General features: G+C 38.5%; 5 protein-coding genes, 1 long non-coding RNA gene and 2 pseudogenes across 17 annotated transcripts; 2 read left to right on the plus strand and 6 right to left on the minus strand.

Moving 5' to 3' along the window:
* Window positions 1–5953: 5953 nt before the first annotated feature.
* Window positions 5954–6871, minus strand: LOC113274157 (zinc finger A20 and AN1 domain-containing stress-associated protein 1-like). The gene has a single exon (XM_026523635.1). The coding sequence runs from the start codon at window positions 6759–6761 to the stop codon at window positions 6237–6239; it is 525 nt and encodes a 174-aa protein (XP_026379420.1). The 5' UTR covers window positions 6762–6871; the 3' UTR covers window positions 5954–6236.
* A 9107-nt stretch (window positions 6872–15978) lies between these two features.
* On the minus strand, window positions 15979–18149 carry LOC113272957 (annotated as a pseudogene).
* A 21980-nt stretch (window positions 18150–40129) lies between these two features.
* LOC113272958 lies at window positions 40130–45184 on the plus strand. Its single transcript, XM_026522739.1, has 6 exons — window positions 40130–40441; window positions 40565–40775; window positions 40887–41910; window positions 42126–42503; window positions 43368–43485; window positions 45089–45184. The coding sequence occupies exons 1-6, from the start codon at window positions 40130–40132 to the stop codon at window positions 45182–45184; spliced, it is 2139 nt and encodes a 712-aa protein (XP_026378524.1).
* Window positions 45185–45863: 679 nt separating this feature from the next.
* Window positions 45864–46419, minus strand: LOC113272960 (zinc finger A20 and AN1 domain-containing stress-associated protein 1-like). The gene has a single exon (XM_026522740.1). It carries the CDS (start codon window positions 46417–46419, stop codon window positions 45895–45897), a length of 525 nt encoding a protein of 174 aa, XP_026378525.1. The 3' UTR covers window positions 45864–45894.
* A 619-nt stretch (window positions 46420–47038) lies between these two features.
* On the minus strand, window positions 47039–48705 carry LOC113272961 (annotated as a pseudogene).
* A 3153-nt stretch (window positions 48706–51858) lies between these two features.
* Window positions 51859–53138, minus strand: LOC113274158. 2 transcript variants are annotated; one of them, XR_003322835.1, is made up of 4 exons: window positions 52957–53138; window positions 52433–52707; window positions 52137–52212; window positions 51859–52051 (listed from the first exon to the last, which is right to left on the minus strand). It is a non-coding gene; the product is annotated as an uncharacterized LOC113274158 (long non-coding RNA). The 2 variants fall into 2 exon arrangements; XR_003322834.1 differs by having other exon boundaries at window positions 51859–52212.
* Window positions 53139–60283: 7145 nt separating this feature from the next.
* LOC113276279 lies at window positions 60284–63144 on the plus strand. 11 transcript variants are annotated; one of them, XR_003324229.1, is made up of 6 exons: window positions 60284–61546; window positions 61649–61697; window positions 61855–61998; window positions 62146–62350; window positions 62445–62509; window positions 62765–63144. XR_003324229.1 is itself a non-coding variant. In XM_026525856.1 (6 exons), exons 1-4 carry the CDS (start codon window positions 61319–61321, stop codon window positions 62209–62211), a joined length of 402 nt encoding a protein of 133 aa, XP_026381641.1. In that variant the 5' UTR covers window positions 60284–61318; the 3' UTR covers window positions 62212–62350; window positions 62445–62509; window positions 62765–63144. The 11 variants fall into 11 exon arrangements, 6 of the variants coding, with proteins under 6 accessions (XP_026381641.1, XP_026381646.1, XP_026381643.1 ...); XR_003324228.1 differs by having other exon boundaries at window positions 60284–61463; window positions 61601–61697; XR_003324231.1 differs by having other exon boundaries at window positions 60284–61463; window positions 61605–61697.
* A 4330-nt stretch (window positions 63145–67474) lies between these two features.
* LOC113272962 lies at window positions 67475–68635 on the minus strand. Its single transcript, XM_026522741.1, has one exon. It carries the CDS (start codon window positions 68633–68635, stop codon window positions 67475–67477), a length of 1161 nt encoding a protein of 386 aa, XP_026378526.1.
* Window positions 68636–72089: the final 3454 nt, after the last annotated feature.

Below are 72089 nucleotides of genomic sequence, written 5' to 3' on the forward strand. Positions count from 1 at the left end.
CAAGGCCGGATGTTTTATCTTCTTCAAAGCAGGAAATTACTTTAAATGTTGCGGGAGATTTTGTTACGGCAGTGCATGCTTCTTTTGATCCGGCTGCAAGAAGAATACTTCGACGTCAATTGGGTTTATGTTTTATATCTATTCCTTGGTTGGTGTTGGGGGATTTTAATTGCATCTTACGTTTAGATGAGAAGAAGGGTGGTAGGCCAATAAAGGAAATTTATGTGAATGAGTTTAGAAGTTGGATTTCAGATAATGGGATGGTTGAGGCTGATGCTATTGGGAAAAAATATACTTGGTCTAATTGTCGTAGTGGTAGTGATAGAATTGTTTCGAAGCATGATAGAGCGATTGTGAATGATGCTTGGCTCTACAAATATGAAAACTAGAGGTGTAAGTCTTTCCCTAGAATTTGCTCGGATCATTCACCTCTTTTTGGGTTTGCTTTTGAGAATCCTAGGCCAGCCAGGGCGCCTTTTAGAATTCATAAGATGTGGTTGTCTCATCCAAGTTTCATGCAGATGGTTGAAGATAGTTGGAATATACAACTTAATGGTGCGCCTCCTTTTGTGTTCACGGCCAAATTAAAGAGGTTGAAAGAGGTGTTGAATATTTGGAATAAATTTGTTTTTGGTGAAGTTCAATTTCGTTTGAAACAAGCTGAATTAAAACTTGAAACCGAGAATGATCTTTTGGATTTTGATCATGGTAGTGAGTTGCAGTTTGTGAAGGTTGTGGATGCTCAGAAAGCTGTTTATGATGTGAGAAAGGAGTTGGCAGTTATGCTTAAGATGAAGTCGCGTGTAACTTGGTTGGAGGATGGAGATCAAAACACCCGATTTTTTCATAATAGCATTCGTATGAGAAAGAGTCAAAATACGATTTCAGAACTAAAAACTACGACTAACACTATTTTGTTTTTGCAGGATGAGATAAAGGATTACATTGTAAATCATTAGCAAGCAAAATTCAATGGTGGTGACGTTAATATTGAGCATGAGAGCATAAGTGCCGCCGAAAGTTCTTTCATGGATGTTATTCCGACCTTGGAGGAGGTTAAAGAGGTTGTTTTTGATTTAGGAGCGGACTCTGCGCCTGGTCTAGATGGCTTTACAGGTTCTTTCTATAGACAATGTTGGAACATTATTTCTAAAGATCCTTTTAATACCATTGCAAACTGTTGGGCTATGCGTAAAATTCCCAATGACATTAACTCAAGTTTTATAGTTTCATTCCTAAAAATAACAAGTCTGATGCTATCAAGGATTATAGGCCAATTGGTTTGAGTAATTTTTCTTCAAAATCATCACTAAGATTTTGGCTACCAGGCTTGGTACGGTGCTTAATAAGTTGATTTTTGAAGAGCAAGTGGCTTTTATGAAAGGAAGGAATATTCATGAAAATATAACTTTGGCGTCTGAGTTGATCAATGAGATTGGCACGTAAAGGAAACATGGTAATTTTGGCCTCAAACTGGATATTACGCAAGCTTTTGATATGGTGAGTTGGGAGTTCATCACTGAAGTTTTTAGGCAATATGGTTTTTCCGAAAATTGGTGTTCATGGATCCTTAATATTCTGAATTCGGCTCGGATTTCTGTGATGATAAATGGCAGTCCTGAAGGTTTCTTTAGCATCTCTAGAGGCTTGCGCCAAGGTGATCCTCTTTCACCTTTGATTTTTGTCCTTATTGAAGATGTTTTAAGCCGCAATCTCTCTAAACTTTTTGCAAGGCGAAGTATGCACTCTATGGTTAGCAAGAAAGGTGTGGCCCCTACGCATCTACTATTTGTAGACGATATTCTTATTTTCTACAGAGGTAATTTTCATAGTTTACAAAATTTGAAGGATATGTTGGGAATGTACCAATGTTCTTCTGGCCAATATGTAAGATACGCCAAAAGCAAGTTTTATTATGGAGGTAGCACTGGCTCTCATGATGTTGCTATAGCTAACTATTTGAGAATGGAAAGATCCTTTTCTTTTCCGGACAAATACTTGGGAATTCAGTTGAAGCCTGGTATTGTTCGTCACATTCATGTTCGTCTAGTGGTGGAGAAAATTATAGACAAGTTGGCCGGCTGGAAAAGTAAGCTTTTATCCTTTCAGGCCAGACTTGTTTTGATTAGATCAGTAATTTCTATCTATGTTCTTCATTCCATGGACATCTACAAGTGGCCATGCACGGGTATTAAGCAGGTTGAGAGGGCCATTAGAAATTTTATGTGGTCGGGTGATGCTGAGAAACGAAAGTATTTTACGGTTCTTTATGATGATTTGTGCTGATCGAGGCGTGAAGGTGGCCTTGGCTTTAAAAAGTTCTTGGATGTTAATAGGGCTATGCTTATGAAGGTGTGGGTTTCTATTCGAGATTCAGACAAGACTTGGGCCAGATTCTCGAGGGAGAAATACTTCAAGTTAAATGGCAACTTGATTGATTATAAATTGGGTTCCTCGGTTTTCCCAGGGATCAAATTGGTTTACAAATATGTGCAAACGCACACTCGATCAATTATAGGTAATGGTGCTAATAATTTCTATTGCGAAGCGGCTTGGAATTTTTTCCAAAGGGCCAAATGATTTCACAACAAAGGTGAGTGATATTATTGTTGATGGTGCTTGGGCCATACTTCCTCGCTTGAGAGATTTGATGATTCGCTGTAATATTGATATTGAAAATCTACCGCTTATTGCTGGTGGAGATGATTACAAAATCTGGGATTTGTATAACAAGGGCGTTTTTTTAGTCAAGTCTGCAAAGGCTGCCATTAAGGCGGCCGCTGAAGTTTTACCTATTGCATCTTTGTTCACTAGGCAAGTTGTACATCCTGCTTTGAGTGTGCAATATTGGAAAATTTGGACGAAACAATGTTAACTGAAGATAATATTATCAAGAAGACTGGTAGCAGTATGCTTAGGATTTGCCTCCTGTGTAGGAAGAATGATGAGACAATAAGCCATATCACTTGGCATTGCAGAGTTGCTAAGAGAATCTGGGCTTGGGTGGAAACTATCTTTAATCTGCAACCCAATGAAGATCGGGTGGCCTCTTACAAGGTTTCCAAAGGCCGGATCAAGATGATAAAGGATTTATGGCTAGTTGTTAATCTTGCAATTGTCACGGAATTATGGAAGATGCGCAACAAGGTGTTTTTTTGAAGATTTTAAGATGCATTAGCTTGGTTTGAAAGGTAGATTTTACCAGGTTATCCATGATATCTCGATTCGAATAAAGGGCCATATGTATAATACGCAAGAAGATCTTCGTATCTTTAAATATTACAGGGTGCAACATAGATCAAGCAAGTTTTCAACTCCGAAAGAGGTTAGTTGGTTTCCTCCTAATCCTGGTGAAATAATGATTTGTTGTGATGGTGCCTCACTTGGAAATCCAGCCAAGCTGGAGCTGGTGTCACTTTTAGAGATGCTAATGCAGCGGTTCTAGGAGTTCTATCGGTTCGCCTTGGCTGTCAAACCAATTTTTTTGCGGAAGTGTGTGCTATAATTTATGGAGCGATGCTAGCAAAGAGGTGGAATATTAAAAACCTTTGCATTCGTTCGGATTCGATGAGTTGCATTCAAGCTTTTCAGAAGGGGTGAATTTCCTTGGCATCTAGTTTCAAAGTGGAAGCTCGCGAAATTTTTTTATAATAACATTCGTTATGTTCATAACTATAGAGAAGTTAATTTTTCACCAGATGCTTTGGCCAAACAAGCATGTTTGGTGGCTGAAGATATTTTTTGAGTTTTATGAGGGTAGGCCAGGCTTTATTCTATCTGTAGAGTGGCCTGGAGAGGTATACTTTCGTTTCAAATAGGTTGGACTAGTGGTGGCCTCACGGCTAGCGCTAGTTTAATCTAGTCCCTGTACAGTTTTCGTTTATTTTTAATTTTATTGACCGAGTAAAAAAAAAAAAAGATCCCATCTTTCTAGTTTTTTTTTTCTGAATGGAAAATATAGCTGAGATGAGAAAGTATGTGTACGTATTTATAGGTTGACAAACCGAATCACGACGGAATATCGCAAACACAAGAATCCTATAGTAAAAACAAAGTATACTGGTTTCCTATTTATTTTCCTGGTAATAAGAGCATCTCCAATGGAGTCTCAATGTGGTTCCTACGTGGGTGTCAATTGACGACATCCTTCAGACGTTTTTCCTTATTTGTAGGAAAGTTAAGATAATCATCTCCAACGGAAGATCTTGAAAGAGAAACCGGTAGTTTATTTGTCATCATCTTATTGGCCGAAAATTAATCCTTCGATTTAGTTTGAAAATTAATGGATGACATGGATTCATCACATCCTTTAAGACAACCTCTAAAATCAGAGGATGGCTTATAGGATGTCTAAGTAACCGACATACACACCATCCTCACATTCAGTCTCCACATTCCCGTAGATGAAGAAATTTTTGCAAAAAAATGAATAAAACCTACGTGGCCAAATATATAGGAAGTAGAGGATCTCCAGTTGGAGATGCTCTAATGGTCGACATGACACGTTAATCAGGATCGATAAAGTGGTGGGTCCACTTAATGGGTAAAAGTGGGATCCACTATGATGACATGGTGTGGCTACTATTAACGTTTTACTTCCCGGAGGTTGTGACTCTGTTTGCCGGGTTTGGGATATTTGTGCTCTCTCTGGACATGGCTGCAGATCCACACGTTATATAACTGGATATATCTCACGACACGACAGTGAAGTGCTGGGATCTTCGGAATGGCTGGACGATGGGAACACCATCTCATCCTAAGAAATGTTAGAATTTTTATAAACTTAAACTCTCGATAATGCTAGGAGATATGCGAGCATGGTAGTTAGAGTTACTCGTATAGAGCTTCTAATAAGCTAGAAGTTGAAGCCAGACTTCTCTCTGTAAAACTCACTTTCTAATTAGTATTTTGCTTGAATACAAATGATACCACAAATATATTGCTACGTTACCTACGTAAACCGTCATTCATATACTCTAGTTTTATATTGAGTTTTCTTATCTAGAAAGCTCACATACAACCAACCGTCTCACAGTAGTTATGCTTTCAAATTAAGCCATAGACGTCCTTAGCAAACTCTAGCTAATTCTAGAATTCTCTTAGCTTCTTTTGTTGATACATACCAAATTAACAACAGACTATATAGATTATACGTTCCCAACAAGAAATCTGTTAGGTCAATGACACAGTTCATCCAGCAGAGCCTCATACTTTACCACAGTATAACATAATGAAATTTAGACTTCCTGAAGGACACTTTTACCACAGTATGCTTTCTGGACAAAAGGCATTAATTGTAAATCCAGTGACTGTCAATAAGGAGACAGTGATGTGTACCTGAGGTCTGGAGCCTGGAGGTGACATGAAAGCTTCTTGTTCTGGGACTGGAAGAGTCGACATAACTTTCAGCAAACTCGAACGATTGTGCAGCCTGGTTCACTGGATAGTGATGCTGCAATATACACCCTATCTTATGACATAACTAGCTCAACACTTGGTATGAGTGAGGCTGACAAGATTGATTAAGATGTGGAAAAAAGCAGAAATTGCAACACCAGAAACTCGCCCACTCAATTACAAACCACATGAAGATATTAGACGTTTCTATTCAGGTTCGGTATAGACTGATTGGTGGTTGGTATCCTCCTACGGTTCCTGCTCGTATTGCTTCTTTAGTTAATAGGTACTGACAGCACTTCTTCTTGGTAGTTCATTCTTTTGTTTTTCTGTCAATTCAATTGAAAATAATAAAGCTTATGAATTGTTTTGCATTCTATAACCAGTACAAGTCTACTTGTCCTAATTCAAAACTTATTGCTTCGGTATGAAATCATATATTTATGCAAGTAAGTTACCATAAGAAATTCAAGAACAACTCCCTTCTAAAGAGGAAGCAATCCGAGAAAAAGAAAAATAACATTGCAAACCTTCAATACATCTCTTTTGCAGTGAGTATATTCAAAAAGTATACGAATGTAGTGAAAAGAACGGTACATGGATATTCATGCACGTACATATTGTCACTACGAAGCTGCGTACATTTTGGAAGCTATAAGAGAGCATATATATCTTATTTACGTGTAACCTTTCTTGCTTCAACTCTTAGTTATGCTGCATAATAAGTATATACGAATTCCATAATTATCGGGAAAGATGCTAGTTTAATTACATGTAATCTTTCATGTTTCAAGAAAACAAAAAAAATTACATTCAAATTGGAAAATAAATCTATGCAATTAAAATCTTTCAATCTTGTCTGCCTTGACCTGTGGATTCAGTTTTGCGATTGTTTCTTTTCCAGCGGCCTTGTAGTCGAAGTCACAAGAATGCTTCTCAGGGTAGCGATGCATAGAGCAGAAAACTGATCCGCACTTGCACTTGATCCCGGTCAACCCCACTTTCTTGTTACAACTCAAACACCTATTCTTCACTACTGCACCACTTTCGCCTCCAGATGTTGCTGATGATGATGCAGAACTCGACAAAGCTGTAGTAGTCTCCTTCGCAGCAACATTAGAATCATCGGTAGGGTAGTTCGCCTCTGATTCCTTTGGAGAGGTTGTCAAAGCTTTCTTAGGGTTTGCAGACTTCTCAAAATCGGCTTTGGCTAAAAGAGATTGTTCTTCTTCTTTAAGATGATCTCTGTAACACTTGCTGCACATATCTAAATTCGCTGCTGTCCCAAAAAACCCACATCCTTTTGCACAACGCTTATGTGCCACGGGTTGCTCGCATCCACTAAAACTGTCTTGTGATCCCATCTTTCTAGTTTTTTTTCTTTTCTGAATGGATTTTTTTTTCTTTTGTGAGTATTTGAGTAAAAAATATAATTGAGACGAGAAACTCTGTGCACGTATATTTATAGGCTGAGAAGCCGAATCTCAAAGGAATAAGAATTCTCTAGTAAAAGGAAAGTATATATACTAGTTGCCTATTATACTACCGGAGCGTTTTACACTAGTTTGGCAAGTCATAGACGTCCTTGGAAAACTCTAGTCTCTAGATAATTCTAGAATTCTCATAGCTTCTTTCGCTAATACTTACCAAACAACAGACTGTATAGATTATACTAGATTCATCCAGTAAATACAAATTACTTTTCCAACAAGAAATCTGTTAGGTCAATGACAATTCATCCAGCAGAGCCTCTTTCTGCAGGTGCAAAATATAACATAAAGAAATTTAGACTTCCTGAAGGACACTTTTACCACAGTATGCTTGCTCAACAGAAGGCATTAATTGTAAATCCAGTGACTGTCAATAAGGAGAGCCCGATGTCAATAAGGAGAGCCCGATGCATCCATCCTAAAATATCGCATGTGTATATCTTTTCATATTCTATCTTGCCGACATTCCTCCGGAATTCCATTTTTTCTTAATTACGCGTGCATTTTTAACCACTTATTATTTGACACGTTCTTTTAATCGCCTGTTTTTATCCATTCATTCCTCGAATTAATGAAATCTCGAAAAATAGGACTACTCTTTCCTTATATATCTTCCTCCATCTTCTTCTTCCTTCTTTCTATTTTTTTGTTTCATCTTCTTTGCTACTGTTTTCTCTGATCAAAGCTAATTTCATCAAACAATTTTCTTTTTACCCATCCCCATTCCCATTCTAAAAATGGCTCCTGCTGGCAAGAAAATGGAGAAAGAATTCAACAGATTGAAGAATGAATTTCATTTGAGAGGTTATTCACTTTCTCTTCCCCCATTATCTGATTTTTCATCCAAGCTTAATCTTGATTTGATTAATTCCGATGAATGGAACAATCAAAGAGTTATTGTTTCATCGGGACAACTTTCCATTCTTCCAATTCCTCTTTTTAACCCAGAAATACCCCTATTCTATGAAATTCTTGCTGATGCTCGATTCGCACGGGGAATATTCCAACTAAGTGGTGATGCGATCAGAATAGCATATGAATATTCTCGTCGAGCAGCTGGTTTAGGGACTTCTTATACTTATGAAGTGCGAAAAGAATCGCATTGTGATAATGTTATTGATCCTACCGAATACACTCTTGATAACTTCTTCAACAATTATTATGTTGCAATTATAAAGAGTAATTTGACTAAATGGGCCGTTCGTTAAGAAGAAACGACAGTATTGCGGAAGATAATAAGATCATGCGAGATGTTAATTGGAATGAAAAATCTAACAGTTCTGCTCGCAGATCTAATGACTCAAGTTGGCTTAATTGCCCTTCCATTCTAGAAGGTCCTTATATTTCTGGTAAAGCTGAGGATGGCTCTGATATTCCTATTCACGAGAAGTTTTCTTCTTATGAACCTTGGAAGTTTGTTCTTTTGGAAGCTGAGTCAAAGAAAGTGGTATGGGGATTCGCATAAATGTTTTCAGTCTCGCATAAGTTCCTTCCAATTTCTTATAGTCACATAAATGTTATCAATCTCGCATAATAATCCCATTTTTTTGCAGGCTGCTAAGAGGACTAAGATTTCACACAATGCATCAGCTTTGCAGAATAAGGAAGTAAGAAACACTCTTTTTGATTTTAACAATATTGTTGCCTCTGTTTCTTATCTTGCTTGTTCGCATAGGTGAAGTATTTAGGTGATAAGACCTCAAGTAAAGGCAAGAATATTCCTAAAAGGCCTACGTCTAAAGCTTCATCAAAAAGGTTATCTTCAATGGATGAAGTTTCTAGGAAGCGTAAAATATATGATTCTTCCTCAAGTTCGAAGTCTAGTAAGGATGATACTCTTGTTTCTGATAATTCATCAATTCCTTTTACTTTGAAAGAGTTGTCCAATCTTTTCGCTGGAGATCTTCTGACTGCTGTTGATAATGAAGAGTTAAATCGAGCTTTTAGAATGGTTTCTAAAATATGCGATGCTCCTGCTTTAGATGATTCATCTCTTCGTGGAGCTTCCTCTGCATAAATCCGAATTTCCAATTCACAATCAGCTATTTGGTAATATTTGCAACCTCGCCTTTTTGCCTTTTCTTTAGCCTTGCTTTATTCCTAATCGTAACACTTTTTTTCATTCCCGCTGGGAGCCCGTTTATCTTATGTAATCTCCTTAGACTATCAAAGGAGACTTACTAAACTTGAGAAAGAAAATACCAAACTTAAAGTTGAGAATTCAACCAATTCTGACTTGATTCGCAGAGCCCGAGAAACAAATGATGAACTCATCGTTATGTAGCCTTTATTTCCCTTGTTCTTCTATTTTTATGCGATAATTCGCATTTCTTATTTTTTTATATTCGCAGACCTGTATAACCTTTCGGATGAGGCTGCCAATCTTCCTGATGGTGAAACCCTTTTAGAACACCTTAATTCTTCTTTAAAGAATTATCCCAACCAAGGATTTGAAAATTTGAGTTTGGAGGAACTAAGATGAAATATGCTGCTCTTAGAAAAAGCCATAGATCTTTATTGACTACATTTAATAATTTTAAACGTCGTCTTCATGAGAGCCAAGAAAAAATTCAAGTTTTGGAAACAAAGAAGAATAAGCTTATTGATGAGAAAGATGAGATTGATCTTAAGGGTGCGAAAGCACTACAAAAATTCCAAGAATCCATTGTTGAGGTTCAAAAAGAACATAACTTATCTTTGAGCGAAAAGAACATCCTTGTCAAAGAAAGAAATTTAATTCGCTCTCATCTTCTCATAGAAAGTGAAGCTGAATTTAGTTGGGCTGCTAGGGTTCTGAATGATGCTAGAGAGAATTTAGCTATTAATGTGAGCCTTCAAGCTGATCATTCCGCATTGGTTAAAGACATTGTTTCCAATTATGAAGGTTAAATATTGCTATTTTAATACTTGTCTTTTCTTTGGAGATAATTTTTTTTTTAAGTGTCCTAACCTGCTTATTCATATTTCGCAGATAAGGAGAAGAATTATCTTAAGAAGATTGAAGAGTTAGAAACTCGCTTAGCTTATGAAGAAGAGAAGAATTATCCTCGAAAAATTGAAGAATTAGAAGCTCGCTTGGCTTTTGAAGAAAAAAATTTATCTTCTCGCAACTCTAAGTATCAGCAATTGAAGAAGAATTTCCTTATTATGGTTTCAAACAATAGCAATGATGCTAACCGTGCTCGCGAAGCTGCTGTTAAGAAAGTATGCGTTGAGAATAACATTCCTCTTACAAAGTATAGATTTCCAGACATCCCTGATAATGAACATATTTCTGATATTTCAGACAGTGAAAGAGAAGATGAAGACTCTGAAGAAGAAACAAGTGGTTCTGAAGCTGAGCGAAATGAAGAAAAGTAGGAGATAATCATTTTCGCTTGTTGTAAATTTTTGTAAATACTTTGCCTTATGAATATGTTCATGTAATCTTAAAAATATGAACTTTTCAAGCATTAACTTTCATTTCTTTAATATAAATTCCCTTTGTTCGTGTTCACGTCCAAAATATCATTCTTTCGCATGTATATGAGTCTATCAACTGGGGCAATTAACATTCCCTTTGCATTCCCATTCTTACCTCTGTTAATTGACACATCTTGATAGTATATGAGTCTATTTTATAATTCTTTACTCATTTGGTGCGAATATGTTCGCGGTATTCTTTTTCCCTGTAAATTCCTGCAAAACAAAATTAGTATAAAATTTTATATTTCTCACAAGGTCTTCTTTTGCCTTCCTATGTAAAGGTCTTATCTTGCCTCAATTTTGTGTGATGCGATCGCAGGCCGTCTTTACATTGTAGTGTATCGGCCCATTGATCTAATCTTATCTTTTTCTTGTATTATTTCCTCTTCAGGTTTTTCGCATAAATATGATAAGTCTTAATACTCCCTTGAGTAAAAATTCCCATGACACTTAGTATTTTGACACAATTCATCTCCCTAATGGAGGGTGCCGTCCTTATCTTCCCCCTGATTGCCCCTTCAAGGAAGCTTACCTCTATCGGGTTAAGATTATGGCTCTTCCCATCTGGTTAATTCAGCAATCAGTTGGTTTCGTAGTCTCACATCCCAACACCGATGAGGTTTATGGTTGCGAGACCGCACCCTAAGTGGGGTATCTTCGGACCGAGTGCATCATAGTCAGGACTTGTCAAGAGTGGCAAGGTACGCTGCAGACGCCCCGGGCACTCTTGACTGAACCGTGTACCTCGGCGCCCTGATCGATTTTCTACACTCCTTAGGAGAGACTTTCTCACCTTAGTCTCTCAATCTAAGATTATTATCTTAGACTGAAAATTTAAGGTACCTCTCCCGGATGGGCATTTTGGTTTGTTCTCACCCCAAATCTCCATGACTCAAGTTCCAGGGTCGGTGTTTGTTTCCCTTGAGTCATGATTTCTAGGTTCCTCCTACTATGACGTGCGATAGGTCTTACTTTTTTGCCTCTTGCATGTATGCGAACTAGGTTGCACGCCACATCCGGATTCCTAGTCTATCTTGATAAAAATTATCATTTCTGGTGCCCTTTAGTAAGGTCTTATTATAAAGATTTTAATTTTTCTCTTCTTGACATGGTATTACTTTATGAAACTAGAATTCATCATTACATTTTCAATTTTTTGAATTTATACAATTCATGTCGAAGTTTTCTTACAGTATAGCGAATACAAAGTTTGCAAGGATCATTAATAGAGGGTTAAGTAGAGTTGATGATGTCGGACAGAGTTTGGGAAATAAAATTCACATTACCCAAAGCTTAGATATATCCATTACTCATATTATTTATTTATTTATTCCCTTCAGTTTTTGTATCTCCTTAAGCTCGCAGATGCTTTTCAGAATATTATTTCTCATAACCCTTTCAACCTCCTATTTGCGATGACCGTCGCACACTTCTTTGATGTCTTGAAAACACAATTTCTGCCTCTGTATTCTTTCTGCTTCTTTAGAAATAGTATTTCTGGTTCGCTTAGTATCACTACCCATATAAAATCCTGCTTCAGTATTTTGCTTATCTGTTTGTCCAACATTATATACTGCGTCCACCATTAACCTCTCAGCTCTTTGACTTTCTGCAACATGTTTTTTCCAATTTCTTCGCTTACTCTCTCTTTCTTCACATTTGTCTATGTCAATTTCTTAACAGTTTCTGCTTTCCATTGTATCTCCTCTTATTATACCAACACCCTGGGGTAAAGAAAACTTTATACACTGATGAAATGTTGAGGCCTCTCCCATGATACTATGTAACCATGGTCTTCTTATTAGAGCATTATAGGGAGATTCAACATCCACAACACAGAATACAATTTCTGTTGGCATATTTTGAAGAAGAATCCTCATAGTCACCTCACCTTTGGGCTTGTTCGCAGTTCTATTGAAGCCGTAAATTTTATATCTTGACGGGATCAACTCATTGTCCCTTCCACCCATGGTTTTGTATGTAGGATACAATAAAATATCAACAGAACTTCCGGGATCTATTAATATTCTATTTAATCCCCAAGTGTTTGCTTCATCTTCTTCATCATCTTCTACTTTAGGTTTCAGATTAATTCCTAATCTCACTACTAATGGACATTCATGCGATTCCCCTCCTCCTTGTGTTTCTTCTGCATTAAATGAGATAATATGTTTTTGCCAGTCTTTCAATGGTGAGACTTTCGCAAGATTAAGAATTTCTCTTCCATCAGCATCCCTCGCATACACCCTACTTAAGATATTGTCATGAAAATATTTTATGTTTCTAAATGAATGTACAATTGAATTACAATATAGGTTCTTCGCTTTCGCACCGACTTCAATTACAAATGTATTCTTTCCTTTCTCCTTTGCACATATATTTCCTCCTGATGGTGGTGGTGGTATGTTCTTTGGTTGTTATGCTAAAAAATGATCCAATTTTCCTTGTTCAATCATTCGCAATATGATTTTCCTCACATTTATGCAATTACTTGTTGTGTGACCATGAAAGCGATGATATACACAAAATTCTCTGCTTCTCCTCCCAGGTGGTGGTTCATCCCCTACATTTTGTGGATATGGAATTTCTTCCATTAGGATGACAACTTCCCATACTTTATCTACTGTAGTGTTCAGATTTGGCATATTGATCTGTTCCCATACTATCCTTCCAGTTCCTTGTTTTTTACTATAATATGGTTGTTGACCTTCTGAACTTTTTTTGTGGATTATCCCTTCTTTGAATTTTATTACTCCCTCCATGATTTTGAAATTGTCTATCTCAATACTCTTTGTCAAATTCTTCTTGATCTGCACTACCCATGGCTATTAGATTTTGTTCCATCTCTGTAATATTCCTTCCTTGGTTCCCTGCGATGTACTCGCAACAGCATTTGCCAGTCTTGGAAGTAAACTTGCATTTCCACCTTTCGCATCAGGTACTGCAACTGGGTATGACTCCATATCTCTTTGTTTCTCCTCAATTGCTATGTACTCTTCTTGAAATTCGCGCAGCTCTAACATTGTTATTGTGTCCTTTATCCTAAACATTTATGTATATAATAAATCTGTAGAGAAAAGAGCATTAATAAATGCAAGAATAAGGTGTCGCCCATTTACTCGTCTTCCCATCTCACTACACATGGTTCTCCATCGTGTTGTCAAATGACGCAAACTCTCATTTGTTCTTCTGCGAAGTCCAAATGTCGTCTCAATCCCTGGTCTTGACATATTATTACTTATATATTGTCCTAAAAAACGTTATGTAAGTGATGGAATGATCCAATGGATTATATTGGTAATCCTTCAAACCATTTCAGAGCTTCTCCTGCCAGGCTCGCGGCGAAATACTTACACATTACTGCATCATTGTTCTCCCACTGCAATAAAGATCGTGTGTAAGCTTTCACATGTTGTATCGCACAGGTACTTCCATCAAATATGCTAGTGAATGCTGGTAAACTGCATTTAGCCGGTATCACTGCCCTTTGAATCTGCTTTGTAAAGGGAGTTTTCCCAGCTTCCTCCACTGCTTCTTCTAATTGTCTCCTTCCACCATTTCTTTTTGCAGTCATCATTTCTCTAAATTCTGCCATTTCTTTAAGAATTTCTTCACTTAAGCTTTGGTCTATACCTTCACGCATAGGTCTTTTTAATCTTTCTTGCCTCAGTCCATTCTCATGATTATTCTGACGTATTGCCTCTTGTACCTCATATTATTCAGCTTCTTATCTCCTTCTCATACGCCTGTCAGTGTGCGTTTCGATCTGTGTTCTATCATGTCGTTCTTCTTCACCTGTGCGATCATGTCGATGTCTGGACATTTCTCTTTCTTGTGGTGCAACCCTTCTTGGTTTTATATCATTCATGCGATGATGTTCGCGTCGCCTTACTCGATTATCATGATTATTTTGGCGTAATGCTTCTTGTAATTCTCTCTCTTCAATTTCTTCCCTTCTTCTTTGTCTGTCTCTTTCATTCCTTACACGTGTAACTTCCCTTTCACGCTCATTATCTTCTCTTAACATTTCTCTTCCATGTAGTATCATTTGCGCTTGCTTCCGATCCTCTTATTCTCTTTCAAAATCATTATATGTGCGACGTAGAAGTTCACGCGGATGCTCATATCGATTAGTTCCAAAATCTTGGACTATATCCCTTCTCCTTTGTTGGTCCTGTGGATTATCATCTATTTGCACATCTTCTTAAATAGCTTCCATGCGTTGTCTTCGCCTAGGATCTTCTTGATTACACCTACTTTGCCTTGATGAACTCCTGCTTGATCTCGACTTGGATCGTGTAGCACTTGTCGATCTATGTTCTTGCAATCTAAGATTCTCTTGCATTAATTCATTCTGACGTATCAAATTCTCACGCTATTCACCTTCTCTTCGTCGTTCTGTAATCAATCTTTGTCTAAGCTCTGCAATTGTCATATTCTCATCATTCCCCTCAATTCTTCATGTATCTCCAGTTCTTTGTATTTCCTCTTCAATCGAACTTGTTTGCGAAGTATAAACACTTACTCTATCATAATCAATATCATTGTTATGTTCTTGTTCACGCTGAGAACCAACTGGATTTTCGTTTCCTTTATTTTCTTCTATTCTATCTTCTTGTTGGTCAAGATTTGTAATTCTTCTTCTTTCAGCAATTCTATTACTCCTTCTGGCTGTTGTTCCATGTTCAATAGTAGATCCAAGTCTTGCCATCTTCAATTTCTAGATCTTACTTTTTCCAAGATTCTATGAATTTATTACCAGGATTTATCACCCAATGCTGTTTCTGGCGCCAAAAATTTAGTTGCAGGAAAACCTACAACCACACCCCAATATAACTATACCACAATTCAAGTAATCATAATGAATCTTGTATTAACTTTCAAAGATTATAATTGGATATATTGATTTTACAATGATCTTACAATGACTTTACTTGCTCTCCAAATAAACTTTCTCTCTCCTAGTTTCTTGTCTAACACTCACTAAAAGATCTCTCTCCTTCTCTTGATAACTTCTTTCCTTTATATAGTGATTCCTCATAGTGGATGACAGCTAAGAGATCCACTATTTACGGAATCACTGTGCGATACATTCGCTCATTTACAATCACTCACTCTCGCACAAACTATACCTCTCATAGAACATCACACTTTACTCGTGATTTTGCTGACATCATCCAATACGTCACTTCAATCTTGTCATGTGCGATCATCCTCGCTTACATCAGATAATCCTTACTTCGCATACTTATTGATATGTGCGATATTCCACTCCTACAACTTTCTGGGAGACCACTCTAGGGGACAACACTTCTCCTTGTTAGTTTGTTCTTTAGTTTTTGTCTAAGAAAAATGTAAATAAAAATACTTAAATATTAATTCGTATTCTCTAACCAGTAAAAGTCTACTTATCGATAACTACCAAGAAATTCAATACCTTCCATTGATTTAAACCAAAAACAACTACACAATCTTAGTACAAGAAGTATAATACTTAAAAGAGATACCACTCGGAAAGTGAAAGAACATACAAAACAGAGAGACTCACCAAGGTCCCGAAATCCTTAGAAACCTCGTTCATAAATCAATAATTAAAACAGGCATTCGATAAAATCTTACACTTCGCTTATATCTTTTCGGATTTCTCAGTATAACATGTTCTTTCAGCTGCTGAGGGTGTAGGAACATTACAAACTGCAGGTTACGGCAAAGTAGCCATCACTGATATAACTACCGAAAACCAGTAGTACACCCAAATAGTAAGTAAACAAGATCTAAGACATGAGATACCAATTTGATTAAAGAAATTTTATTGATTTACTTAATGAGAACTCTCGATTACAAGTTTACACACAAAGGAAAACCCTAATCTTACTCTCTAAGCTAAGGTTCCTACTCTACCAAAAATTCCATCCTTCATTCGTATCCCAAGGACCTCTATTTATAGGCATATCACCCTTAGTGCTGGAAAACTCATTTTTCTTCGTGGGAGCTTCGTGGTCTTGCTTTATCCTTCGCCCAGCCCGTTTTCCATAAAGGTTTTCCCATTCTTTCGCTGATACCCATGTGATCCTGTCGGGACAGCTATCCTATTTCTTGCTCAATAATTTACTGTCTTCGCCGAATGACTTCTAAGCCAAGCAATCTTCCTTCGCCTACATATATGCTTCGTGTGGTACCTTGCCAGACACTCCTATAGCTTTCTCGTGACTTGGACACTTCTCGCACTATTACCTCGTGCACGTATCTTCGCCAGTTAATTGATAATGACTTTCTGACTTGATTTGACAAGTCACTGATCTTTGACCGAGATACATTCCTCTTTTTAAGGCCTTCTCGTGTTGACACGTGGTGAGTCTATTTTGTGTACCTACAACCGAAGAAGACTTTGAGAATGTATCTTTTCCGGAACCATGGCATCATTGTCCTTAAAATCAAGTGATTCATCGTTATAACTATCCCACCATTTTGCTACTAACATCTTAATGTCTTCCCTATCCATGTTAGCTTCTTTGCCTGTGTATCTCCATGGTTTTGATCCCTACATTTGAAAATTTTCCAAATTGAATTTGGTTACGTAACATTTTGATTTTTTAACCTTAAAAAGATCATCAAAAAAAAAAAAGATATTTTGACACTATGGAACTTACAGAAGCACAGAAGTGCACCACTTTTAACTTTGTCGAACTCAAAATTCTCTGGATGGTTCCACAACATGGTTAACATCAAGTTGTATGCGGGAGGGATGGGTTTATATATGTGGTTGAAGAACATACTTAAGAAATCCTATATCATGAAAATTAAAAAACAGAAGACAATCAAAATTCGAACCATGGAAAGTAACTGAACATTTTTCATAGGGTATCTCAACACTACGAAAACTCACTTGCTCAGCGAAGGACGTTCGAGTACTGTCTTGGAGAGTCTGAAGAAGACTTTCACAAGTCAACCTGCTTGGCTCAAACACAAACATTCCTGCATTGAAATACAAAGGAGGAGGTGAACCCATTTCAGTAGGCCATATAACTTTCTCAGGGCACTGTTGGCAGTAGCCGATTGAATATTGAGGCGAATGACTCCATGTCTTTTCACAAAAACAACCCATCACAGCGTAGAAATATCCATCTGCCGCATCGAAAAGATGGTCTATATTCTCGACCACTAGTATATCCGCATCTGAATACATCATCTTGCTGTGCTCTTCAAACTGTACAAAGACTAACCAGTTCAAAAAAATTAATTTAAATGACTGCTGTCACTTGATTATCCTTTTCAAGATAAATAAATATCCCTTAATTTATAGCCTACAAAGGGGGTATAAGCGGAGTGTAAGAATGGTTAGAATGTTCATAAAGATTACATGTGAAACTTTAAATAAACCTTAGATCCCACTCCGAGCAAGTCTAGCGCATTACTTACTATACAGTGATGAATCATGAAAATGTGCATGAAACTACTTACATCCCGTATACGTAGTTTTGAGTAGTTGATCACGTAATATACCCTAGCAAACTGCGTCTGCTTTACCGGTGGATAAATTTGCTTGACTTCTCTAAGAATACATCCTTGAGATCTCAAGATTTCTCGGCGTTCCCGTGGCACATCAGGTAGCATGGCAACAACCAAAGGGTAAGCACTCTTAACTTTACGTAAACTCTTTGCTAGTTCAACTACACCCTTGACATAATCACCATTACCCGCTGAAAATGTTACATAAGCTTTCATTGAATATCCAGTATTAAGTATCTGAGATTTACCAGTACAAGGAACAACATCGATCGACATCTGTGATGCCATTACTTAACGGATTTGAAGGTTACTAATCGATCGAGTGAATTAAGTATTCATTCAGATGAAAAAGAGAGAATTCACGTGAAAAGAAGTTGAAATTCCAAAAATCGTTGTTTTAAGGAGTATCTTAGTTATTCACGATGTACAACTATAATGAATGGCTTCCCACTTTAGCCTATTACCATCCTAAAATGACTCTCTAATGGAATTTTTCTCTCAGGAAATTTATTGTTATTTATAAAATAGTCCGGTGGTCAAGGCACAACGTGCTTTATCAGAACTAATGTGCTTATGACCGTTGGATAAAGGTCAACGGGTAGATCTCCACGGTGATAAAACAATCCATCCGTCCATCCTCCATAGGTAGATGGAAAAATGATTACTCCTTCAGCTGGGTAGTTGTGTCGTATAATATATTACACTATTTTTATCGTCAACATTACATAACAAAAGGTCTTCCTTCGATCGACCAATAGCGGCTAAACATGATTGAATGTAATTCAGTGTGTTGGTACCCACTCCTTGATTAGATTATTATAGATTGAGAAACCGAATCACGACGGCATGTATATCTTTGCGCAAACACCAGAATCTTCTTGCGAAAGGAAAGTATACCAGTTGCGGATTCCACCAGTTGCCTATTTTTTATCCTGGTAATGAGGATCGGTCAAGTGGTGGATCCTATATAAAGAGAGAAGTGGTACCTATGATGACATGGTGTGGCAACTTTTACTCACGTAACTCACCGGAGGAGGTGGCTCTGTGGCAAGTTATAACTTATAACTGGATCTCATGGAACGACATTCACGTTTTGGGATCTCCGCGCCCTAGTGACAAGCACTTCTCCTTGTTAGATTGTTCTTTTGTTTTTTCTCTATGCAAACTGCAAATGAAATCACATATCTATACAATTGTAAGTGATTAGCATACTCTTAACCAATACAAGTCTACTTGTCCGATAACTAACAAGAAATTCAATATCTTAAATTGATTTAAACCAAAAACTCTTAAATTGATTTAAACCAAAAACAAGATCCCGAAATCATTAGGAGCCTAAGAATGCACAAAGTAGTTCGAATCTGCAACATTCTTAGCTGCGTTTAACAATGTAACACCCACCGGTGAAATCTTTAAAACCAGCCAGCAACTTCTTCAAATACAGATGTACCTAATATAGCTAGTAGGTTCTTAACTGTCTTAAAGAACTTGTGATGTTGATGTTTCTGGACAGATGCACCTAATGTAGCTAGTAAGTTCTCAACTGCCTTGAAGAACTTGTAATCTTTCTTCTCGGAGTTGTCAACAAAAAGACTACCAATTTCTTGAAATATATCATGCACATCGGTAAAAAGACTATGCACATTGGTAATAAGACAGTGCATATCGGTAGAAAGACTATGCACAGTAGTAAAAAGACTACCAATTGCTTCAAAAAAACATATACATAATATAACAAAAGTAAGCCCAAGCTACAAATAAACCAACACCTACACACCAAATCAGTACTTCAAGATAGAAATCCCAATCCCACCTAGGAGGTCTCGCAGGATGCCACACAATAGCTGCACAACCACAATATCCGTAACCGCTATCTAACAAATTTCGACCACACTAACTTTCAATCACAAAAGGCGAAACTTGGAAAGTATAATTCGAGATATTAAGATGCAAGCATACTTTTGGGCGGAGTCAAACACTAGCATGTTGGATTAACGGCTAACATGATGATAGCTTTATGGGATTCATATTTCCATCGGCCGCTTTGATTTGGATACGAGACGTTTGATGTAAGGTTTGTTTGTTAAATTATTTTGGCTCTTTGTTTTTTTGTTCTCTACTTTGGGTGATCGTTTCCAAACTCGATCTCCCTTTTTTGGATCGGTTGTATTTATTGGGTTGAGGTACCCCTAAGTACCTCTTTTTCAATGGATTTTTTCCTTTTGACCTATCAAAAAAAGAAAATTTCGACCACACTTATAGCAAAACTGGGTCCTGCATCTGTAAAACAAAAGGAAAACAATAACCAGTTAAGTTAGCCATGCATAAAAGCTTCAGACAGCGCCCACCATGCACATTGAATACAAGTTGAGCAAAATAGAACAAAAACCACCTGCACGTAATGACATAACAGCCACTTATACGCTCCACATAATGTTTGCATGTTGGGCATCTGGTCCATGCGTTCTCCCTAGCAATTTGCATAAGCAGAAGATCATTTTTCTCTGTCATGATGATCGCGTCTCCATTACTCTGTCTACTACACGTATGACTCTCCCCCTCAATCAATGGGATCATATAAGAAAAACAAAAAAGTTTCTTGCAATTTGGACACTTTGATTTCGTTGCACCAGAGCTATCACCACACTCATTTAAGACACATTCAAAGCAACGAGGACAGTAAGCAAAATCCTGAGCATACTTGGATAGAATTTCTGACTCGCAAAGCAAGGCAGACCATCTGACAAATAATTTCGGTGGCACAATGGACTGGCATGACAATATATCCAAGTTTACCTTACAATCAAAATCAGGGCATACGATATCCGATGAATTGTTGTCGACAACTTTCGCTTGAATATACTTGGATATACAGTCCGTACAGAATGGATGTTTTGATGAGCAATCTGCTGCTTTCTTCTCTTTGTTGATGAACTTCTTATTTAGAGGAAGATTTGATTCCGTACAGATCTCACAATCGAATAAGAAGCTTTCTGGATCACTTTGTTTTTCTTCCTCATGCTCCACAGATCCAAAGTGTTGCAACCACATACCACGTTGTTTCTTCTCTTTGAAAACAAGTTTCTCTTTCTCTTCATCATCATCTTCTTCTTCAAATATAGTCACAATTTGCTTTCTCTTCATCATCATCTTCTTCTTCAAATATAGTCACAATTTGCTGTAAAGTGCCCATTGTACCTGTAGTGGCATAAAACCACACACTACATCCAACGAAGTAAAGGTACACAAGCAAACATAGACACAAGGATATACGTGGTTCGGTATGATTACCTATGTCCACGGGGTGAAAGAATGAATGTTATTATTTCTTTTCTTTGATTACAAGTTGTTCTCTTCCTTTCAAATGATGAAGCTCAAAAACTCGAGTATGATGCCTTCTTTTTCTCTCTCTCAACCTCCCTCTCTCTCTCGACCAGCCCTTGTATTTATAGGCCAAGGTCGCCATACAACGGAATTACAATGTTGGTCACATTACATCAATTTTAGTTGTTCCCTATCGGACCTGCACTGCTTGCCCGACTTTCTGGTTTGACCGATAGAGTCTTGATTTTTTATAGTTCTTCACCCGAGGTCGAGTCTTGATCGTCTGGTTAACACGACGTCGCCCTTCTTTCTTCTTGTTCCTTTGTTTGACCATCTTCCTTCGTCTGACCGAGTGCTTTCTGATCGTTCACCCGACCTGTCAGGAGATAAAGGTCACGTCACATCCGACAACTGTTGGGCCATCACGTCCGACCCACGTGATACCTCGGTCTTTGCGCCGTTCTGTTCTATCCTGTGCTTCACCGCTCTTTTTTCTTTGGTGTATCATAGCTTAGGATCTTGCCACCTAACCCTGTGGAATATCTAACCTACATTTATGCCCCTTATTTCGCTCGTGTGCTTGGCACGAGGGAAAGAAAATCGTTCCACCTTCCCACGTCCTCGAGCATGCCGAGAATTCCGTCATGCAGTCTCCCACTAATTATCCCTTTATGACTTGTAACCGTTGCTGTCGGTCGACGCGCTGCATCCTATAAATATCTCCCTTTATGTCCTCTTTCATTCGTTCGCCATTTTCATAGAAACCAAGCGTTGTTATTCCTTCTTCTTTTCCTTCCTTCTTTGCCGATACCATTAATTCCGGTGACCCTTTTATCTTCTCAGTCTTCATCTTCGTTGTTTCTGTTGGTGAGGTTTGCGACAGTCGTGGTTGGTTCTTCTTTTTACTTCTCTCTCCATCAAAGTTCATATCTCTCCGTTCGCTTTCTGCTATGGCTACTTCTCTCTCCATCAAAGTTCATATCTCTCCGTCAATGATTGAAAAAAGGTGCGTGACTGATACCTTCTCCGAGGGAAATGTTGTTTGTCTTGATTCCTTGTTTTCGTTTGAGAGTCCTTCTCATCACGATTATCGTGCTATAAATTCCCTTTTCCCTGATGATTCTCCTTATTTTTCATGTAGGGCTGATAAGAGGATATCCAAAGACTTGTCTGATGATGAGTTCATTGAACAGTTGAAGGAAGAATTTGGTCTTCAAAACTATGAAATGACCCTAGTCTCGGGCCAAACGGGTATGTTGAAGAAGTCCGATGTCGATAAGTATGAGCAGTCATCTGAGGCAGTAATCGTTACTCGTGGGCAATTAGAACTTGGTCTTCTCTTTCCTTTATACAACCATGCTATCCCTTTCTACTACGAGGTGTTGTCACACCTTCATCCGCTTCGGGCCTTGACCCAGTGGAATGGCAACACTTTCCGCCTGATGAATGAGTGGAGGGACCAAGGAGAGGGTCATGGATCTACGGCCGATTGATCAACCTATAAGCATGAAGATGCTCCTAATTATACTTCTGCCAATTTTGTCGTGAACTATCGGAGTAGGACAACTACCAATGGAGATCTCGCTGGTTTTGCTGCTAGCCTGAAGTCTATGCCTGAGGGTGTTGAACGATTGATGTTAGATGCTGATCCCCTTGGTAAAGACTCCAACAAGCGTGCTCGCCACACCAATGACCCATATTGGGACCGGGTTCCACTACTTGTTCGTGGCCAAATTTTTCATGGTAGCTTCCCTCCTCCTCAATTTCCTACGGAGCCTTATCCATTCCAGGTGATTAACGATGATAGGGTATGTTGCTTATGAGTGCTAAAAAGTGCATATTTCTATATATTTTTCCTGGCATTTAACTCATCTTTTGTGCTCTAATTCTCCATTTTAACCCATATTCTGTATTTTCATGGTTTTCAAGAATAAATATTTTTATTAATTAATTTTGCATTTTTAGGTACCAAATAAAGTTTGGATGAATTGCGGAGCGGAAAAGAGCAGAAAAGTGATGGAAGCGAAGAGGAATCACACAAGGAAGCCGCGAAGAATGTTGTGCACAAGACCAAAAGGCTATAAGTGGGCTTGAAGAGGAAGAATTGTTCTTAGAAAAGATATGGGTTTGGCATACCCAAGGCCCAAAACTCTCACCCAAATCCATTTCCTATATCCATACTCGTTTCTCTTTCTATCCATCAGATTGGATCATCTCAGCATCCTACGGTCGCAGCATAGTCAGTACATCAAAGTCTGAAGCTCCTGTCTAACACTACAGCACCTAACTCCATCTTGAGCCGTCAGTTTCATTGTACTTCCGCATCCAACGGTCGCTCCTCGCTTCCTTCTGTCTCGCCGTTAGATCGATCCATCATTTACGCATCCAACGTCTCATCCTCGCTGTTCATTAACAATTGCTAAACCCGCTCAACACCCAAGTACCAAATACCCTATACCCAAAACAAACGCACCCCAATCCATTTTCCATCGACTTCTTCTCTTTCTCCCTCACCCTCTGCAACACCACCATACCCTGCCGCACCACCATCATCACCACCACCTTCCTCAACTGCCACAACCACCACCAAAAGCCATCATGGCTATTACCTAACGAAACCCCATCTATTTCCCCTTCTTTCTAGCCAGCTATCATACCAATTTCTCTCCTAGGGTTTCAGAGACAGGAAAGAAGAGAAATTGATAAAATAGCTCGAGCTAGAGGAGCAGTTGGAACAGGAGATGGAGAAGGAAGAGCATAGGAAGGATGGGTCGAAGACATGGGAACGAATCATCCCATCAAATTAGGTAAATCAGTAACCCTAATTTCTGCTGTTTTTGGGGATTTGGGGAAAACTTGTGTAGAAACCTAATTGAAGCTTGTAACTATAAATATGATGTGTGGGTGTGTGTTAGAAGACATGCCTGGACTAGCCAGTGCTTCACCCAAGAGGACTGGAATAGCCAGTGCCTCAAGGGTTAGTTTTTACTTTAAATGATGTTGTACATTTCAATTGTTTTTATCCTATCCATGCTTTGATATTGTTGTGCTTGAATTGTCTAGGATTGAACATCCTTTTAGGTTGTTAAAACACTAAGAAAGCTTCTCTGCGAGTAGTTGCAGTGTGAGAGCCCCAATTACTACAAGGTTTAGAATTATCTTAGTTCCTTTAGCCTCCTTTCTAGACCAACCCTTAGATGAACAACCGGCTTTGAACTGCAACTGTCATCTAGTTATTCAGAAAGCCTAGAAGCTGACTGATAACTAAAAAGGGACAAGAACATAGATGGAAGACCTGCCAATGTTTCTTATTCACTGAATTTCACTTTCTTTGTTCTCTGCCACTGTTACCTCATTGCTTTAGTTACTGCCTTGTTAATTTAGATAACTAGCTTAAAAACTTCAACTATACACCCTAGTCTCTGTGGTTCGACCCTGCCTTGCACACTCACTACAACAGACCCTGTGCACTTGCAGGTATCATTTCTGTGACTCTTTTAGAGAGCCACCAAGTTTTTGGCGCCGTTGCACTTAGTTAAATTTTTTGTTTCTTTTGTATATATAGTGCTAATCCAATATGATCTCGGCTAAAAAATGTTGGATTTTTGCCTTGAATAATGGAGTTCTAATCTTGCTTTCGCCGAAATCGGGTATTCTCTTTCCTTTTTCTCTACTCAGCATAATCCTCTCCATATGTTGTATTATAATTCTTTACATCTTGTGAAACATTGAGGACAATGTTTAGTTTAGGTTTGGGGGTATAGAGTAGATACCATGATAATATGTCATAATTGAAAACAAGAACTCCTTCTTTTTGAATTCTTTTTGAAAAAATTGAAAAATTGAAAAAAAAAAAAAACTAAAAAATTAAAAAAAACATAAAAATGGAGCTCATTTACCTTGAAATGTTGACTCTTGTGCATGTATGTAAACATAAGGATTCTTAGTCTAGATATTTAGGCACCCCTGATTCTAGCACAATTCACATGTGATAAGAAACTTGCACGCGCACGATCTACCAATACATGTATAGCCTCGATCTTCAAGGTGTTTGATAGGAAGTCACGATTGCCAATCACTTTAGAATACTGAACGAAACTTGACTAGCTTGTTCTTTGGTTGGTTGGGATAGAAGGTGGAGGTTACATTAAGAAAGACAACCATCGAATTTAACTGGGTGCATCAAAAAGGGCTACCTCTTGCTAAGAGTCATGTAATTTTTTGTTTTCTTTTGTATATGTATCAAAAGTGTTACCATGTTAAAAAAAAAAATGATGTATATTCAGAAAAAAAAATTATCAGAAAAAAAAAAAAACAAAAAAATTAAGTATTTATCAAATTTCATTTGTGTCATGTAAAGAAAATAGTTCTCTCTTGTCCAAAAATAAAAGAGAGTAGTCAATGTAAATAAGAGTCATTTTTTGTTTTAGTAAGCAAGGAAGGGTGTACGCCATTGATGTACAACGCGAGAAATTGTGAAATACCTCCAACTCATTCACAATTCTCGTAAAGTCCGGACAGCTAGCTAGATTTCGACCTCGGTTCTTAGCCTGAGAAACTATCTCTTGGTGATTAGTAGTCATAACATTCGATCTTTCTTTACACATGTGTAGATACACTTTACACTCTTATCACATGTCTTTATTTGTTATCAGTGCTAGGATTGTGCCTTAGGTAGCTAGATTGACATCTCCATTTTGCTGTGAGCTTAAACTGTCTTGCACATGTCACATTTGATGGAATATGAGCTTATATTTTGTCCTAGAACTTTGTAGGTACGTTCTAAGCAAACCTTCACGAGACTTCAACTCGTCCACTAGGGACACTTAGTGTTTTAAAAGGCTTAGTGCATACGCTAAATGCATTCGAGAGACTAGCGACAGTGGAATAGGTAAGATTTCCTTAGTTTTGCTTTACTTGAGGACAAGTAAAATTCAGGTTTGGGGGTATTTGATGAGTGCTAAAAAGTGCATATTTTTGTATATTTTTCTTGGCATTTAACTCATCTTTTGTGCTCTAATTCTCCATTTTAACCCATATTCTGTATTTTCATTGTTTTCAAGAATAAATATTTTTATTAATTAATTTTGCATTTTTAGGTACCAAATAAAGTTTGGATGAATTACGGAGCGGAAAAGAGCAGAAAAGTGATGGAAGCCAAGAGGAATAACACAAGGAAGCCGCGAAGAATGTTGTGCACAAGACCAAAAGGCTAGAAGTGGGCTTGAAGAGGAAGAATTTTTCTTAGAAAAGATATGGGTTTGGCATACACAAGGCCCAAAACTCTCCCCCAAATCCATTTCCTATATCCATACTCGTTTCTCTTTCTAGCCATCAGATTGGATCATCTCAGCATCCTACGGTCGCAGCATAGTCAGTACATCAAAGTATGAAGCTCCTGTCTAAAACTACAGCACCTAACTCCATCTTGAGCCGTCAGTTTCGTTGTACTTCCGCATCCAACGGTCGCTCCTCGCTTCCTTCTGTCTCGCCGTTAGATCGATCCATCATTTCCGCATCCAACGTCTCATCCTCGTTGTTCATCAACAATTGCTAAACCCGCTCAACACCCGAGTACCAAATACCCTATACCCAAAACAAACGCACCCCAATCCATTTTCAATCGACTTCTTCTCTTTCTCCCTCACCCTCTGCAACACCACCATACCCTGCCGCACCACCATCATCACCACCACCTTCCTCAACTGCCACAACCACCACCAAAAGCCATCATGGCTATTACCTAACGAAACCCCATCTATTTCCCCTTCTTTCTAGCCAGCTATCATACCAATTTATCTCCTAGGGTTTCAGAGACAGGAAAGAAGAGAAATTGATAAAATAGCTCGAGCTAGAGGAGCAGTTGGAACAGGAGATGGAGAAGGAAGAGCCCCAATTACTACAAGGTTTAGAATTATCTTAGTGCCTTTAGCCTCCTTTCTAGACCAACCCTTAGATGAACAGCCGGCTCTGAACCGCAACTGTCATCTAGTTATTCAGAAAGCCTAGAAGCTGACTGATAACTAACAAGGGACAAGAACATAGCTGGAAGACCTGCCAATGTTTCTTATTCACTGAATTTCACTTTCTTTGTTCTCTGCCACTGTTACCTCATTGCTTTAGTTACTGCCTTGTTAATTTAGATAACTAGCTTAAAAACCTCAATTATACACCCTAGTCTCTGTGGTTCGACCCTTCCTTGCACACTCACTACAACAGACCCTGTGCACTTGCAGATATCATTTCTGTGACTCTTTTGGAGAGCCACCAGTTGCTTTCTTTCCACTTTCTTTGATTCCTGTTGTATCGGCTTGGGGTACTGATTACTTTCTTGTCGTAGGTTAAGCCCTAGGGCGAGTCTACCAAATCGTCTTCTATTTCCAAGAAGAGGAGTGTTGGCACAAGGGTCGAGGAGGATCATGGGAAGGTAACAAACATATAGCTTTTATTCTATGTACATGTACTTTCCCCTGTTTTTTGGCTTCACGTGTTATGACGCTGAACATTGTGCAGAAATTCCTTAAGCGCGAGGATGAAGATGTTGGAGGGTCCAATACTTGTGGTAGTGAAAGTTTGGTTCCAAGGCGTAATCCTCCTCGGGGGAAGGTGGCGGCAAAGGGCTTGGTGTTGAAAAGCTCGGACGTTGTGATCGATATCCCCGATCAAGATGATTAGGACGATATATTCGGGGACGATCATCTGTTTGATGAGGATGCTGGTGGCCAGAAGGAAACAGAGGTTTATGTGTAGACTGCTATTGTGACTTCTGTCGTGCAGTCTGGTGATCAGGGGCCGGCCATAACATCACTCCAAAAGTTACCCCAGAAGGATGTTGGGTCTCCCTCGGGTGTTCAGACGTCCTTTACCATATCGACCCCTATTTGTGATTCACTTGGCGCATTGCACTCTGAGGAGTTTGGCTCCTATACTGATGAGCAGATGATTTCTGTTGTGCCTCTGTATCGTGATATCGCGCCGGTCTTTGATAATTTGGTAAGTGATTTGTTTGCACTTTTCCTTTGGATATTATCGGACCCCACTAATCTAGTCTTGGGATGGAATTTGTAGGCGTTGAATCGGTCGAGGTTGGAGGATGCTCTCCGTGGACAGGGGATTAAGAAGTTGGAGGCTGCTCTTCAGCAGAAGAAGGAACGATCTCGTGATCTGGAGATCAAACTCGTCGATGCGCAAGGTATATTGTTGCAATAGTTGTGTTGATTGAGTTCTTCATACCAATGTCCTAAGTCAATTCCTCGGAGTCTAGGCTTATGAAGAGAAAGTGGGATATCGAGAAAGATCTTGTGGAGAATCTTCGACAACGAATTTCTTATAAGGATGGGAAGATAGACCGACAGGAGGCCGAGATCCAGCAACTTCATGAGGAATTGGACATATATCGCCTATTTGAGCATGTCCCCGAAGAGATAGATAACTTACGGGACCGCTTGGGCATATTTCAAAGACTTTCTTGTGATAAAACGTTACTAGCAGATAATCTGCAGAGTCAAAATGGTTCCCTTAAGATTCAAAATCAATATCTTCATGAAGATCGGCGACGAATTTTGAGGGAAAAAGCTGTGGCCGAGCAGTCCAACCGAGATCTTCTTGACAGGACCAAGGGTTTCGATAAGCTGTCCAGTGACCTAGAGTGAACCCAAGCCCAGTTATCGATGTTACAAGTGTCCTATAACCGTTAGAGGTCTGAGTGGAGTGATCACAAGAAATATTTCCCTTCGAATGAGTTCATTGAACAATACTATAATGAGTTAACCTTGAAGCTTTCTAAGGCCGAGGATGAGTTGGCCAAGTCTCTAGAGTGCATGTTGGGGCGACCTTAAGACCTAGTTAGTTTGTTGTTTTTACTTCGTATTCTGCTATGTTCCGTGTTTAATATTCTTATAATGTTTTGTTGCAGCCGAGAAGGGTCGTGTCAAGGATCTGTAGCGAGATGTGCAAAATCTCGGGGTCAAGGATCTGGAGCGAGATGTGCAAAATCTCGGGCAGGAGGTGGAGCAGTGGAAGAAGGCCGAAGGTGAGGTGAAAGTTAAGCTCCATGCTGCCGAGGCGAGGTCCAAGAAGCTTTCTCAGCAGATTTTGGACGAGAGAAATGCTCATCAGAGCGAGCTTGCTGAGGCGATCAAGGCCGGTGTGAACGGGTACATCGCGCAAAAGCGCCGCGAGGTTTCCAAGAGAAAGGGGGGAGATGGTGTTGTTCCACCCAGGAGTTGATCATGTCTTTTGTAGTGTTGCGCCACTAATTTTCCCTTTGTCACGGGTTGTAATTCATTTGAACATTAGACCCATGCTTCTTTGAACAACTTCTTTGAATGGGGTGCTGCGTCGCCAAGCTTGTTTTTCTTTTTTCTTTTCCTTGACAATTTACGCCTTTATCATTGTGTTGACGATGTTTAATTTTATGGTTGCTATCTTGTTGTTTGTGCTCCGTATGTGCATTTGATGTCACATGCATTAGTATTAGTGCCTTTTCTGTCGAACACACTCAACAAAGAGGGTCATCAGGCCCGATGCCATGTCCCATCCGAGGTATCTCATCGCTATTTTTTGAGATTCAGTGGAAGGGTTTTAGTCGTCCTAGTTCTAGGCCCGATAATCCCAAGTGGTTATCGACCAACCAACTCAGGCAAGTGGTCACGGACACCTACGATGGGGGTAACCTTTCAGATGTAAGTAGGTTACCTAGCTGAGAAGAAATCGTATCTTAACAACCTTTGGTATCTGGCTTCCAACCACCAGTACCCTTAGGCTACCTCGGCACTTGCACACTGCCACTGCCCCGAGTATCGAACAGCCATTCGACTGTAAGTCACCTCGGCACTTCCACACTGGCTTTGCCCCGAGTACGAATGACCATTCAAGTGTAAGTCACCTCGGCAATTCCTCACTGGCTTTGCCTCGAGTACGAATGACCATTGGTCGCTCATTTCATATTTCCTAACCCTCGCGGTTTTAAATAAATGAATGACAAGTATGTTTACATGTTTCCCTCGAACCCCTCATGGGCAATAGTGTTTCAGATGTTGAGCGTTCCACGGTTTTAACTCGAGTTTGCCGTCTGGTTTGAGTAATCGATAAGCTCCCTCGCCAGCTTTAGACACGATTGTGTATGGTCCTCCCCACATTTCCGCTAGTTTACCGCCCTTTTTGTCATGCTACCAATCAGCTAGATATTTCAACACTAACTGCCCCGGTTGAAACTCTCTTGGTCGAACTCGTTTGTTGTATTCTCGTTGTAGTCTCCTTTGGCAATTCTCCATTTTTTGTAACGCCACCTCCCTTGTTTCCTCCAGGTCGTCGAGCTTGGACAATATTAGATCTGCCGATATGTTTCGCCTCCAGGCTTCAGTTCTTGTGGTGGGTATCATTGCTTCAGTTGGTTGTATCGCTTCGGTTTCATAGGTCAGCATGAAAGGTGATAGCCCTGTTTCTTCCCTTCGAGTGGTTCGATAGGCCCGTAAAACATTGTAGAGTTCTTCGCACCAATCACCGTATTCTCCATCTAATGTTTTCTTCATATTGTCGGTGATAGTTTTGTTTGTGATCTCGGCCTGCCCATTACTTTGAGAGTATATGGGGGTAGCTGATTTTTATGATGTTGTAGGTGTTAAATAGTAGGTCGATGTTTTCTCCATGGAGTTGTTTTCCATTATCCGAGACGATGGCCGCCGGTACTCCGAAACAACATAGGATGTGCTCCCAAATGAACCTGAAGACGTCCTTGTCACGGATATGTCTCAGTGGTGCCGCCTCCACCCATTTAGTGAAGTAATCCGTCGCTACTATTAAGTATTTTCTCTGCCCCGATACCACATGTAATGGTCCCACGATATCGATCCCCCACTTTGCAAAGGGACAGGGGCTTACTACCGAGTTTAGAGTTACTGATGGTGCATGTATCTTCTTACCAAACCGCTGGCATTCTTCGCAAGATTGCACTATTTGTTTTGTATCATCGTTCATATACGGCCAGAAGTATCCCATCATCTTCGCTCTCGCTGACAGACTTCGTCCCGAGCTGTGATTTCCGGCTTCTCCATAGTGTAGTCCATTCAAGATTGTATGGCCTTCTTCCTTACTTAAGCATCTTAAGAGTGGTCCCAGGTATGATTTCCTGTATAGGATTCCGTCTCTTAGCTCGTAAGCGGCCGATTTTCTTTTCACTTTGTTGATCTCGGGTCGCCCCTTGGGTAACTCGCCTGTCTCCAAGTACGAATGAATCGACTTTCTCCAATCTCCGTCCGGATACCTGTCGGCCGTGTTGATAGCCACGTCGACGTGCACCTCGGGTGTCTCTGGTATAGATGGGGCGAGGAGTCTCATGACACGAATACCCTCCACACTTGGGTCTGTGAGCTGGGATGCAATATATGCCAATGCGTCCGAGTGTCGATTATCCTTTATACATATGTGGCGAAATTTGATGTTGGGGATCTGGTCAATATAGAATTGGGCGAGCTCCCAGTACTTCTGCAAAATCGGGTCGTGGATGGAGTATTTTCCTGTGATTTTTCGGATCACCAACTGCGATTTCCTAGTTAGTCTTACATATTGTAGGCCCATCTCGATGATTAATCTTAGGGCGTGAATTGCAGCTTCGTACTCGTTGACGTTGTTTGTCGCCTTAAATTCCAATCTAAACGAATGGACCATTTTTCGTCCCTTTGGTGTAGTAAATACTATCCCAAGTCCCGATACATCTTTGTTCGACGCTCCATCGACGAATACTTCCCAACGTGATGGGATACTTTCTTCGATTAAGTCGGCCGAGTCTTCTCGATCTTCTTCCATTCTGGGTATGTCCTCGACCTCATCTTCGTCGCTTAGTGGAAAATCTGCCACTACTTGTGCCTTCACTGCTGTCCTCATTTCGTAGAAAACTTTGAATTGTTTGATTTGTGTCCCCCATTTGGAAATCCTCCCTGATCGGCTGGCATTGTCTAGTACCGCCTCAATAGGCGATTTTATGAGCACGCGGATCCGATGGGCTTGGAAATACGTTATTAACTTCAGAGTGGAGAAAGCTAGTGCTAAAATCATCTGTTCCATCCTTGTATAATTTTTCTCGGCGGGACTTAATGTTTTGCTGATGAAGTAAACAAGCTTTTCTTCGCTCCCTTCATTTCGGACTAAGAGTGCACTGATAGCATATAAGGTTGCGCCAAGGTATAACTTGAGGACCTCCGATTGATCGGGTATTTGTAATACGGGTAGGCTAGCGAGATGTAGTTTAATATTCTGAAACGCCTCCTCACAAGCGTCCGTCCATTTAAATTTCTCCCCCTTTTTGAGAGTGCTAAAGAAGTTCTTGCATTTGTCCGACGACCGAGATATAAATCGCCCCAACGCTGCTATACTACCGTTAATCTTTTGTATGTCTTTTATTGTAGCCGGTCATGGCATCTCGAGTATAGCTCTAACTTTCTCGGGATATGCTTCTATCCCCTTTGGAGTGATGATATATCCCAAAACTTTGCCTAATGTGACCCAAAAATCGCATTTAGTCGGATTAACTTCCATTTTATATTCTCTCATCGTCCGGAAAACTTCTTGCAGGTCCCGAATGTGATTCTTGGCTAGGCGACTTTTTACTAGCATAGGTCTACATAGACCTCGATGGTGTGGTGGATCTGGTCTTCGAACATGTCTCCTAACAACCTTTGATATGTGGCGCCCGCATTCTTCAGACCAAACGGAATCTTGGTGTAGCAGTATAGGCCCCTCGGCGTGAAGAAGGAGGTGTGTTCTTGATCCTCGGTGGCCAACGGGATCTGGTTATACTCCGCGTATCCGTCCATCAATGTTAGTGCCTCATTCCCTACTATAGATTCCACCAGTTGATCGATGCTTGGGAGAAGGAAACTGTCCTTCGGACAGGCTTTGTTCAGGTCGCTGAAGTCAATGCAGATTTTTACTCCTCCGTTTTTCTTTGGTACCACGACCATGTTGGATATCCACTGTGGGTAGTGCGATTTCCTGATTATTCCCGATTCTTGTAACTTATTTAACTCCTTCTCGACGGTTGTGTGTAATTATGGTGCGACTCGCCTCATATTTTTTCGGACTGGTTTGAAGCTTGAGTCGATCTTTAGATGGTGAAAGCATACCCCGGGTCTATGCCCTCCATATTGTGCACGTTCCATGCGAACGCGTCCATGTTTTCCTTTAGCACCACCACGAGCTGGTTTACTTGTTCGTCCGTCCTTACTATCCTTGGTTCTTTTACAGTTCCTAAATTAATCTCTCGAGTAGGGTCCACGGCCGAGCAGTTTGGTTTTGATTCCTTCATCGGCCCCGTCTCCTTTAATTTCTTTGAAGGCTCGTTCCCTTGTGTTTCGTATGTCATGACCTCCTGCGAAATAATTATTTCCAGTTCCTCTGTGGATTTGGTTTTTTAGCCTTGTTCTTCTCTCCCCTTTGTCGTGCTCGCCGCTCCTCATTTATTTGGGAATCGACCTGCATGCACTGTCGGGCTGCCTGTGAATCTCCTACAACCTCAGTTATCCCCTTGTACGTTGGGAATCGTAGCCTCTGATGATAAGCCGATGCCACTCCTTTGATTCCCGCGATCTACGGTCTCCCAATAATAGCTTCATAGGGCGAGGCGACATCGACCACACAGAATGTAGTTAACGTATCTGCGTAACCACCTCCGTCCGATACCCTTAGGGTTACTTCGCCCTTTGGTATGGTCACGGTCCCATTATAACCGTAGATACGATATGTCGATGGGACGAGTATATCATCTGAAAACTCCATCCTATTGAACGGGTCGTAGAAGAGTACTTCGACTGAGATCCCACTATCCACTAGTATCCTTCTTACCCCCCATTCCTCAATCAGAAGGGTGATAACCAAGGTATCACTGTGAGCTTGGCCATTCATCGAGACATCCTGAGCCGAGAAAAAGATGGGTCGCAGCATCCAGGGTTCCATCGGCAAATCTTTTTATACACTGGAAATTTCCTTCCCATTATGATCACTCTTGTGGATTCTAGACATGATTCTAGGATTCAGATTGTACTCTTGAGTGTCCAAATGCGAAATCGTGTTGACAAACTGCGTGGATCTGTCGATTCTGACTTGGTGGACGGGTGCATCAGGCGCTGCGGTCGTCTAGGCTGGGTGTCGGACGAACTGTCTCACGTAACCGTCTCGAATAAGATGTTGCACGATGTCTTTTACTTCTCGGCAGTTATTTGTAGAGTGGCCTCGATATTGATGATAATGGCAATACTCTGGGTAATCCTTGGTCTCCTCGAACTATATCCCTCTTGAAAGCTGGGTATATGATGTCACTCCTTTTCTCGACCTCTTTGAATATTTCTTCTAGTGGAGCATTCAAAGGGTGTATGTTCTCGCCTCGTTCCTCGGCCTCTTTCCTTTAGCTACCCATTCCTTCTTCCCATTTCCTCGCATAGGTGGGCTCGGTCTCTTCTCGGGCCGACGTTGAACATCGTCTGATTTCGACTCGGGCGCCGCACTAGCCTCTTGCACTCCCCTATCCTTTGATTATTCCTGAATTTATTCTAGGGCGATGAAATATTCTTGCATTTTCCTCATTTCCTTCAATGTTTGCGGCTTTTCAATGAACATGGCTATCCAGATGGGATATGACCTCCCTAGTGCATTTTTGAACCCGAATATCTGCTGGTCGACTGGTATCTTCCCAATTTCTGTACACAAATTTCTCAATCGATCGGTCAATGATCTGAGAGGCTCTCTAAACCGTCGGGACAAGGTGAATAACCTGTTGACCCTAGGCCGAGGTCTGCTGTTGTGCATGTACGTTTCAAGGAAGGCTTCGACTAGAGTCTCGTAACTGTCAAATGTTCCTGGTGAGAGGTTGTAGAACCATTTCCTTGCCTCGCCTTCCAGGATTGCCGGGAAGAACTTACACATACATACCTCATGGTTTTTCCATTGGATTAGGGACATAGTGTACATCTTCAAATACTCAATTGTGTCTCCCGTGCCGTCGAACCTGGATGGGAAGGTGGGGAGCATGCACTTAGGTGGGAAAGCCCTTAATTCTAGATCTTGGGTATAAGGGGTCCTCTCGGCCTCGCTTATGACCTCGGCTATCTTATCTTCTTCGCCGGTTCCTGACAGCTTCCTTATCTTTTCTTCTAACTCTCTTAGCTTGGCTTCGGTCGCATTGTCGGACCTTGTGTTCCTTTGCTGATTATTCCTCTCGTGCCTCTCGTCGTATGTTGATGAATCCTCGGGTGGACCGTATCCTCTGATAGGTGGTGTCGAGGGTGGTCCTGATCGACCGGAATTGCTCGGTCCTACCGCTGGTGGTACTTTCCCAATTAGGCCTTGGTGACCTGATGTCCCTCGGCTAAAAGATCCTCTCGAACTCGACCTTAAGTTCCGTAGTTGATAGTTCTAGAAATCTAGTTCCTCTGCTGAAGATCCATTAAAGCCGCCTTTTTCCTTCTTTGGCTTTCTAGAATTGTGAGTAGTGTTGGATCTGTACTCTCATGGATAGAGTGACCATTTGGATGTCCTAAATGGGAAGGGGGTGGCGCCGTCATCACAGGTGGTGGAGGTGGTACAGTGGGTGTATCCGAGTCGATGTCGCCGGATCGACCCCGATAGTTGTTTCTCGTCCTAGTTGTACTCGCCTGAGTCGTTATTGCTCTCGCCCGAGGGCATCTTGATACTCACCTTGTCGTCTGATGTTTCGTCTCTGGGCATGCAGGATTAACGCTTCTTCATCATATTCTGTGTCTGACGCGGTAAGTCCATCTGTTTGATCATCCCTCCTTGGGGGCGAGGCGATTTGCCCCAAAGGCGATGGGTCATCGTCTCGTCCAAGATCGATCTCCTCGTCTACAGTTGGCATACCCCTTTCAGCAGCTCGTGATTCCTCTGGTGGTAATTCCCGTCACTCCCTCGCCTCGGCCCAGTTACTCCTCCTTGCATGATACTGTCGTTGATTGTGAGGTTCCTCAGAGTTCTTCTCATCCCTGACGTGCTAGACATCGGACACAGTGTGTTGTGAGTCCGAGAGTCGTCCCTACCTACGTCCACGGGGTGAAAGGATGAATTTTATTATTTCTTTTCATTGGTTACAAGTTGTTCTCTCCCTTTCAAATGATGAAGCTCAAAAACTCGAGTATGATGACTTCTTTCTCTCTCTCTCTCAACCTGCCTCTCTCTCTCTCGACCAACCCTTGTATTGATAGGCCAAAGTCGACATACAACGTTGGTCACATTACATTAATTTTAGTTGTTCCCTATCGGACCTGCACTGCTCGCCCGACTTTCTGGTTTGACCGATAGAGTCTTGGTTTTTGATAGTTCTTCACCCGAGGTCGAGTCTTGATCATCTGGTTAACACGATGTCACCCTTCTTTCTTCTTGTTCCTTTGTTTGACCATCTTCCTTCGTCTGACTGAGTGCTTTCTGATCGTTCGCCCGACCTGTCAGGAGATAAAGGTCACATCACATCCAACAACCGTTGGGCCATCACGTCCGACCCACGTGATACCTCGCTCTTTGCGGCGTTCGGTTCTATCATGTGCTTCGCCGCTCTTTTTTCTTTGGTGTATCATAGCTTAGGATCTTGCCACCTAGCCCTGTGGATTATCTACACCTATATGCATAGGATCATTTCGAACTGCTGCAGGATGATACCCAATTCGAAGACGACAATGGATTTTGTTATGATTAGGGTTTTTTTCCGACAACTGACATCTATCGGAGAGAAAGAGAGGATAAAATGGTATGTTTATTAAGGAAAAAACAGTAAAAAGACAACTTAATATCTATAAAGGCCTAAAATTTTCCGGCCCTCTGCCCAAAATGCTAAACATGCCTCTCTGAATACCACGAACTGACCAACAAAGCTGAAGCAAAACCCGAAACTTGTTTCAATAACGACTGCGTTTTAAGATGATGAATACTAGATCAACGGTGAAGAAGAAGAAGATGATTAGATTAATGGAACATTTCAGGGAAGATATAATAACGGAAATCATGATCCAGTTTACGGGTTACTGGAGGTGGATGAAAGTTGTTATGGGGGTACAAAGAGAGTTGGGCCGGTGTCATTTGTCATACCATAGTAACTACCTAACCCTTATGCGATGTAAGATGAAATTTGTTATCCATTTAGTGTTTTGATTATTGTCTATAAGATTTGTTTTGTTTTATAGGATCACAAGGATGTCGTTCGTCTTATGAATCCAGGAACGTCAGTGAGTATGATTAAGAATCGGCCACTAGAAGCAACATCATCAACCATAGGAGAAGTTGAGGAATTAATCGAGCTAGTCAAATCTACAGGGTTGTTGCTTGCGGTCGACAATTTGGTTCTTGGTTACGAAAAACCTCTTTATCCCGCCTTTGCCGAGAGATATTACGGGGAAACGGATATTTTACATCTTCTGTTTGGCGAAATGACGACAACTCCAAATGATGCGAAGTTCATTACCGTACTAAGCATAGAAGGTAAAGCCGTGAAGCACAAAGACTACGCACAAGAGCTTGAGTGTGAGAAGATTTACGCTTTCACCAAGAATGTGTTCCAATGGGATGAGGAGATGACCAAGTCACAGATGCTAGTAGGTGAATCAAAGCAGAGGAAATTCAATCTCGCGCAGTTCAGGTACCTCTTCATGGGAATAAAGAAGCTTCGTGCAGAGGGAAAAGAAGTGACCAAGGAACGTATCTTCGCTATGGACAATGTGTATGTCCGCTACATCCTGGGATTTATTATTTTCCCTTAATTTTCCGGTACCCGTGTGAGCGCCAACTTTATTCAGTTGTTGCAACCATTTGACAAGATTCACGAATACTCTTGGGGAACTGACATCCTTGCACACTCGTTGAACGAGTTGAGAAAGGCTTCTAGGATCAAAGGAACCACATTGGAGGGAGTATGGCTCTTCTGCAGGGGTGGATATATTTTCACTTCCCAATATTTGTTGAAAGGGATTTTGTGAACAACCAATGGGACGGTAAGTGTTATGGAGACAAGTACACCTACAACAGTAAGTTGAAGTCCCAGAATGAGGTTTATCTGAAGTTGAGACGCTAGTTAGACAACTTGACGACGAAAGATGTTGTCTTTTTGACCCTTACAAGAAGTTGGCTAAAGAAAAACGAAATATGGTTGGTTGCGCCGAGCAAGAACGCTATTTTGGGCCTTTGTTTCACCCAAGAGGATATATAATGTACATCTCGACGAGAGTCGCAAGACATAGAATGGTTTTTTTAATGGTTTTGGCGTAATTTTTTGAATGTTTGTTGTTTAAAATGGAAACATAGAAGACGAGTTTGGCGCTTGATAACCCAAGCAAGGCTAGATATCAGGAAAGGGAAAAATGTTAAGGCTAATGAAAAGCAGATCGATGAATTGAACAATCTCAAAGATGTATAAGCGGTGGTGGAGAAAACAAAGAAAAAGATGACGAAAACCACCGCAAAAAGGAAGTCTCAAGGCGAATCGAGCAGCGCCCAACCTGCTAAACGAGGATGAGGTGGTCATGCACATGGTCGTGGATGCGGTCGTGGTGGGGATGTTGATGACTGAATGGATTCTTTGTTTTCCAAACTTATTTCTTTAACTATGGATAACTATGGAGTCAAAACTTATGTCTCAAACTTATCATCGAGTTATGTTTGGTTATGTTCTCTAGTTTGTGAATGACTGTCCTTAAGACGCGACAAAGAACCAACTACCATTCGTATTGAAACCATTGTCGTAGGTGATCCGCCTGCAAATTTTATTATGGAGCTAGTTGGAGAAGATGGTTTTAGTCCCTCTACTAAAACAGCTAGAAGAAATTCCCAGGCCAACATAACGGAGCCTCTTGAGACTTCAAATATGTTTGAGACTGGAAACTGAAGAGACTGAAGAGGAGGTTGAAAACGTTTTTACTGAGACTCAGACTGAACCTTTATCAACAGCAATATCTACTGGCATGGTAGAGATTGAGGCTGCGAAATTGGATTGGGACGATGCTAAGGATGAGGAAGACCGCTTGAAGAGGGAAAAAGCTGAAAATAAGAAGTTAGATGCTTTAGCCAAGAAAGGTGATAAGGGTCCTAAAGTTGCTCCTAAGAAGAAGGCTACCCACACTTCTCCTAAGCCAGGTGAGGAAGAAATCCATGTTGGTAGACGTGGAAGAAGTAGGTCATGCAAAGATGATGAAAAGGGTTTGGCAATCCCTTCACGTGAATCAGTATTTAATGCGTGTCTTTTTTTGGAATGCTCAAGGCTTGGCTAAATATGGTGCAAGGGCCAAGTTGAATGAGCTATATCACTTGCATAATCCTGATATAATTTGCATTGCAAAATCACATGTTTTTTGCACTCCGCGTTTTGTTAGGAAGTTAGCCTTAGTGAACTTTTGTGAAGATGTTATTACAAATGAAGCAAATGGAGAAAAGGGTAATCTCTGGATTTTGTGGAGGAATTCCTTGGAAAGGCCGGATGTTTTATCTTCTTCAAAGAAGGCAATTACTTTAATTGTTGTGGTAGATTTTGTTATGCCAGTGCATGCTTCTTTTGATCCGGCTGCAAGAAGAAGACTTCGACGTCAGTTGGGTTTATGTTTTATATCTATTCCTTGGTTGGTGTTGGGGGATATTAATTGCATCTTACGTTTAGATGAGAAGAAGGGTGGTAGGCCAATAAAGGAAATTTATGTGAATGAGTTTAAAAGTTGGATTTCAGATAATGGGATGGTTGAGGCTGATGCTATTGGGAAAAATATACTTGGTCTAATTGTCATAGTGGTAGTGATAGAATTGTTTCGAAGCATGATAGAGCGATTGTGAATGATGCTTTGCTCTACAAATATGAAAACTAGAGTTGTCAGTCTTTCCCTAGAATTTGCTCGGATCAGTCTCCTCTTTTTGGGTTTGCTTTTGAGAATCCAAGGCCAGCCAGGGCGCCTTTTAGAATTCCGAAGATGTGGTTGTCTCATCCAAGTTTCATGCAGATGGTTGAATATAGTTGGAATATACAACTTAATATTGCGCCTCCTTTTTTGTTCACGGCCAAATTAAAGAGGTTGAAAGAGGTGTTGAATATTTGGAATAGAACTGTTTTTGGTGAAGTTCAATTTCATTTGAAACAAGCTGAATTAAAACTTGAAACCGAGAACGATCTTTTGGATTTTGATCATGGTAGTGAGTTGCAGTTTGTGAAGGTTGCGGATGCTCAGAAAGCTGTTGATGATGTGAGAAAGGAGTTGGCAGTTATGCTTAAGATGAATTCGCGTGTAACTTGCTTGGAGGATGGAGATAAAAACACCCGATTTTTTCATAATAGCATTCGTATGAGGAGGAGTCAAAATACGATTTCAGAACTTAAAACTACGACGAACACTATTTTGTTTTTGCAGGATGAGATAAAGGACTACATTGTAAATCATTATCAAGCAAAATTCAATGGTGGTGACGTTAATATTCATCCAAGGCTGTTTGATATTGAGCATGAGAGCATAAGTGCCGTCGAAAGTGCTTTCATGGATGCTATTCCGACCTTGGAGGAGGTTAAAGAGGTTGTTTTTGATTTAGGAGCGGACTTTGCGCCTGGTCTAGATGGCTTTACAGGTTCTTTCTATAGACAATGTTGGAACATTATTTCTAAAGATCCTTTTAATGCCATTTGAAACTGTTGGGCTATGCGTAAAATTCCCAATGACATTAACTCAAGTTTTATAGTTCTCATTCCTAAAAAGAACAAGTCTGATGCTATCAAGGATTATAGGCCAATTGGTTTGAGTAATTTTTTCTTCAAAATCATCACTAAGATTTTGGCTACCAGGCTAGGTACGATGCTTAATAAGTTGATTTCTGAAGAGCAAGTTGCTTTTATGAAAGGAAGGAATATTCATGAAAATATAACTTTGGCATCTGAGTTGGTCAATGAGATTGGCACGGAAAGGAAACATGGTAATGTTGGCCTCAAACTGGATATTACGCAAGCTTTTGATACGGTGAGTTGGGAGTTCATCACTGAAGTTTTTAGTCAATATGGTTTTTCCAAAAATTGGTGTTCATGGATCCTTAATATTCTGAATTCGGCTCGGATTTCTGTGATGATAAATGGCAGTCATGAAGGTTTCTTTAGCATCTCTAGAGGCTTGCGCCAAGGTGATCCTCTTCCACCTTTGATTTTTGTCCTTATTGAAGATGTTTTAAGCCGCAATCTCTCTAAACTTTTTGCAAGGCGAAGTATGCACTCTATGGTTAGCAAGAAAGGTGTGTCCCCTACGCATCTATTATTTGCAGACGATATTCTTATTTTCTACAGAGGTAATCTTCATAGTTTACAAAATTTGAAGGATATGTTGGGAATGTACCAATGTTCTTCTGGCCAATATGTAAGTTATGCCAAAAGCAAGTTTTATTATGGAGGTGGCACTGGCTCTCGTGCTATTTCTATAGGTAACAATTTGAGAATGGAAAGATCCTTTTTTCCGGATAAATACTTTGGAATTCAATTGAATCCTGGTGTTGTTCGTCACATTCATGTTCGTCAAGTGGTGGAGAAAATTATGGACAAGTTGGCCGGCTGGAAAGGTAAGCTTTTATACTTTCAGGCAAGACTTGTTTTGATTAGATCAGCAATTTCTAGCTATGTTCTTCATTCCATGGACATCTACAAGTGGCCATGCACGGTTATTAAGCAGGTTGAGAGGGTCATTAGAAATTTTATGTGGTCGGGTGATGCTGAGAAACTAAAGTATTTTACGGTTCTTTATGATGATTTGTGTTGATCGAGGCGTAAAGGTGTCCATGGCCTTAAGAAGTTGTTGGATATTAATAGGGATATGCTTATGAAGTTGTGGGTTTCTATTCGAGATTAAGACAAGACTTATGCCAGATTCTCGAGGGAGAAATACTTCAAGTTAAATGGCAACTTGATTGATTATAAATTGGGTTCCTCGATTTTCCCAGGGATCAGTTGGTTTACAACTTTGTGCAAAAGCACACTCGGTTAATTATAGGTAATGGTGCTAATAATTTCTTATCTTTTGATAATTGGTGTGGGGATTTTTCTATTGCGAAGCGCCTTGGAATTTTTTCCAAAGGGCCAAATGATTTCACAGCAAAGGTGAGTGATATTATTGTTGATGGTGCTTGGGCCATACCTCCTCGCTTGAGAGATTTGATGATTCGCTGTAATATTGATATTAAAAATCTACCTCTTATTGATGGTGGAGATGATTACAAAATCTGGGATTTGGATAACAAGGGCGTTTTTTCAGTCAAGTCTGCAAAGGCTGCTACTAAGGCGGCCGCTGAAGTTTTACCTATTGCATCTTTGTTCACTAGGCAAGTTGTACATCCTACTTTGAGTGTGCAATATTGGAAAATCTGGACGAAACAATGTTAACTGAAGATAATATTATCAAGAAGACTGGTAGGAGTATGCCTACGATTTGCCTCTTGTGTAGGAAGAATGATGAGACAATAAGCCATATCACTTGGCATTGCAGAGTTGCTAAGAGAATCTGGGCTTGGGTGGCAACTACCTTTAATCTGCAGCCCAATGAAGATCTGGTGGCCTCTTACAAGGTTGCCAAAGGCCGGAGCAGGATGATAAAGGACTTATGGCTAGTTGTTAATCTTGCAATTGTCACGGAATTATGGAAGATGCGCAACAAGATGTTTTTTTGAAGATTTTAAGATGCATTGGCTTGGTTTTAAAGGTAGAGTTTACCAGATTATCTATGATAACTCGATTAGAATAAAGGGCCATATGTATAATACGCAAGAAGATCTTCACATCTTGAATTATTTCAGGGTGCAACATAGATCAAGCAAGTTTTCGACTCCGAAAGAGGTTAGTTGGTTTCCTCCTAATCCTGGTGAAATAATGATTTGTTGTGATGGTGCCTCACTTGGCAATCCAGCCAAGATGGAGCTGGTGTCACTTTTAGAGATGCTAATGCAGCGGTTCTAGGAGTTCTATCGGTTCGCCTTGGCTATCAAACCAATTTTTTTTGCGGAAGTGTGTGCTGTTATTTTTGGAGCGATGCTAGCAAAGAGGTGCAATGTTAAAAACCTTTGTATTCGTTCGGATTCGATGAGTTGCATTCAAGCTTTTCAGAAGGGTGAGTTTCCTTGGCATCTAGTTTCAAAGTGGAAGCTCGCGAAATTTTTTTATGATAACATTCGTTATGTTCGTAACTATAGAGAAATTAATTTTTCAGCAGATGCTTTGGCCAAACAAGCATATTTGTTGGCTGAAGATATTTTTGAGTTTTATGAGGGTAGGCCAGGCTTTATTCTATCTGTAGAGTGGCCTGGAGAGGTATACTTCCGTTTCAAATAGGTTGGACTAGTGGTGGCCTCACGGCTAGCGCTAGTTTAACCTAGTCCCTGTAGAGTTTTCGTTTATTTTTAATTTTATTGACCGAGTAAAAAAAAAGGATCCCATATTTCTAGTTTTTTTTTTCTGAATGGAAAATATAGTGAGATGAGAAATTATGTGTACGTATTTATAGGTTGACAAACCGAATCACGACGGAATATCGCAAACACAGGAATCCTATAGTAAAAGCAAAGTATACTGGTTGCCTATTTATTTTCATGGTAATAAGAGCATCTCCAATGGAGCCTCAGTGTGGTTCCTACGTGGGTGTCAATTGACGACATCCTTGAAACCATTTTTCCTTATTTGTAGGAAAGTTAAGATAATCATCTCCAACGCAAGATCTTAAAAGAAAAACCTCCTTCGATTTAGTTTGAAAATTAATGGATGACATGGATTCATCACATCCTTTAAGACAACCTCTAAAATCAGAGGATGGCTTATAGGATGTCTAAGTAACCGACGTACACACCATCCTCACATTCAGTCTCCACACTCCGGTAGGAGAAGAATTTTTTGCAAAAAAATGAATAAAACCTACGTGGCCAAATAAATAGGAAGTAGAGGATCTCCCGTTGGAGATGCTCTAGTGGCCGACATGACACGTTAATAAGGATCGATAAAGTGGTGGGTCCACTTAATGGGTAAAAGTGGGATCCACTATGATGACATGGTGTGGCTACTATTAACGTTTTACTTCCCGGAGGTTGTGACTCTGTTTGCCGGGTTTGGGATATCTGTTCTCTCTCTGGACATGGCTGCAGATCCACACGTTATATAACTGGATATATCTCACGACACGACAGTGAAATGCTGGGATCTTCGGAATGGCTGGACGATGGGAACACCAGCTCATCCTAAGAAATGTTAGAATTTTTATAAACTTAAACTCTCGATAATGCTAGGAGATATGCGAGCATGGTAGTTAGAGTTACTCGTATAGAGCTTCTAATAAACTAGAAGTTGAAGCCAGACTTCTCTCTGTAAAACTCACTTTCTAATTAGTATTTTGCTTGAATACAAATGATACCACAAATATATTCCTACGTTACCTACGTAAACCGTCATTCATATACTCTAGTTTTATATTGAGTTTTCTTATCTAGAAAGCTCACATACAACCAACCGTCTCACAGTAGTTATGCTTTCAAATTAAGCCATAGACGTCCTTAGCAAACTCTAGCTAATTCTAGAATTCTCTTAGCTTCTTTTGTTGATACATACCAAATTAACAACAGACTATATAGATTATACGTTCCCAACAAGAAATCTGTTAGGTCAATGACACAGTTCATCCAGCAGAGCCTCATACTTTTGTTTCTGCAGGTCCAAACTATAACATAATGAAATTTAGACTTCCTGAAGGACACTTTTACCACAGTATGCTTTCTGGACAAAAGGCATTAATTGTAAATCCAGTGACTGTCAATAAGGAGACCGTGATGTGTACCTGAGGTCTGGAGCCTGGAGGTGACATGAAAGCTTCTTGTTCTGGGACTGGAAGAGTCGACATAACTTTCAGCAAACTCGAACGATTGTGCAGCCTGGTTCACTGGATAGTGATGCTGCAATGTACACCCTATCTTATGACAAAACTAGCTCAACACTTGGTATGAGTGAGGCTGACAAGATTGATTAAGATGTGGAAAAAAGCAGAAATTGCAACACCAGAAACTCGCCCACTCAATTACAAACCACATGAAGATATTAGACGTTCCTATTCAGGTTCGGTATAGACTGATTGGTGGTTGGTATCCTCCTACAGTTCCTGCTCGTATTGCTTCTTTAGTTAATAGGTACTGACAGCACTTCTTCTTGGTAGTTCATTCTTTTGTTTTTCTGTCAATTCAATTGAAAGTAATAAAGCTTATGAATTGTTTTGCATTCTATAACCAGTACAAGTCTACTTGTCCTAATTCAAAACTTATTGCTTCGGTATGAAATCATATATTTATGCAAGTAAGTTACCATAAGAAATTCAAGAACAACTCCCTTCTAAAGAGGAAGCAATCCGAGAAAAAGAAAAATAACATTGCAAACCTTCAATACATCCCTTTTGCAGTGAGTATATTCAAAAAGTATACGAATGTAGTGAAAAGAACGGTACATGGATATTCATGCACGTACATATTGTCACTACGAAGCTGCGTACATTTTGGAAGCTATAAGAGAGCATATATATCTTATTTACGTGTAACCTTTCTTGCTTCAACTCTTAGTTATGCTGCATAATAAGTATATACGAATTCCATAATTATCGGGAAAGATGCTAGTTTAATTACATGTAATCTTTCATGTTTCAAGAAAACAAAAAAAATTACATTCAAATTGGAAAACAAATCTATGCAATTAAAATCTTTCAATCTTGTCTGCCTTGACCTGTGGATTCAGTTTTGCGATTGTTTCTTTTCCAGCGGCCTTGTAGTCGAAGTCACATGAATGCTTCTCAGGGTAGCGATGCATAGAGCAGAAAACTGATCCGCACTTGCACTTGATCCCTGTCAACCCCACTTTCTTGTTACAACTCAAACACCTATTCTTCACTACTGCACCAGTTTCTCCTCCAGATGTTGCTGATGATGATGCAGAACTCGACAAAGCTGTAGTAGTCTGCTTCGCAGCAACATTAGAATCATCGGTAGGGTAGTTCGCCTCTGATTCCTTTGGAGAGGTTGTCAAAGCTTTCTTAGGGTTTGCAGACTTCTCAAAAGCGGCTTTGGCTAAAAGAGATTGTTCTTCTTCTTTAAGATGATCTCTATAACACTTGCTGCACATATCCAAATTCGCTGCTGTTCCAAAAAACCCACATCCTTTTGCACAACGTTTATGTGCCACTGGTTGCTCGCATCCACTAAAACTGTCTTGTAATCCCATCTTTCTAGGTTTTACAACATTGGATGTCTGAGAATCAACGGGGATCTCACGGAAGATAAAACAGAAATTTCCTCTCATCTACAACAATTCTACTCAGATTTATATAAAGAAGACAATGTTAATAGACCTTGTATGGAGAATTTGGAGTTCACAACACTAGATGGGGAAGAAAGTGCCATGATGGAAGGACCTATTACTGAAGACGAGATTAAGATTGCACTAAAGGAGATGGACTCCAACCGGTCTTCTGGGCCAGACGGATTCCCAGTTGAGTTCTACATTCATTTGTGGGAGACAACTAAAGAATATTATATGGCAATGGTAAAAAAATTCGATGAGAGAAATTTCATAGACTGGAGATCCAATAACACTTTCGTTGCACTTATTCCGAAAAGAGACAGTGTGGAGGATGTGAAAGATTTTAAGCCCATAAGCCTCATAAACATTTCCTATAAAATCATTACGCACGTGCTGTCTAACAGATTGAAAAGCGTCCTCCGAAAGCTTATTTCGGATTCGCAAACGACATTTGTGGCTAACAGACAGATTGTAGACAACATTCTCATGGCGAATGAGTGCATTGATTCGAGAACAAAAAAAGATAAACCAGACTGGTTATTTAAGTTGGATGTGAAAAAAGCATAGACAAGGTTAGATGGGTGTTCTTAGACCGTGTGATGCAGAAAATGGGGTTTGGTATCAAATGGAGGAGGTGGATTCATACATGTGTTTCAACTCCACACTTCGCAATATTACTCAACGGTAGTCCGGGCAGTATGTTTAAATGTACAAGAGGGTTACGACAAGGCGACCCTTTGTCTCCATTTTTGTTTACAATGGTAATGGAAGGACTGTGTCGGATGATAGATAAGTTAGAGCAAAATGGTCTGTATAAAGGTTTCAAGGTTAATCAATATGGAAAGCAGGTGACCCATCTGCTCTTCGCCGACGACACCCTGTTCTTCTCAAACGACTCTCCAGATCAAATACAAGTTATTAGATCTACCCTTATCTGGTTTCAATTATGTTCGGGTTTGGGAATCAACACATCTAAAAGCTCTGCAATCAGCATTGGGAACACTTCTTGTAATGAGATAGTAAATCTAATCTTGGGTTGCTCCATCGAAGAACTGCCGATTAACTACCTTGGTATGCCTACAGGGGGATCTTATAGAAGCAAATTCATATGGGATATTGCGATTGAAAGGATCGAAAAAAGACTACAAGGATGGAGCTCCAAGTTCTTAACTTATGGAGGGAGGCTTGTACAAACTCAGAATGTATTGAGTTCACTGGCCATCTACTTGATGTCAGTTTATTCAATGCCAAAATCAGTATCGAAAAAGCTAAATGGGATTATGAGAAGGTACTTGTGGAATAGCGAAGGACGTTCGAGTACTGTCTTGGAGAGTCTGAAGAAGACTTTCACAAGTCAACCTGCTTGGATCAAACACAAACATTCCTGCATTGAAATACAAAGGAGGAGGTGAACCCATTTCAGTGGGCCATATAACTTTCTCAGGGCACTGTTGGCAGTAGCCGATTGAATATCGAGGCGAATGACTCCATGTCTTTCCACAAAAACAACCCATCACAGCGTAGAAATATCCATCTGCCGCATCGAAAAGATGGTCTATATTCTCGACCACTAGTATATCCGCATCTAAATACATCATCTTGCTGTGCTCCTCAAACTGTACAAAGACAATAACCAGTTCAAAAAAATTAATTTAAATGACTGCTGTCACTTGATTATCCTTTTCAAGATAAATAAATATCCCTTAATTTATAGCCTACAAAGGGGGTATAAGCGGAGTGTAAGAATGGTTAGAATGTTCATAAAGATTACATGTGAAACTTTATATAAACCTTAGATCCCACTCCGAGCATGTCTAGCGCATTACTTACTATACAGTGATGAATCATGAAAATGTGCATGAAACTACTTACATCCCGTATACGTAGTTTTGAGTAGTTGATCACGTAATATACCCTAGCAAACTGCGTCTGCTGTACCGGTGGATAAATTTGCTTGACTTCTCTAAGAATACATCCTTGAGATCTCAAGATTTCTCGGCGTTCCTGTGGCACATCAGGTAGCATGGCAACAACCAAAGGGTAAGCACTCTTAACTTTACGTAAACTCTTTGCTAGTCCAACTACACCCTTGACATAATCACCATTACCCGCTGAAAATGTTACATAAGCTTTCATTGAATATCCAGTATTAAGTATCTGAGATTTACCAGTACAAGGAACAACATCGATCGACATCTGTGATGCCATTACTTAACGGATTTGAAGGTTACTAATCGATCGAGTGAATTAAGTATTCATTCAGATGAAAAAGAGAGAATTCACGGCAAAAGAAGTTGAAATTCCAAAAATCGTTGTTTTAAGGAGTATCTTAGTTATTCACGATGTACAACTATAATGAATGGCTTCCCACTTTAGCCTATTACCATCCTAAAATGATTCTCTAATGGAATTTTTCTCTCAGGAAATTTATTGTTATTTATAAAATAGTCCGGTGGTCAAGGCACAACGTGCTTTATCAGAACTAATGTGCTTATGACCGTTGGATAAAGGTCAACGGGTAGATCTCCACGGTGATAAAACAATCCATCCGTCCATCCTCCATAGGTAGATGGAAAAATGATTACTCCTTCAGCTGGGTATTTGTGTCGTATGATATACTAGGGTATCAACCAGGCCTTCGGCCTGGTCTCAACCTCTCGTACGCCTTCGGCATGTTGGTGTATTAATTTTAGACGTGTTTTGACTAAATCCGGATTGGTGCAAGCGTTGTGGATATTCTTATGCCGGGAGTTTGTTTTTTCACGAAATATTAAAGTAACAAACTAATAAAATCATCCAATCTAAAGAAATATTAAAAATTACATGTTCCATACAATCTAGAAAATTAAAAGAAGCATCAAATTCTACAATAATACTTCAGGATACATTATATTTGTTGTTACCGGATCTAAAGACATATTTGATTCATTTGGCAACAATAAAGTATATTCTCCTTACAGCAGTACACCGGGACAATGCGACATATAGCTGATCATGGCTAAATATTGGAGTACGTAAATCAATGCCCACATACTTCAGCGATAGTCCCTGTGATTTGTTAATAGTCATCGCATATACAACGCGTATGGGAAATTGACGTCTTTCCATTTGTATGTTTAGCTCTGAAGCTGAAGGTTGTGTTGCTTATGGGAAATTGACGTCTTTCTATTTGTATGTTTAGTTCTGAAGCTGAAGGTTGAAAAGTTATTCTGGGGATGAATACTACTTCACTAGCTTTTTCTCTGGTTGTGATTTTAGCTTCAATCACGTGTCGTCCGCACCTCGTCACCACCAGTCTTATACCATTACAAAGGCCTTCTTTCGGTGCCAGATTTCTCGGCAACATAATGGGACATCCAACTTTAAGGTCTAGCTTAAATGGATGTGATCCTGGTGGACTCAAATTGTTGAGAAATTCAGTTGTAAAATCTGAATCCCTTCCATGATCATCCCGAATCATTTTGTCAGCGGCAAAATACGTGTAAGTCTCCCCATGTAATCTTTCTAATGCGTCCATATCAATATTATGGACGTCTTCATTACGTGGAGATAAAATGATCCTCTCAGTTAAGTATTCGGGTGACATTGGTTCATCCATTCCCAACAGCGGATACAATGAAGATATTAGCTCATGCATGTTTTGACATCGACCCATTGTCGATGGAAGATTAACAACCTCTTCAGGGTTCGTTCCAATCTACATGTCAATTAATCAAATTTAAAATAGCTATGTCTACGATAAATATAGTTTTATTCAATGAAATTTCATTGCCTCAAGCAAGTAGTCAGCAAGCTCCAAATTTTCCGGTTCCTGCTCCAATCGCATATTTTTGTTTAATGCCAAGACAATAATGTAATCCCAAAGCAATGAACCTCTTATAGATGCTCCAACAGTTTGTTCTCGACTTGCATTCGAGACCACCGGTAGAGTCTGTCTAAAGTCTCCACCCAAGACGACTGTTACACCTCCAAAGTATCTGTCATCACTGCGAATATCTCGTAGTAGGCGATCAACTGCTTCCACACAAAATCTATGTTGCATTGAAACTTCATCCCATATGATCAATCTGACTTCTTTAAGCAACTGGGCGTAATCCGAGTCTTTACTAATACTAATACTTTTTTCATCTTTGACTTCAATGGAATCTTAAAAGTGGAATGTGTTGTTCGACCTCCATCAAGAAGTAGTGAAGCGATATACCAGATGAAGCAACAATTAAGACTATTTTTCCATCTCTACGACAGCTTCTTGCTTTTGTGTTGTACAAAAAAGTTTTTCCAGTCCCTTGTTTGGCCGCGCTGAATCCTTCTGGCTTCCGTCATGCAAATCATTTTGTCTCCTGGATGATCTTGTAGATAATGTGCAACAACTTTACTTTGGTAAACATAGAGTTTTGATGTGCTAATTTTCATTAATACAACATCAAACATAAAACTCTAGCGTAAACAGAGATGACCCCGTAAAACTTAAATTGTTGAGCTGATTCAGAGCGGTAAAACTGGGATGAAGTAGTATAGGATTAAAAAAAAAAAGGAAATCTATATGTAGCTTAGCTGATTCAGACAACACAAACTGGGATGAATTAAAGTTTGTATTTTTTATGTTATCAACGTAGTCGCCAGGAGATTACCAAGGAATTACAAATATTCTATGGTTATTTGAGCGAAGTATTTCTCTGTGGTTACGAAGAGAAGCATAGCTTTCAAAGAAATTTCCATTAGCCTTCAAATGGCTCCTATTTAGTAGTTCCTTTTGGAACGTGAACATTAACAACGATCTCTTATAGGAATTGATTCCAAAAGTCCGTCTATATCCAAGAGAGTTTACTTAATAGAAACTCCACTAATGTTCCATAAAAGAAAAAAGAAAAAAAAAAGATAAGATAAGGACATAATTTGAGCAAAAAGAATACAGTGGTGTCTTAGTTGCAGGGAACTTCATCATTTCTCCACGCTTTTGGCTTGAATTATGCAACCTTCGATTCACTCATTGTACTTCGAGAGATTAAAATCGAAGTAGATAGATATTTGTTAAAAGTTTATAATTTGATTTTTTTTTTTTTACCAAACTCCTTACTTTAAAGCTCACTTGTAATATACGATGGATGTTTTGATTTGGTGTACAATGAATTATGTTTGCAAAGAAAAATGAAGACAAAAACGTTAGATGTCCGTCGCCTAATATGGCAGTAGGATGTCACATTCTAAGAACATACAATTGATTCTGTTAAAACTATTAAGAGTTAGACCGATAAAAAAGAAAAAAGAAAAATAGATTTCACAATATATGAAACAAAGTATTCACCTATCCCTCCCAACTCCAAAAACACCACATTTTGGAGTCCACAAAAGCTTTAGGAATACAATCAACTGAACGTATGAACACAGAAAAACGTTTTACTTAAATTACATACAGGCCACAACACCCAAAAACTAACTATGATTATGGATTTTGTAGAAAATCTCTAATAACTTCGTTGCACTTGTAGGCCAACACACCATATACATGTCTTTTCAGTCCATTTTTACGTCTACAAACCAATTCCACTTGCACCTGCACGAAGAAGATCAAATTACCAGTAATTGAAAATGAAAGAAAAACAACAAAACGAAAATGAAGTAAGAAATTTTTAGTTCACCCTCGATCAATTCCATTCACCATTATCTTTGCATCTCTCGTAACCATCACCATCGACCATTGTTTTTTGCGTCTCCCTTAAGCAACAACAACAGTAGAAGACATGTGAAAAAGAAGATGATACATATTCATAGGATACGCATATACAACGAAGATACATAATATAGGAAAAGAAAATATTCTTGATGCTGAAGTCTAGCATTTAATTTCATAGTCCGGACTTCGGTTTCATATTTAATTTCATTTCCACGAACAAACAATGAGAAAGAAGGATCATTGATGTATGGTTGGACTAACCTACATGTCTCCCATTTCCCGGAATTGTCAGAAAGGTCTCAAATCTCTATTGCATTCAAAGATCCATGGCTGGTCGCATCTGCCGCATTATACTTTCAAATGTGTCTGAGACAAATTTGACCTGGCGTCGTCCCCTTCATATAATTCTCCCAAGTCTCTAGGTGGTTCACGTAGTAACGGTTGACGAACTGGATTCTGAAGACACATTGTCCCAAATTTTAGGATTCTTAGAGACGTACTTGTTTGTTTTTCTGTCATCCAGTGCAATGTCCGGCCTGCAAAGTGATAATTGTGCAAAATTATATTCCCTAACCCGAAAAAAAAATGTTTATACAACGGATTTACATCCTTAAATTTCCAAATAAATTTTGATCAGTTAATTTGTTCTCAAATGAACTTCGTGACAGACTTTCGTATTGAGATGATCAGGAAACTGATCCAATTTTTTTTTTGAGATGATCAGAAAGATATTGTGCAGTAATGTCGATCAGGAAAATCCAAAACCAATAAATAAAGAAACAAACCTTGATTATGTTTCCAGTCGTCCCCTTCTTCTTAACATCTGCTATGAACAGAAAGAATGCTATTAAAGGTCTTTTTTGCTTCAATGGATCATTTACTTATTTTTTTGTTTTTGTTTTCTGGCTTTTATTGCCCTTTCTATCAGGTCGGTGCTTGAGACGGGCATTCTAAAATTGAAGAGAAAAATCATATGTAAAAGAACTCCCAAGTAGAAAAATAGGCAGAGAGTGTTTATATATTCTTCCGGTGAAACTGACCAATTGCAGTTCCTACTAACGTGGGATAACTGATCCTGACACGGTTATTTTGAGTTGGTTTGGAAGCAAAATCAAACTTAAAATGGAAACTAAATTCACAAACGACCGTGGATAAGTCTATACCTATGGCACGGACGGAGTAGACCTTCCCTTTGTTCGACCACGAAATCAAGACCACTCTTTGTGTTTTTATCGTCAACATTACATAACAAAAGGTCTTCCTTCGATCGACCAATAGCGGCTAAACATGATTGAATGTAATTCACTGTGTGTTGGTACCCACTCCTTGATTAGAATATTATAGATTGAGAAACTGAATCACGACGGCATGTATATCTTTGCGCAAACACCAGAATTTTCTTGCGAAAGGAAAGTATACCAGTTGCGGATTCCACCAGTTGCCTATTTTTTATCCTGGTAATGAGGATCGTCAAGTGGTGGATCCTATATAAAGAGAGAAGTGGTACCTGTGATGACATGGTGTGGCAACTTTTACTCACGTAACTCACCGGAGGAGGTGGCTCTGTGGCAAGTTATAACTTATAACTGGATCTCATGGAACGACATTCACGTTTTGGGATCTCCGCGCCCTAGTGACAAGCACTTCTCCTTGTTAGATTGTTCTTTTGTTTTTTGTCTATGCAAAATGTAAATGAAATCACATATCTATACGATTGTAAGTGATTAGCATACTCTTAACGAATACAAGTCTACTTGTGCGATAACTAACAAGAAATTCAATATCTTAAATTGATTTAAACCAAAAACTCTTAAATTGATTTAAACCAAAAACAAGATCCCGAAATCATTAGGAGCCTAAGAATGCACAAAGTAATTCGAATCTGCAACATTCTTAGCTGCGGTTAACAATGTAACACCCACCGGTGAAATGTTTAGGCCATTTTATTCACCATGGTCATGAAACCCCTCACTATTATCAAATTCCTAATTCATGAGTTTGTTCTTGGTTATATTCATTAGGCCAGAAAGAGCAAGCAAATCTTTGAAAACAGCAATAACGAATTGTAAATCCTAAAAGAGACGACTTCTTACAGTTGGTGTTTACTAGAGAGGCACAAGAAATTTGAAGTAGAAGGTGAAGAGGATAGACTTATTGTGTCAATATGGGAGTGTGGGGGAGTCTTATATTCATGTTACTATGAGAATCAAATCGGGGGACAGAATAAATATTGCAAATCATCACTATATCTCTTTTGCAGTCAATTGTACTCAAAAGTATATGATGCAGTGAAAAGAACAATCGATGGATGATTGCACATTGTCAATAAATTTCAGTCTTTCAGATTTATAAGTTTTGATTACAATTTACATGTAATCTTCACGTTTCAACTCTTAGTTGTGCAGCATAATGAGTGTATAAAAATTCCACAATTGTTGAGAAAGTAATGCATCTTTATCTGTTCTTATTATTTCCATATTACTCAACAAATCTAAACTCGGAGCCGTACATTATACATAGTCGTGGCATGGTTTAAATCACAATACCAATTCCAACAGGCAACACCACACAATTCAAATAACACTGAAAGAAATAAACAAGCTGTTTGAACTAGCTAGCTGGTCAACAATAAATCATATCCCACTTATTCTTCTTAATAATAATTAAAAAAAAAGTTCCAATGCATCAAGCAATTCTAAAATCCCCAAAGAAGAAATATTGCTATTGAAATCAGAATACAGAGGTAAAAGTTTAAAACCAGCCAGCAACTTCTTCAAAATACAGATGTACCTAATATAGCTAGTAGGTTCTTAACTGTCTTAAGGAACTTGTGATGTTGATGTTTCTGGACCTATGCACCTAATGTAGCTAGTAAGTTCTCAACTGTCTTGAAGAACTTGTAATCTTTCTTCTCGGAGTTGTCAACAAAAAGACTACCAATTTCTTGAAATATATCATGCACATCGGTAAAAAGACTATGCACATTGGTAATAAGACAGTGCACATCGGTAGAAAGACTATGCACAGTGGTAAAAAGACTACCAATTGCTTCAAAAAAACATATACATAATATAACAAAAGTAAGCCCAAGCTACAAATAAACCAACACCTACGCACCAACTCAGTACTTCAAGATAGAAATCCCAATCCCACCTAGGAGGTCTCGCAGGATGCCACACAATAGCTGGACAACCACAATATCCGTAACCGCTATTTAACGAATTTCGACAACACTAACTTTCAATCACAAAAGCCGAAACTTGGAAAGTATAATTCGAGATATTAAGATCCAAGCTTATTTTTGGGAGGATTCAAACACTAGCATGTTGGATTTAACGGCTAACATGGTGATAGTTCTACGGGATTCGTATTTCCATCGACCACTTTGATTTGGATACGAGACGTTTGATGTAAGGTTTGTTTGTTAAATTATTTTGGCTCTTTGTTTCTTTGTTCTCTTTTTTGGGTGATCGTTTGCAAACTCAATCTCCCTTTTTGGACCGGGTTGAGGTACCCCTTAAGTACCTCTTTTTCAATGAATTTTTTCCTTTTGACCAATCAAAAAAAAAATTCGACCACACTTATAGCAAAACCGGGTCCTGCATCTGTAAAACAAAAGGAAAACACTTAGGGAAAAAAATGATTACAAGAGCAGAAGAATCATATGATCAGGGAAGAACAATAATTATAATAAGAGTCGCAAATTATATCTACAGTAAACTCTAAAAATAATCTTAAACTGGAATTAAAAAAAATCTTAATAATATCCATAATTTCTCAGATAAAATAGGGAAGAAGATGGAATTTCATTACTCGAAGAAGAACACGAGAACCGGGTGAATTTTTCAGAAGAGAATGATATAAAGCTTCATGAGAGCAAATCAGCAAATGATTAATTTTTTTATTAAAGTAAATAATTTTTCATGGGGAAGATATATTCATATTCATTAGAATAGCTTCACAAGCCTTTCTGGTTTTCTTTTTGTTTGGTGTTTGGTGTTTTAGGTTTTAGTAAAAAACGGGTATAATAAGAAAAGAATCCCCTAGACGTGGTCAATCTAAAATATGGGAGAAAAATATGCTAGAGGAGAATGTTGGTTTTCCGAGGTGAAAAAATGGTTCAATTCAAGAAATGTAAAAATATGCGGAGGGGATTTTGATTTTCGTGAAATTTTTGGTGGGAATTAAGGGCGCCATATTAATGTTTTTCAATTTTGGGAAATTTTGAATTTTACTTTTATATTGGAGAGATTTGTGAACCTGGACAGAAATCCAAGTAAGGAAAATAATTATTCAACATTAATTGGAATTTTGTTGGCAGGGTAAATTTATAAGTGGGTTTTGCTGGTATTTTCCTTATTTAGATAATATTTCCCAATATATAGTATATTTAATACTAGTATTTCGGAAATTAAATAAAATTACAAGATTTTTGTCTCAACACTGAATATATGTTGTTACAATATCAGTATTTTTTCTGGAAAATAAATGTGTTACATCTTCATGTTCCATCAAGATTACACAAAATCCATATTTCCATCTCAACTAAAAATTGAACGTACATTTATTTTCCTTTCGGTATCAGTTTAATTTTTTTTTCTAAAACAAATACTATTATTTATTTTTTTGGTACTATTTGAAAATAAAGTGTTAAAAGAAATGTTCGAGTGAGCATGATCCGGTAAAATTGGATGTTATTTGTGGAGAATAATTGAAGGTGAAAACGATCTAGTGAAAATGAGTAACATTCAAATGGATGGAATTGTGCATAATTAGTGAAAGTGCGTATGAAATTGTTAAATTGTGTAAAACTTGATGTTTATCGGAGGCAATAGGTGGATAATTAGTTGAATTGAGTATGATATAATAAAACTGTGTAAACTTGGATACGATTTTTGGATGACTAGCAGAGTTGAGTATGATCTAGTAAAGTTGAGTAAACTTTAATATAATTTGTGGATAACTAGTAGAGTTGAGTATGTTATAGTAGATTGAGTAAACTTGGATGCAATTTGTGTCTAGTTAATGAAAGCGAGTATAACTAGTTGAGTTGATTATGATCCAGCGATATAAAGTAAACTTAAATATATAATTTGTGAATAACTATTAGAGTAGAGTATGATCTATTAAAATTGAGTAAACTTGGATGCAGGATAATTAGTGAAATTGAGTATGATCTAGTGAAACTGAGAAAGTGAGTATTAAAAATGAGTAAACTTGGAAGTAATTTTAGGATAGTTAGTGAATGTGAGTTTGATCTAGTGATATTGAGTAAAATTATACTTAATTCGATGCAATAGGTGAACAATTATTAAAAGTGATTATGATCTAGTGAAGTTGAGAAAAAATGGACTCAACTAGATGTAGTTGGTGCACAATTGTTGAAAGTGAATATATGATACAGTAAAATGGTGTAAAATTGGATGCAATTGGTTGATCATTGGTGAAAGTGAATATGATCTAGTGAAATTGAGTAAAATATGATTCAATTAGATGCAATTGGGTAACTAATAGAGTTTACCACGATCTTGTAATAAAAATAGTAAACTTGGAAGTAATTTTAAGATAATTAGTGAAACTGGGTATGATCTAGTGATATTGAGTAAAATTACACTTTGTTCGATACAATAGGTGAATAATCTTTAAAGGTGATTATGATTCAATTAAATGCAACTAGTGGGTAACTAGTAGTGTTGAACACGATCTTGTAATGCAAATAGTAAACTCGGAGGTAGTTTTAAGATAATTTTTGAATATAATGCATATTTTCATCTCAATCAAAATTTAAATGTGCATTTATTTTCCTTGCGGTATTTGAGATAATAAATAAGACTAGTATAGTTGAGTATGATTTAGTAAAATTGAGTAAGCTTGAATATAATTTTTGGATAATTGGTACAATTGAGTATGATCTAATAAAATTGAGTAAACTTGGATAGAATTTGTGGATAATTAGTGAAAACCATTATGATCTAGCGAAATCGAGTAAAATTGGACAAAAGTTGACTATTGGTGAATAATTGTTGAAAGTGATTATGATCTAGTGAGATTAGTTGGATGTAATTGGTGGATAATTGGTGAAACTGATTATGATCCAGTTAAATGGAATAAAATAAATTGGATTCAATTGGTGGATAACTAGTAGAGTTGAGCATGATCTAGTAAAATTGAGTAAACTTGGAATTAATTTTAGGATAACTTGCGCAAGTGAGTATGATCTACTGATATTGACAATATTAGACTCGGTTTAATATAATAAGTGAATAATTGCTGAAGTAAGTATGATTTATTGAGATTGGAAAAAAAAACAAATTGGACTCAATTGTAGGGAATGAGTATGATTTAGTGAAACTGAGTAAAATTAGATGTAGTTGGTTGATCATCGGTGAAAGTGAATATGATCTAGTGAAATTGTGTAAAACTGAATTCAATTGGATGCAATTGGTGTATAACTAGTACAGTTGAGTATGATCTGGTAAATTTGAGTAAACTTGGATGTAATTTTTAAGATACTTAGTGAAAAGGAGATGGTACCAAGTACACCACCAATTTTTTTTGTTCGACAACCTGTATGGACAAAATCTAACACAATCGCAAGTAAATAGAAATTATAGATCCTTGAACTATTCAGGCGGTCGTGCTCATTGCTGATTCTGTTAGCTGACGTCTTTTACAGCCTAAGAGTTGCTTCAACCAAAGTGAAGACTTTTGGTACCAATATGCTTCGAACAAACAACCTATTTGATTTACCTTTTGATATTTTGATCTATGTACGGTAATATGTTTGCAATACACATAGTCCATCAAACCTCACGAATTAGGAAAACTTACACTTAGTTAGCTTAGAAGCCTGGATTACTAACCACCTCTCAATAAGAATCCAAACAAATCGAAGAATAATTTAGATATCTATCTTGAGGAATCACAAAGTTTGATACGAAGAGAACTTTGTGATTTCTATCTATCTCGTTCCTGATACGAGATAACAAGAACCTCGAAGATCAATAAGAACAAGATCATGATATACAAACTATCAGGTAAAAGATAATTAGACCTAGTTTCAGGAATCCCAAAATGAAGTTTTTAAGTCGCAACCTAATTATGTTTTTCAGAAGAAACCTAAGTTCACAGAGGACGACTCTAGCAAGCAACCGGGACACAGAAGTGGCAGCTTTGAATTCAATCAAACATTTTATCACTCTAGATTAAACTCTTATTAGGAAATGAAATTCTTAGCAAGAATTCATGTAATCATATGAATATATTTTTTTAAAATTACCCACAGGAATACACCATGCTCCAAATTTATACACAACACTCCTAAAATATTTACCGTTCAAATATGACTAAACTTCAAAGTAAGATCCATTGTCGAAACATTATGTTAAAAACTGGAGCGGCTACGATGTGGCCCGACCACATCGTTTGAGTATGTGGCTCAACTTATTTTTTTGACACGTCTTGAAAAGTATTAGTTTTGTTGTTATTTGGGGGGATTTAGAGGGGACTATTTTTCAGGGATCCAATTTCTCATGCCTTTTTTGTACAAAAAGCAGGAGTTCTTTTTTTGTTTAAACCTACAGGGTGTTAGTCCTCAAGGGAGTTGGGGGAGTTGGGTGTAGTTGTGTTTTTTCCCGTTAGTCAGGGAGTTCGAGGGAGTCTCTTAAAATCCCCGTTAGTCGTGGGACAGTTTAGAAGAGTCTTCCCAACTCCCTAGAAAACCCCGTTAGTCGTGGGAGAGTTTGAAAGAAACTCTTAAACTCCCTGTTAGTGGTAAAAATTAGAATGATAGGGAGTTTGTTTTTTTTTTTTTGGAGTTCTGGGGAGTTCTAGGGAGTTTATAGTGTATTTTTGCCTCACTCCAAATCTCTCAAAAAAGTAGAGATTTTGGGAGAGTCTCTCAAACTCCCTACACTCAACACACCAAACTCTCTCAAACTCTCAATACTTTCTTACACTCCCTCAAAATCCCCAAGATTCAAAATACATTAAACTCCCTCCAACTCACTCGTGGACTAACCCCTGCTAATTTAACATACGTGTAAATAAACAAACAGGGGCCACGTACTTAAACGACGTGGCCCGACCACATCGTATCCCATGCGGTTCACAACTGCCCTTCTCTTCCCTCTCCCTCTCTCGTTTCTCTTTCCCCACGATCTCCAAACCTCGCCTCTCTCGAGTAAACGAAGACCCCAACTATAACCACCTTTACTTCCAGAACAAACACAGAAGAATCCCCGATCTTCTTCTTCTCATATATGGATGTTTTTGGTAACAAAATCGACTTCATCTGAAATCGGTCAAGGGTTTGCTCAAGTCACTGTGTTTTCATTACTCTTTCTCTAGCAGATGAAGATTGATTAACAAGATGAAGGATGCTGGAACTTCTAAAAGATATAGCTTCACGAACCCTAACTTTGTTTCTCTTCTTTGTTATTTTAGATGTTCAATATTTGTTCTTGAATGGGTTTTTTTTACTCAATTTTGAACCAGGGTTTTTTAATTTTGGGATATGTTTTACTCGATTTTAAGTTATTCTATCGATTATGAAATTTGGGTTTCTGAACTAGGGATTTTTACTCAGATTTGTGTGATTTGTTTAGTTGCCAGGATTTGTTAATTTGATGTTTGATTCTGTTTTGAGAATCTAGGATTTGTTTGGTTTATGGATTTTGCTGGATTTGTGTTTAATACTTTGATGTGTATGTAAGATAATTATGTAGATTCATAGCTGCAAAATTAACCTTTGTATGACAACTGGGAAGAAACATACAATTGGGGGTGGGGGTGTTGGTGTTGGGAATTTTACCTTGGATTTGCTTATTTATGCACACAAATATTTAACACTATCAAATATTTACCTTGGTAGTAACTACTGAGATAAAGAAGCTAGGAAGCAGTTATCCTTTCGTTCCGTAACTTTTCTTGTTTAAGTCCGTTATTCGATTTCTGAATCAAATATGAGACCAAATAAACGAGCCCGTTAGAATCCTGCTCAATTTTCGTTCTATTATGCTTTAATTCGGGTGCAATAGTTCATATCCTTGGGTTGTTGATAACATGACTACAACTGTTTTAAAGACTTAGCAGCAAAATTAATTTTGTGTTTGGTTTGGTTTGGTTTAATTCAGAGAACATGCAGTCATGGAGAAGATTAAAGAAGCACACGGGAGAGTGATGGTGGCTAACCATCCTCACAAGGGTGGGAGCATGTATCTTGCTAAAAAGATCAACGAGGCTGAGGTACTTTTTATGGATGAGGGTCGATTTCAATTCTTTCCATGTGAAGGTAGGACTGATTGTTGAGCTAGAAGTCATAGAACAAGTCAAGCTGGTGTTTTATAAAACAAGAAGAATAATCAACCAAGAGGGGTACGATTGAATATGAGTCATGACAATCTCTATTTTCTTTCTTGATTTTTTAAGCTAGGGTTTGCTGTTAGGATTGACAAATGCTGATGATCCTATTCCCAGATCTAGTGATGGCCTGTCTGAAGAAATTTCTTTTAAGATTCTGAAACAGGTGTGGGTTTCTTTTTCTGAATTCTGTGATTTTGGTCCGCATTTTGTGATTTTAGTGAGTTGCAACTTGTTGTGGCAGGTTGGATGTCTATAGCACAAGTCTTCTATATCTATCCAGTTATTATCTTATCTTGATTACTAAATGTACCATGTTTCAGGAAGTTATATCCAGAAATGTATTGGTTGATGAATGTTCAAGGCAGGTTGTCGAGGTGGAGCAAGCAGCCATGTGGAAGTTTCTTTGGTGGTCGGGAATCATAGCTGTCCATGTTATGGTTGGCCAAAACATAGATGATCACTCGGTAAGTGAAAGCTACTGTCATATGCATAAACGTCTGTTATAGTAATTCTTGATTTCTGGTAATTTTGAAGATCTCTTTTACTTTCTGTTACACAGATATATACGCATGAGCAATAGAAGTTTATGAACTGTAATTTTCGTGTTTCAGAAACCTTTCTCCAGCACTTCCTCCTCAAGCCTTTGTCTTTTATTTCCTTCTTGGTTTGCGGGATGAGTTCAGCTTGTTGATGTACTTTATGCTGAGTGTTAGCATTTGACTCTTTGTGAAGGAAGGACTCATGCTGGTTGTTGCAACAATCTGACAAGATATATGCTGGAGCATTTTGACAGTGATTCAGTGATTCGAATCACAGGTAACTGATGCTTCTTTCTTCTGAAAACTTAACTGGATGCAATCATGTTCCGAAGTCATTGATTTGGTTTTATGCATGGATTTCTATTTTGTAGTTTGATTCTTCAAAAGACTAAACTTTGTGCTCCTGCACTTGCTCCATTCGAGGCTTATTACGAAGGTGATGGTTTTCCCGATGTGTTTGATTTGTCATTGTTGTCTCATGTCAGGGTTCGTAATCTTATTAGTACCTTAAAGTTTGTATAGCGTCAGTAGTCTGTTCGGTCTGAACTAACCCAAGAACATCACCCTAATACTATTGCTCAGCAAAGAACTCTTCTCCCGCTAACCAGAATCCATCTCATTTATTTTGATGCTTCTTATATAGAATCTAATCGTAATATTAGAATTGGTATCATTCTTCTTGATAATGCAGGAAACTTTTGGGGTGCCAAAACAATCCCAAGGACAACATGAGATGCTTAACATGCTGAAGCCAAGGCTCTTTTTGTAGCCACACTATGGGTTAACGAGCTGGAACTGCAGTTTACTTCAAAGGGGACTGAATCATTCTGAAGATGTATGCTATGCTATCTAGTGTTCAAATCACCATAGTTAGTTATTGCTGTTATAGTGATGTCTGTCAAGTTTTCTAGATTTTTGGTGTAGTTAGTGTCAGTATTATTGGAAAAAAAATATTGTCTTTAGGTTCCTGTTAGTATTATTTTGTAACATTTGATAAGGTCTTATTTGGAATAAAATTTCTGTTAATTCTGGGTAAATAAATTTGCCTTTTTATTAAAAATATATCAAATTTGAAAAGAAAATATTGATTTTGAATTAAAGGCTTGAGATAATGCCACATGGATGGTGGAAGATGTATCCAATTCAACGATTGAGATTTCATAATCTTTCATCAACGTGTTCGTTTAGAGATTTAACCATGTTTCGTAGCTTTTAAAATATAATAAAAAATGAACGATTCGTGATGGTTATTCGATGGTGAAAGATGTATCTTTGAAACCCATCTTGTCCATCCGTTTTGGTTTAAAATTATCGGTATAGATTAATACACGCGAACGGTGATAAATGCCTCAAATATGAACGGTCGAAGTTACATCATATTATACCAAATCTAGAACACGTGGACGGTACAAGAGTGCATCAAATATGCCTAAACATCACATATAGCCACGCGAAAATTAGATTATGTGTGTCTATAGAGAGCCAATGGCCACGCCAGAAAATAAATTGCCTGTTTATAGGTAACCAATAGTCACACCATTTTTTTTTGCGTGTCCATAGCATAATCAATAGCCACGCCAAAAAACAATTGTGTGTCCATAGGATAACCTATAGCCACGCCAAAAAAAACTTTTGTGTCTATAGGTAACCAACAGCCACACCATTTTTTTTTGCGTGTCTATAGGATAACCAATAGCCACGCCAAAAACAATTGCGTGTCCATAGAATAACCAATGGTCACGCCAAAAAAAACTTGTTTGTCTATAGAGAGATGATAAACACATTTTTGTGTCTAAATTCTCCTCAATTTTCTCTATGTTGGTACTCGATTTTGTACTTATTTTGGTGTTTTGTGTGTTTGTAGGTATTTTTGGAAAAAAACGTTTTTGGAAGAATCGGCTCGAAAAACTGCTAAAGGCACCCCGGAGGACATTTGCTAAGCGGACCTCAGATTTGGCTAAAGGGAACCCGCGGTTATGTGCAGCCCAAATTTGTTCTCAGCACCCAAATTACTATCGGCACCCCAACAGAAGGATAAGAGGCATCCTTCATCTTTAAAATTCAAAAAGAATATTTGCGGGAAATTTGGTTCCACCGGAAAAGGATTTATTATCTTTAAGATAAGAATATCTTCTTTCCTTATAAACAGGAAGAATTTGAAGAAAAAGGAAGTTATCTTGTATTAAACAAGAGAGATATCCTTGGAACATTTTATCTTGGATTTTATTCTGCGAATTAAAGAAGATATGAGTTTAGTAAAGAAATATGGAGAATAAAGAGAAGGAAAAATTCCTGAAGATATTTTTAATTAAAAAGAAGAAGATTTTGGAGTTATGGAAGAATATATTTGAGTAATATATATTTCTGTGTATAAATAGAGAGCTAGAGAGCACATTTGAGGGGGAGAGTTGGGGAGAGAAAATAAAATCATTGCGTCAATAATTTTCTCCCATTTTCATTATTTGTAAACACTTTAAGTAATAAAAAATCTTTTGAGAGTGTTATCACCATGAGAAGCTAAACCCTATCACTGGGACAACGGAGGAAGCAACTTTTCATGATTGTGGTAAATGAATTAATTCTATTATTGACTTTTTGTATAGATTTATTTGCTTTATGATTTCTATTAATTACTTGTTATTTTGTTAGATACTGCATGCTTAGTTTTAATTACTTTAGATGCGTCATGCTTATAACTTACAAATAACATTTTACGAAATCTATTTTTGGCAAAAGAACTAGAGTCACAACTTCTTTTGGTTGAGATATATTATCTAGAGTTAATGACTGAACCACAACAATATGAAAAGTAGTGAAATCCCGTGTCTCAGTGTCTCTTCATCTTGTGACATAATTTGTATATTTTTAGTGTTTTTCCTTTATTAATCCTAAAAACAATTTGAACAAGCCTGAGTGAACGACAACTCTACTTACCACTATATAAAATTTCATCAATTTTTGGCGCCGCCGACGCGGATTTGTTTATAAATTTGTTTTTAGTTTTTTTTTTATTTGTTCCTTTTTACGCCTTTTGGTATTTCTTGTTTGCTTTCATATTTGGAACTGAGCTAAAGAAAAGGGGAGAAAGTGCTGAAAACAAAAGCGAAGCCAAAGAAGAAAAGAAAGGAGGAATCCAAAAGGGAGTGAAGAAGAATTTTTTTGTATATAAATATTCTATTTTATTTTTTTTGGAAACTGTAATTAAGGTTTTTATTTTTGTAATCTTTTATTTTTGGACATTTTTTTTATTTTCGGATATTGAACTTTGGGACTTTATTTTTTTTAAACCCTACGGAAGGGTAGTTTTAAATATAAACTGTGTGCAGATAAGGACGATGATTATGATATCATCTCGTCCCCTTGGGTTCGTACACGACATTGGAGTTATGACCCGAGTCGACTTCAACGGTTCATCCCCCGTCTGGAACGGGAGGTAAGAATTCTAAACACCCGCGAATCCCCTGTCAGCGGGTTTACTGGATGATTTTGTATGCATATATGTTGAGGACCTGAAATCGGATTTAATTTTCTAGTAAAGGGCAAGGCCTAGCCAAATCAAGATAAGGACTCGGATTTCATCACCGTTTCCTTCTTGCCCGTCTTAGGAACACGTAACCTACGCAAACCTAATCTTAAAATACTGACTAGAACGAGACCGATAGGGTAACGAGCTTAATAGGAAAGTCATTCGAAAAATATTGGTTACTCTTTTAAGAATACTTCAAAGTTCATGATGGTGTCTGTGAGTTGAATGCGTGACTGCGCCGCCTTTGTAATGCGGTGAGGCCTTGGGTATCAAAGCTCCACGCAGCTTCCCTCGCCTCTATTCAACTTACTTTGACTCGTATTGATTCCAGAGGGGTTTGCTTAAATTGTAACGAATTCCCTTTCGAAGGATTAGAAGCTGGTCTAGAAACAATCTAAGTGGAGTCATCATGCTTTTTGTTTGCTAGATAAATTAGGCTTGTTGTGGTCGAGTCAGCCTTCTTTGTGTTTGTATAGAATTTCCTTGCAGTTAGGATGTCGAACTAGTATTATAATATCCAATACAATGAGTATCCGACTGAGCAGTATGAACATTATTCCTATTATGACCAGAGTGTGAATAGCTGGGTTGCACGGACACCGACACGTGACACGGTTACGAAACGACACGGTTACGGGGACACGTTTAATAGATATCTAAAATTTCATAAATTCAAATACCAATATGCATTTATTGAACGTGAAATATATATCTAATAATAAATAATAAGTTTGAAGTAAAATAATAAACTTGAGGTGGGAAAAAAACCCCTATAAATAGTGAAAAAACCTCCTCAATTCCTTAATTGTCATCTAAGTTCACATCTTCATCAACAGGTACAGCTGGATCATTGAATGTCACACTCTCTAGTTCTGGTTCATCAAGCGAAAGATTTGCAATCTCAAGTATTCCACCGCTTCCCATAGTATCAAATGTATCACCTGCAACATCCCACATTCTTGTCTCACCTGTCATATAATGTGGTTCTCTTCGGGATAGAAGGCGAAGATTAGAATGCACGTACACTAGATATTCTCCTCTTTTTGGTGTGATCTTATTTCTTTTCAAAGAATTAATGAAGCCAAAGGTACTCTAGTTTCTTTCACAGCAAGATGAGGAGCTAGGTTGGGAAAGAGTTCTGAAAGCTAACCTCTGCAATATAAGAGTAGGTGTACCATAAGTAACCCACCATATAAATGGCTCCATACACCATCTATCAGCAATGCAATTAGCAGCCGCAAATTCTCTCATTCCAGCAGAAAAAAGAGCAAATTCAGTATTCACTTTTCTTAGTTCTTCCCCTTCAAAATATCTCTCAAAGCATATACGCCGTTGCTTTGACATATCATCATCTACATGCGGAGATAGACGACCCGACGACTCACTAAGCCATTCCTGGCTATAATACCTATAATCCACAGATCATTTGGTTCATTTTTGATAAAAAGGAACAGTTTAAATTATTGTTGACTAAATTGGAAGTAAAATAAATTTAAATGGTGGACAGTTATCATACCTGGGATTTAAAGAGTGAGCTAAACAGTGTAGCGGTGTGTTGGATTTACCCCATCGACTTGTCAATATCTCATACACGACATAATAAAATGAAGAATCTTGAAATTCAGTTAGGCCTTCTTTGCGGTATATAACCTTTCTTACCTTTTCTATCATAAACTCCCACATATCATACACCAAATGAGGGCATGGACGATCAGTATCAGTTCGTCGTAACATGTCATAAATTGGCTCGGTGAATGCAATGATATAATCTACTTTGTCCCACCATTGGTCATTCAATATTGTCTCCTTCAAAAATTGAGCTTTTCCAACATCATCATCTCTGTACGAAGTCCACTTCGGACTGATCACCATGCTTTATAAACCTTCTTTTATATGAACAAATCTTTGGATCATTATTACACTCGAAGCAAAGCGTGTGTCAGCTACGGTAAGCAACTTCAACTTATTATGATCATTAAACATTGTCAACCTCATGGGGTGAGTCATAATGAACTTTCTTACGAACACGGCATCCGAAATAATATCACTTATCCAAGAACACTCAGCAAATGTTTCAGCATTGGCTTCGGTGTTCTTTGCAGCACATATATTCTTCAGAGCAAGATTTAATGTATGGAACACACATGGAGTCCAAAATATATGAGGAAAATGTGTCTCAATAAGTAAGCCTGCACTTTTACAAACCGGAGCATTGTCAGTTATGACTTGAACCACGTTATCTGCACCAACTTCATTGATCGTCTCTTTTAGCAAATTAGCTATGAACACTTTGTCCTTGTATTCACCTTGGCAGTTTATAGCCTTAAGAAACATTGGACCACTTTCACAAACGGCAATAAAATTAATAATAGGCCTTCTTTGAAAATCAGTCCAACCATAAGAAACAATAGTAACTCCATTATGTTTCCACGTACTTTTTATTGGATCAAGCAGCTTTCCAATGTGATTTTTTTCTTCTTGCAAAAGAGTTGTTCTCAACTGGTTGTATCCCGGAGGTATGTAGCCCGAAAGTGTTTTGCTGTTTGCAGTAGCTCTCCTTAGAACCTCAATAAAATGTGGATTCTTCGCAAAATTAAAAGGTAGTTCTGCTGAATAAAACATTCTTCCAATCAACCTGTTCATATCTTCGCGAGCGTCATTGTTGAATGCATTTTGAATGGTACCCTTCCTTTTCTTGGAGTGTACATCAAATGAAGTTGAGCTCGAAAAGTCCATTAGTGCATGACTCCTGGAATTTGGCAAAGAAACCTGTTTAGGTTTAGAATCCTTAGCTCTTGTTTCAGCATCATCGAATAATTTTTTCATCTCAGCTAAGTCTTCCACAGTGACTTTGGGACATTTTTTGATTCCTTTATTTGGTATCTTTAACAGATGCGCCTTTACCCTTGAATATGATCCCTTATAGTTAATTCGACGATGGTGACATGTAAATGACACGTTCCCTCCTCCTTCATCCTTGTTCAGTTTTGTGACATATTTCCATAGAGGAGGACGCTCTTCATCAATGGCACTCATTCTCCTGTTATAACATGTACAACAGTACAATAAACTCATATGAAATACTACATAATTATCAGAAAAGCAAGTAGCATATATACTGAACATTACTACCAATTTTGAAATTTAGACGACACTATGTTGCACTAACAGTAATTGTAGATTATCAAATGTATCAATGATCAGTATTTCTAAAGCAATCAAACAATGTAACAAGATCTAGACGTCATGAATAAATTAAAGGATAATCATCAATGGCCTTGGCTAGTATTCCAAAAGATTAATATTAAAATATATATAACATGTTTAGAAATGAACAAAAGAGAAAAAGATCATACCTGTTTTGATTTGCCGCACAACTGTTCTACAATTCTTTTTTCTTCTTCTTTCGCTTGTTTTTATACTGTGTTGTATTTCTTTTAACCATAGTAACCTATAGAATACGGATATACTTTAGATAGAAGATATTTTATGATTTTCTTTATACGATATTCAATTTATATATTTTATGGTATTTTTATACCCTATGTGGCGTGTCAGGGAGGTGTCCACCCGTGTCAAAAATCCCCAAATCACGGGACACTCACATGGCGTATCCAAGCCGTGTCGGAACCGTGTCCGTCTCCAAGAAGTGTCCGCCACGGTTACGCGGCCTATATCGTCGTGTTCGTGCATCACTGGTGAATAGTGGTTGGGAACGACATCCTTTTGAAGGATATGGGTCATACCATGGTGATCCAAATTACTATCCACATGCATACCAGTCATGCGAGCAAGATTCTTATAATTCCTCTCCTCTAGATGAATCACGTAAGAAACTTGAGTCAACGCGTAAGTTACTTGAGTCGACACATAAGTTAGCGGACACAGATGACTTAGTTATGGACGAAAGAACTTTGACGGTGAGTGAACCTTCTTTAGAAGATAACCTCAGGAAGTTATATGAGTCAACATGTAAGTTAACTGAGTCAACACGTGAGTTTGCTGAGTTAACACGTATGCATAAATTAGAGACGGGAGAAAGAATTGCTCGAATTACTCGTGATTTCCAATATATTCTTTCCTATATCACCCGTGAAAATGAGGATAATTTTTATAATAATGAAGATGAAGAGGTTAGAATTGGTGACACAACTTGTTTAGATGAGGTTCGATCATTTTTATGTTATAATAATGATGACTATGATGAGGATAGTATTGATGAAGAACATGAAATATGTAGGGATAGTGATCAGGAATTTGTTACTCCAATTGAGCCTTATAATGATAGTGTTGTTTCTAGTTCAAATCCAAATAATTTTAATAATTATTCACCTATTCAAAAGGATGAGGATTTGACTAGAGATACCACCGTTTTAGACGATGTAGTTCATGATCCTTTATCCTGCAGTATGTTGGATAATCTATTATTCGATGTGCCTATCAGTGAATCGGAGGAAGTAACTATGATTAACACCTTAGTTAATGAGCCTTTACTATAAACTTTCGCTGGTAATCCTTTGTATGATTGTGATGATGGTTTAAAGGAAAGAGTTTACCCTGAGAATAATGTTTTAGAGTCTAGCGATTTAGAAACACTAATCTTAGAAGACCATAAACTTGTAGAGATGAGCGAGGATGAACCAGACTTAGAATAATCAATTGACCATTTTCAGGAATATGATGACCTAGAAATTAGGGAAGTTGTGACTAGTCTTTCTAGAGACATGGAAAACTCTAAGTTTGGGGGTAATTCTCCGTGTGCTTTAACTATTAGAAAGTTCCCTCGTGTAGGACTTGACATTTGTGCCTCAACCATCTTACAATATTATCTTCATACACATTTTACCGAACCTAATGATGTCCATAAAGAAGCTCAGTTGTTAGAAACCCATCCTCTTGTTGATGTGGTTCACCCAGGCGATAATACCCAAATTGACTTTTTTTTTCCCGCCAAAAACTTTTCTTCCAATTGTAGGAACTTATAAGTTTCAGATGTGTCAATTACTAAGTTTTGAGACCAAACCTAATTACTTTAGGATATTAGGATCGACACATTTTCTTAAGAATGACCATTATTATGGTCAACAATGTGAGTCAAATCTGATTGACTTATAGGATCCCCAATTATTCAGGTTATTATTATGTGCTTCTAAGTTCTTAGTTGAGTATTTTCAGACTCTACAACATGATCTTCAGGATCCTGCCTTTGAGGAACTCCAGCCCATGAAAATATTTTATCTAGACCCAGTTATAGAACCTGAACTTGAACCACATCTAGATGTATCTTAAACAGGAAACTAGACAAGGGTGTGCTTTATTTGCTAATTTTCTTGGCATGTTGCATATTCCTTTTACTTGTGATAGCCCTATTTGGTTTTGGTGATCCGCAGTTATTCCGGCTATTACTCTATGATTCCATGAGGTGACTAATTCCTTTTGATGTCTGGATGAAGACTCTAAACTTAGCACTTCTTGGGAGGTAACCCATGGTCATACAACACGGTAATATCTTTCCTTAACTCTTTTGCTTCAAGTGGCAACAGTTTCTCCTTGTTCATGCTTTTAATTTTATCTTTAGAACATTGAGGACAATGTTCGATTTAAGTTTGGGGGTACGGGAGAAACTTTTTAGTTGCAGTATAAATAAACTCCAGAGCCTAGAAATTTATGCCTATTAAGGATAGCACTAACCTATCTAAGTGGATGGAAACATCTTGGTTGTAGGAGTTCAGGAATCAATCTTATTAGATGGAAACATCTAAAGAGTTTATTCATAAAAGCACAGAGCTCAGGTGTTAGAACTAAAAAAAAAATGGTAGTTTCGCCATATCTCGTTGAATCCTAATCCTTTTGTTTTTATTTTTTAAGTGATTTGGTGGGGCACACGATTCAAGTTGTTACCTTTGCTAGGGTGAAATAGGGTGATTGAGATACCAAAAAAAAATAAAAATAAAATTAAAAATATTAAGACCAGACCATCAGACCAACCGGAATAAATTCAATAAAGTCGACCACTGGTGCCCTTGTATATGCCAATTTTGTTGATATTAGTCAGACCGATATCTTTTCTCTTTATCCATCTTCTTAATCTTTCCATGTGATTGGTTGACTCCGGTTATGATGTACAGAAACTATCTGAGTAGAGCTCTGTCACTTTATATGAATTTTAGTATGCTTGAGTGCAAAATCGTGTACAACAATTGGAATTTCGCATCAGGGTACTTCCTGCTGTAGTCAATGAGAGTATGCCAATCAAGGAGATTCTTTAGTGCCTTCCAAGGTTCTGCGTAGATAGCTAGGGTCTGGAGTAAAGGTTTTGTGGGTACACCTCTGGTAAACCCTCCGGAGACAACACTCCGCCGGTAGGGCCACCTAGCGGTTTAACGGCTTGCTGCACGTGCTAAGTGTAGTCATTTTATTTTTCTAGAATAAGTTTGCTCGAGGACTAGCGAATAATAAGTTTGGGGGTATTTGATAAAAACATTTTTGT

Source organism: Papaver somniferum, chromosome 4, assembly GCF_003573695.1.
Source record: "Papaver somniferum cultivar HN1 chromosome 4, ASM357369v1, whole genome shotgun sequence".
Lineage (NCBI taxonomy): Eukaryota > Viridiplantae > Streptophyta > Magnoliopsida > Ranunculales > Papaveraceae > Papaver > Papaver somniferum.

Coding starts and splice junctions, on each gene's coding strand:
- LOC113274157 (XM_026523635.1), bottom strand. CDS start 6,761: ATGGGATCACAAGACAGTTTTAGTGGATGCGAGCAACCCGTGGCACAT.
- LOC113272958 (XM_026522739.1), top strand. CDS start 40,130: ATGTGGTTGTCTCATCCAAGTTTCATGCAGATGGTTGAATATAGTTGG. Junction 40,442..40,564: donor TGCTTAAGATGAATTCGCGT/GTAACTTGCTTG, acceptor TTGTTTTTGCAG/GATGAGATAAAGGACTACAT. Junction 42,504..43,367: donor ATTGCATCTTTGTTCACTAG/GCAAGTTGTACA, acceptor TCGTAACTATAG/AGAAATTAATTTTTCAGCAG.
- LOC113272960 (XM_026522740.1), bottom strand. CDS start 46,419: ATGGGATTACAAGACAGTTTTAGTGGATGCGAGCAACCAGTGGCACAT.
- LOC113276279 (XM_026525856.1), top strand. CDS start 61,319: ATGGAGAAGATTAAAGAAGCACACGGGAGAGTGATGGTGGCTAACCAT. Junction 61,698..61,854: donor CTTTTAAGATTCTGAAACAG/GTGTGGGTTTCT, acceptor ACCATGTTTCAG/GAAGTTATATCCAGAAATGT. Junction 61,999..62,145: donor AAAACATAGATGATCACTCG/GTAAGTGAAAGC, acceptor TTCGTGTTTCAG/AAACCTTTCTCCAGCACTTC.
- LOC113272962 (XM_026522741.1), bottom strand. CDS start 68,635: ATGAGTGCCATTGATGAAGAGCGTCCTCCTCTATGGAAATATGTCACA.